The sequence below is a fragment of the Rutidosis leptorrhynchoides genome, chromosome 2 (assembly GCF_046630445.1).
Source record: "Rutidosis leptorrhynchoides isolate AG116_Rl617_1_P2 chromosome 2, CSIRO_AGI_Rlap_v1, whole genome shotgun sequence".
Taxonomy (NCBI): domain Eukaryota; kingdom Viridiplantae; phylum Streptophyta; class Magnoliopsida; order Asterales; family Asteraceae; genus Rutidosis; species Rutidosis leptorrhynchoides.
Genome location: NC_092334.1, coordinates 68,390,819 through 68,462,907, shown reverse-complemented (window position 1 = coordinate 68,462,907; position 72,089 = coordinate 68,390,819). Strand labels below are relative to the sequence as shown.

The following is a 72,089-nucleotide window of genomic DNA, read 5'->3' as shown; positions in this document are numbered from 1 at the left end:
CCTACAAAACTCCAATTGGAACCACACCTTTTAAACTAGTTTACGGAAAAGCTTGTCATCTTCCAGTAGAAATTGAACACAGAGCATTTTGGGCTTTGAAGACATGTAATCTTGATTTACATGAAGCTGGACGTCTACGGTTAAGTCAATTAAACGAATTAGAAGAATTAAGACAAGAAGCATATGAAAATTCGTTAATCTATAAAGAAAGAACGAAGAAATGGCATGATAAAAGAATCAGAAGTTCAAAAGAATTTAAAGAAGGAGACAGAGTTCTTCTTTTCAATTCACGATTCAAGCTATTTCCTGGAAAATTGAAATCAAGATGGTCTGGACCATTTGTAGTCAAAAGAGTTTTCCCATACGGAACAGTAGAATTAATAAATTCAAATGGGATTGAATTTAAGATTAATGGTCAGAGAGTTAAACATTAGATAGATAGTCCAATGGAAGTCGACAACGAAGTTAATCACAATTTCGACACCACAGCTAACTAAGTGTGGGGAGAATCAACTCTTTTAAGGATAATATGTATTTCTGTTAGAGTTAGATGTTCTGTTTTCGTGTAGTTTCCGAGAATGGAATCCGAATGGTCTTTCCCTAGCAGACCCTAAAGAACTAATCTTCTCCCCCCATTCTGAATTTTTATTTTTTTTTAGGTTTTACGAGATGAAGACTTCCTGTGAACTAAACCATGGTCTAATGCTACACGCTTTGATCACTAAACGTAATAATGACACCCTTCCAAGTGAAATAGTATCATTAATCAGAAGTAAATTGGACGGAGTAAGAAAAGAATCCAGGAACGAAAATAATAAGTTACAATTTGGTAAAGGAAAATCAAAATCCGCAGTGAAAAGGAGAGCTCGACACCTTGAAAGATGTCACAAATGGGGAAAATGGTCACACGAAGGTAAATGTTCAAATAATCAAACCTATTCCAATACCGAATTCGTTACTTTATGCAGAGATGGACCATTCATATGTTTAGAAGAAAAACGTTGAATGCTCGAGGTTACGCCTATGTAGCTATGGAAAACCAATTAGTCCGACTATCTTATGAGTGGGCTAGAGCATATCACTAAGAAATCTATTTCACAGGTAAGTATGTACATATTTTATTTTTATTTTTATTTTTAACCTTTTGATAATAAACGCTAAATCGTTCGCTATAAAGTATTAAATTGTTATTCAATAAAATTAGGTCTTGCGACCGAAATTATTGATATCATACAAAAATTTACTACATCACTGCGAAATTTACCGTTTATTCTTAAGGTATAAATATCTTTAATCAATCAACCCAAAATATTTCAAAAATTCGTCATGAGTTAAACTAGGTTATGGAACCGAAATTACTTTACCGAAAAGAGGGGCGCATATTTTTGATAATATTTGATTGATTAAAGTGGGATAAAAGCCAAAAAGATTTTTAATTCTATTTTTACTTTGTTTTTAAAATTAATATTAAAATAATATTGTAAAATTTTTAAATCAATATATTTAAAATTGTAAATATTTGAAAAATTAATATTTTTAATATAAGTTTGTATGTATAAAAACAAAATTATAATATAAGTTTGGTGTGAATTTTTAATATAAATTTTTAATTTTATGCATTTTAAATTTAAGTTTGGTGTGAATTTAAAAAACAAAAATTTACTTTATTTCGCTAAGTTAAAAATATGATTTTTAAAATTCATCGTAAGTTGAAGACTAGGTCGTTGAACCGAAATTGCTTTACCCAAGGGAGGGACGAGAACTTTTATTATCATTATTTTTAATCTTATTGAACTAAAGTATGCCAAAAACATTAAAAAAAAAAAAACAAACCAAAAATCTTTACTTTTAAAACCGCGCTTTGAAGTGATAAAATTTTAAAATTTTGTCGAGGGACGGACTAGGACATCGATCCGAAACGCCCTCATCCTAAAAAGAAACAAATTTTTAAAATTTAAATTAATTTTATGTTTTATAAAGTTATAAGGTTTTTATTTAAAAAAAAAAAAACAAATTTCACTGTACCCGGACCCCCATGCGATCGCATGGGGTTTACACTCCAACCTCATGCGATCGCATGAGGCTGGAAAACTGGCCAGGATCAAAAAGGCAGCGTGTTCTGATCTTCCACACCACACACACATACATACGAGCATTTACCCAAAAATACTCCTCAAATCCCCATTTTAACACCAAACTTCATCAAATTTCTTGCTACAATCCGCTCTAAACATGAATTTGATAAGGAGTTTATCAAGAAGGATAACAATTTCACCCCTAAATCTCTTTAAATTTAATTTTTAGTGTTCTTGAGCTATATTTGTCCTAATTTAATTTTGTTAATTTCTAGTGTAATTAGTGTTAAATTGTTAGTATTTTATGCATGTATAACCTAGAATGATGCTATTTAACATGATTTGAAGCCAAAAACTTCAAAAATTTTAAGAATCTAGGGTTTGTGTTCGTGAGCAATTTGGGGCTTTTTGATATAAACAGGTTATGGCCGATTTTTGTCATGAATTATTGCTAAATTGAGTATTGTAACATGTTTAGGTAGCTAAATGATCCAAACATTGATCCTAAACATGATTTTTGAAGATTAAAATGGACTTTTTAGGTGAAAAATTCATGAACTTGATTAATTTGATATAATTGCCAATCGAGACTTGTTTAATTGTTAGTAATGACTATTTTGGCATGTTATTTGAGTTAAATGCTTATGAACTTCGTATACATTTTCATATGTGCTTATTTGAAAAAGTGTAGAATTGTAAAAATTGTGAAAATGTGTATAAGTTTAATTTTGATTTAACATGTTATTGTGATTGTTTTAAGTTGTTATTTTGCTAACACTAATGCATAGTTGGATGCACAAATTTTGTGTTTAATGTGTTTTGCAGAGAGCCGATACTAGAGGTTCATCATCATCATCATCTAGACGACGTGCTCCAGAACCAGAAATGCAATACGAGCCAGAACCTGAACAAGTACCACAACAGGAATAACAACATCAGCCTGATCAGCACGTACCTTATTATGATCCGCTACAGTTACCTAATGAATTCATAGTATTTCTGATGCATCCGCCTGTAGAATACCCAACGATTCCTGAACACACGTTGCATCCTAATCTGAGATTCGATAGACGATGGAGAGATTACCTGGCATATCAAAGTAATAAATTTAAATTGGTAACAAAAGAGGTAGAGGTACCGAGGGTAATTGATTGGAATCCTTTGGAAACGGTCCATCTAGCTGACCGTGTTAGACAGCATTTGATTCAAAGGTATGGCAGTTCTTCTTTTACAGATTGGAAAAGTCTTTTCACCATTCGTAGACCTGTATATAAGGAATGGTGTGTTGAGCTGATGAGTACTATAGCGTTAAATGTAGATGTAGATAGGTTAGATGATAGAAGTTTTCTTATATTTATCCTTGGCGGTAGGATGTACAGAATGTCCATGATGGACATGGCTAGGGCATTACAGATTTACACTCCTAGTGAATTACTACTACCCAATTGTATGAGTTTGATTTATCGTGGTGAAAGGGTAGATAGGAATTTTGATGCGAACGCCGTTTGGAGGCGTATGTCAAACTATAATGTTTTTACACTGGGAGGAAAACACTCCTACTTACATATTAACAAAGTCGAGCTTCGTGTAATTCATAGATTTTTGGCTAACTCGGTTACACAGAGAGGTCACAATAAGGAGAAAATGACCTTACATGATTTATTTTACCTAAAGTGTATTCGAGACCCGAGAAGCTTTGTTAATATCCCTTACTGTGTTGGTTTTTATTTATCTAAAATGGTAGAAGGAATGCAGGACAAGAGTACAATAGGAGGAGGTATTTTTGTTACTCTCATTGGAGAGTATTTAGGTGTTGATAGGAACCAAGGGGGTCCATTACAGGTTTGTAGAGAACAGGATGAGACCATAGGATTGCGGGTTAATGCGGGTGCTAAGGTATTGAAGAGTAGATGCAACCAGGCAGTAGCCTATGAAGGTAGTCATCCTCAGGTAGAGAGAGGTTCAGACGAGGAAATGGAGGAAGCGGAAGACATTAGGGATGTCTTTCGAGATGCTATTCTTGACGTCCACGTTCGTATAGATGAGGGAGCAATGACGAACGCGGCCAGACATAGTATGTATGAGCAGTGGAACTCCGAGCGAGTATACGAGGATTATAGGCGACGCCAACACGATAGCTGGTTAGTTCATCAGCACCAAATCATGAGCCAGCTATCATATCAGTTACCAAATAATTACGTGCCTACTCGACCTGCTCATTTTCCGCCACAAAACCCCGACATCCGACCACCCTTTAACCAGTATGACTATAACCAAGCCTATCATAACACCTATAACCAACAATGGAACCCACCTGACGAGATGAACTGGAACCCCTATCCAGACAGATTTAGTTTCATTGGTTATTTTTATGATTTTTATGTTTTTATCTTTTTACTTATTCATGTTTAAACTTATGTTATTGGATATATTTATGTAATTTTTATCATTTTTATTATTATTGTGTACTAATATTTCACATTTAGGATTTGAAAGTGGGATTTTAAGTCCCATTTCAAATTGACATGCATGTTTATATTTGTATTGTATGTATATTGTCGATTATACAAAACAGGGTAAAACAGCTGTAACGACCCGGAAATTTCCGACCAAATTTAAACTCTAATCTCTATATGGTTCCGACACGATAAGCAAAAACCGTAAAGTTGACCCGCACCTTTTCAATCTTTCTATACTTATAAGATTAATATTTACATAAATTAAACCTTACCAACATGATAAGCAATCCAAATTGTTGAGACTTATATTTTCGAAAAGAGTTTTACACAACGTTTGACCATCTAGTTTGACCGACGATATCACGAACTATACAATATATGATAATTATACGTTTGTGTATATATATGTATATATACATATTTAACATGATCTAAGAATGTTTTAATATCTCATTTTGTATTAATAACAACAAGTTATAAGTATATTTTGAAACTACTAACTTAAGTTTTCAAAACAATAACAATACGTAACGTTATTTGACATAAATACTTACAACCTATAATGTTTATACATATATCGTATAAGTAATGTATTTAATCACTTTTAAAGACTTAAATACATAAAACCATATAAGTGTATTCACAAAAGATAGCTATATTTGAATCCTCATTCCATTTTTCACAAAATTCTATACGTATACCTAGAGTATTTGTACTCGTATCATACATAGCTTCTATATGTATTTACTAATAGTAAATACATGTCAAATCACCACCTAACCAGCCATTGTACATGCCCTTAGGGCTAGGTAATTGTATTTGGAAGCAATTAGGACTAGATACATAAAATGATTACTTGAAAATTTTGTCCATATACTCCCATTATACACGTTTTTTTTAGTATAAATACATGAGCATTTTTGTTTCATTTTACTTCAATATTTTAGCCAAAACACACACATACTTTGAAGCCTTAAAACCCTTAATCAATTCAGCAAAGTTTTCAAGAAGATCTAGCTTCAAAAACCATACTAAAACACCATAAGAAAATCATACAAAAACACTTCAAGAAAACCTTCCAAGAACACCAACTTACTTCCAATCTTTCATCCACTTCCAACACCCTTTTGATTCTAGCTTCTTACTCCTCTTTTACAGCAATCTTATCCAAGGAACTTGAGGTAGAATCTATGTTCATAACCTTATTTGATTCATATATATATAGCTATCTTATTTTGTGGTACAAAAGTTTAACAACAAGAACATAGTTTGAATGTTTTCAAACTTGTTTGCAAACTAAATAGATCCTTCTAACTTAACTTTTAAAATACTTCAAGACCTGTAATATAACTTATGTATATGTTAATTTAACAAGGTAAAACTTGGTTTTTCAAAGTATAAGTATTTTTAGAAAAATGGTCATTAAATGATTTTGTTGTAACAAAAATGTTTAACTTCATATGTTTCACTAAAGTCTCACCTATGCCGTATGATTTTGAATACAAACCAAGGTATTTACAGTTCATAGTCTTAAAGAAGAACTCGATCCAAGAAGATGGCAATTTGAATCAACGAAAACGGATTTGTAACGAAGAAACTATGACCGAAACAAAATTGGTTATCCTAGATCATTTCAATTACGGGATCAATTGGAAAAAAATTATATAAATCACATATTTCTAAGATAACATGATATTTTATATATATGTACTTATAATTCAATTTTATATGGTTCAGGATCACCCGTAAACAACACGAGAAGATTAATCATAAGATCCCATGATTGTACGCAACACGTCATTTGACAACACCGGTACTTTATGTACGCAACACGTCATTTGACAACACCGGTACCATGGGTCAAGATTAATCTCGACCAACACATATACGATGGGGTTTTATTGATTTCGTTGGGGGTTTTATTTATTTCATTGCGGGTATATTAAACATCTAAAAATGAACCATTAAAATTGAATTACTAACATCGGACTGCTAACTACGGACTAAGGAATTATTCAAAGTATTAAAAGTATAACAAGTATATATTTATAACGTTTGTTTAAAAATGAAAACATATTGATATATTATATATGGATAGGTTCGTGATATCAATCGGAGACCGAGTCAAATTACATATCTTCAAGACAACAGTGAGTATATAGTCCCACTTTTAAACTCTAAATATTTCGGGATGAGAATACATGTATTTTATGTTTTACGATATGGACACAAGTAACTGAAAAAAAATATGTTCTACGTTGAGTTGTACCACTGGCATACTTCCCTGTAGCTTGGTAACTAATATTTACAGCGGTATTGTAAACGCGAATCCTGTTGATAGATCTATCGGGCCTGACAACCCCAACCGGACTGGACGACCAGTATTCAACGGTTGCACAGTACTTCGTTTTGCGACTACACCTTGGTACGGTGTAGTAAGATTTCATATTAAAGGGAATATGCGACGTGATTAAATGTTAAGTATGGTTACCAAGTGCTCAACCACTTAGAATATTTTTATTGAAATGATTATATACGAAATCTTGTGGTCCATTGTTATAACGCTGCTAGCAACAAACCTATATATCTCACCAACTTTATGTTGACGTTTTAAAGCATGTTATTCTCAGGTACGAATTAAGTCTTCCGCTGTGCATTAGCTCATATTAAGGATATTGTTTGGGACCATTTAAGCTATGATACAAGGACGTTGCATTCGAGTCATTGAAGTTCATTAAAGACTATTGTTATGCAAATGGCAGATTAGATCATTTGGTTGTTATAAAATGTTAGGCTATTATGTCAACTCTCGATGTAATAATAGATTGCCTTTAAGAAATAAATGCAACGTTTGTAAAATGTATCATATAGAGGTCAAGTACCTCGCGATGTTATCAACTATTGTAATTCGTTTTTAATCTATATGGACGATGTCCGGATGATTAGTTTCGGATCCTTTCAGTTGGTATCAGAGCGTTGGTCTTAGCGAACCAGGCCTTGCATTAGTGTGTCTAACTAGTAGTTGTTAGGATACATTAAGTGAGTCTGGACTTTGACCGTGTCTGCTTGTCAAAAGTTTTGCTTATCAATCCTAGTCGGAAATCATCTGCTTATCTTTCTTAGGGAACTTCCTGCTTATCATTCTTAAGTCTAGACACGTCTTACTGCACTTAGTGCATCGATAGTGTATAGACAAAATTCATATCCTAGCGTATCTGTTATTATAGACATTGTCTGACGTATTTCAAAGATTCTCCGTAATTCATGGGATTTTGATATTATATATATACATATGTAAATTATGTATTGAAGAGTACCAAACCCAACTCCTATAATCTATTCCAAACCAAAAATTCATTTCTCCGACTATACAAGATGGATTCTTCATCCAGTTCGAATTCCTCCGACTTCGATAGCTACGCTGATATGGATTTCCATTCGGGCTCCGAAGGCAGCGTCACTGGAATGGATCAACCAATTTCTCATCATCTATTCTGGATGAATTGGGGATGGGTTCGTAGTATACTAAATTATTGGAGACAAGAAGAAGGTGATCCCTTTCACCCACCGAATTGCCCCATTGGCGACGAACCTGAAGCACTTACCGGCGAACCTGTTCGAGAAACCATTTTCTCTCTCATTTCTCGAGTATCTCGTCACAATTATATCCTATCCCATATTTCGGATCTTGTTCATTCCCTCACTCCAACCGCCAATCATCCTGGTGTACTAGCAGAAATTAACGAACTTCGCGCTCGTGTGACGGCTTTGGAGAACACGGTGCGAAGGTTACAAACACCAGCAGCAGCACCAGCAGCATAACCAGTACCGTTAACAACATCAACCTCGCAATCTTCAGTACCAGTAGCATCATCGACGTCAACGACATCATCAGCATCAACACCAACCGTATCATTACCACCACCAACAATCACATCCGCACCACGTACCTCAACATCATCATCTGAACTTCGAATATGATCTTTGTTCTACATATCATTCTACACCGATTACCTCTTCTTTACGTATCGTTCTTCGTTCGACATGACGATTATGTAATCTCTAATGTTTTGGAGATTATGTAATCTAGTAATAACGATAAATCAAATGAGTTGAATATTTTATTGACTCATTAAATTCATAGTTACCTCCGAAGAAAATATATATGCAAATATATTTTCATAAAGATTGTAATTAAAAATTTCATTCGTACAAACTGTTAATGATGAAAATATTTTAACGGGTGGGTAGTACCCAAGGAATATTTAGAATTCACATTAACAAGTTACACTGTACATTCTTCGAATCTGATTCAACGATCATTTATTATCCTACTTACAATTACCGATATACGTATCCGTTCACCCCAGATTAACCATTTCCATTTAAATTTCATATTTGGATTTTTACCTATCCGAATCCAACAAGTGGCATAATGAAGAAACATTGGCAAAATAAAAATTGTTAGAAACAGATGAATTAATTAATTGAAATTGTGATAGGATTACACGCTAACTGTTCCGGCTAACTGTTCCCAGCTAACTGATTAATATTTAATTTATCGCAATTTACATTCTTGCAATTTTAATTTCTGTACTTTACATACCGTCGGGACACATGTACAACAACACGTCGGATTAATTCTGAGACAACACGTTGTATAATGGGTCATGATATATATTTATTTATTTTACGCATTTTAAATAACGGGACACGTATACAAGGTTTCGACTTATCATATTGATCCATCTATATATATATTTCGGAACAACCATAGACACTCTATATGTGAAGGTGGGAGTTGGCTATACAGGGTCGGAGTTGATTCCAAAATATATATATACTTTGAGTTGTGATCGACACCGAGACCAGTACACGGGTCACGATACGTATTAAATAATTTGAATATTATATATTTAGTTCATATATGAATTTATTGAACCATTGGACAATCGGACTATTGGACTGCTAACTTTGGACAATTAAAAATGAGTTAAAATGATGATTATTACATATGAAACTAAACAATCCTTCAAGTTTGCCACTTGATTCTATTTTAAACCTCATTTGTATCTTGACGATTACAATTCGCATTCACAACTTTTCATGATTCTTGAAAACATCTCGATCGAGAAGTTCAACCAACCGCACCTCGTCTACGGAATAAAGATTTATGCATACAGTTATGCACCTAAAAATTTTTGAACTCGAAGTTATAGTTAAAACGTATCCGCATCGAATTCCTTATCATCCATTAGCAAAAACAATCACGCGATTCCTTTTCAATTAACTAATTTTGTCACAGCTCCACTTCGATATCTCAGTAAGACTACTCTTATTACAATCTCGATATATATATATATACGTTGTTCTTTCGCCATCGTTACCGGAGAACCTTTTATATTCCATCATATTACCATCAGCGTTTAATCATCTAAAAATACAATTCTCCTTAAACCATCTTGGTTTGATAACCAAAGACCCAGATCCGATAACTTTGAAAATACTGACGAAGCAGCATGTTGTAGAAGGTCTTAATGACCAAATGTTGATGATAAAATAAGGAAGTGTTAGGAACGCTCGATAGAAAATTGGTACTGAAAACCGGATTGAACAAACCATGAAGGAGACTCTGAACAAGTTACAAGGACTAAACTTGTACATAAAGAATTATGACGATTCTGTAGCAAACACCTTGCTTCTGAATCTAAACCCTTATGGGTCAATCTTCATCATCATCCTTCGACATTAGAAATTCCAAGTATTATCATATCTTTCATTATAAATATCCTCAATATTTCTGAAGATATTTTCACCACTATCCTTATCTGAAATCAATTATCTCTCTGTAATATCTGCGTTACAATATAAAGGAAACTGTGTTAGTTTCTAAATCCTTCAAGTTTAAAATAGGAATGTTCTGAAGCAGTGTTGGGAACTGATGCATGAACTAGTATAATATAATGAAACTTGATCAACTTCATTATATTACAGTAAGTCATGTTAAGTTTCTAATGGAATATGATGATTCACAGTACCGTCATCATGTGCCATGTTACACGACTTTTACATTCTATCCAATTCCGAAACATATTAAGAACAAATCATCTTGATAGTTCTATTTTTCCGGAATATTCGAGTAATTTAACGAATCAAGATCGTGCCATTACAATTTCATTCTAAAACCAAAAGCTAGGTTCATTCCAAATTTTATACCTACTAATTCCGAACTATTGATCGCTTGACTCAAGGACGGGAAGAAGAAACGAAGGGACAAAGTCCCAAAATAGAAATTGGGGTATAGATCACAGCAAATAGGAGAGAATATTAACTATGGATGACAATGATTATGGAAAACAGAAGCAGGAGCATCGAAGTATGAGGAAAGATATCAAACCCAACAACCACCCAGAAACTACAAACCGTGTATATCAATACGTATGGCGACGTAAAGACACGGGAGAATTAGAAACATTATAATTCCAAGAAAATCATAAAAGTGAATAGATTCTTCTGGCGGTAGATGGAAGAGAAGAATGAAAGATATAAAAGTTAGAAGTATAACAAAAATCAGAACGGGATGAAGCATTTCAAAGGATACCTTAAAGTAGGAATTAAGGAGAAAGAGTAGAAGATGCGAGTTGTGAAAAATAAGGAAACGAAGGAGTGGATTTATAGTGAAATATCCGACAGAGAAATCGAAACAGATTACCGCATTAAATCAAAGAAGATTCTGATCGCCGAAGAACCAAATCTTATTACGTAAGATTTTCCCTAAATCCCTTAAATCCCGGAAATCAATTCTAAACCACGTCATCGATTAAAAACGATTCCATATTTACTCATTTCACTATTTTATGATAGCTTCACCCGTACGCTTCAAATGATCAAATCGTTTTATCTATATCTCTCAATAATGATAAAACTTCATTATCATCTCATATTCGTCATGAAAACATTCCTATGGTTATTTATGACAACCTCTACCAAATTTCGAGGACGAAATTTCTTTAACGGATGGGTACTGTAACGACCCGGAAATTTCCGACCAAATTTAAACTCTAATCTCTATATGGTTCCGACACGATAAGCAAAAACCGTAAAGTTGACCCGCACCTTTTCAATCTTTCTATACTTATAAGATTAATATTTACATAAATTAAACCTTACCAACATGATAAGCAATCCAAATTGTTGAGACTTATATTTTCGAAAAGAGTTTTACACAACGTTTGACCATCTAGTTTGACCGACGATATCACGAACTATACAATATATGATAATTATACGTTTGTGTATATATATGTATATATACATATTTAACATGATCTAAGAATGTTTTAATATCTCATTTTGTATTAATAACAACAAGTTATAAGTATATTTTGAAACTACTAACTTAAGTTTTCAAAACAATAACAATACGTAACGTTATTTGACATAAATACTTACAACCTATAATGTTTATACATATATCGTATAAGTAATGTATTTAATCACTTTTAAAGACTTAAATACATAAAACCATATAAGTGTATTCACAAAAGATAGCTATATTTGAATCCTCATTCCATTTTTCACAAAATTCTATACGTATACCTAGAGTATTTGTACTCGTATCATACATAGCTTCTATATGTATTTACTAATAGTAAATACATGTCAAATCACCACCTAACCAGCCATTGTACATGCCCTTAGGGCTAGGTAATTGTATTTGGAAGCAATTAGGACTAGATACATAAAATGATTACTTGAAAATTTTGTCCATATACTCCCATTATACACGTTTTTTTTAGTATAAATACATGAGCATTTTTGTTTCATTTTACTTCAATATTTTAGCCAAAACACACACATACTTTGAAGCCTTAAAACCCTTAATCAATTCAGCAAAGTTTTCAAGAAGATCTAGCTTCAAAAACCATACTAAAACACCATAAGAAAATCATACAAAAACACTTCAAGAAAACCTTCCAAGAACACCAACTTACTTCCAATCTTTCATCCACTTCCAACACCCTTTTGATTCTAGCTTCTTACTCCTCTTTTACAGCAATCTTATCCAAGGAACTTGAGGTAGAATCTATGTTCATAACCTTATTTGATTCATATATATATAGCTATCTTATTTTGTGGTACAAAAGTTTAACAACAAGAACATAGTTTGAATGTTTTCAAACTTGTTTGCAAACTAAATAGATCCTTCTAACTTAACTTTTAAAATACTTCAAGACCTGTAATATAACTTATGTATATGTTAATTTAACAAGGTAAAACTTGGTTTTTCAAAGTATAAGTATTTTTAGAAAAATGGTCATTAAATGATTTTGTTGTAACAAAAATGTTTAACTTCATATGTTTCACTAAAGTCTCACCTATGCCGTATGATTTTGAATACAAACCAAGGTATTTACAGTTCATAGTCTTAAAGAAGAACTCGATCCAAGAAGATGGCAATTTGAATCAACGAAAACGGATTTGTAACGAAGAAACTATGACCGAAACAAAATTGGTTATCCTAGATCATTTCAATTACGGGATCAATTGGAAAAAAATTATATAAATCACATATTTCTAAGATAACATGATATTTTATATATATGTACTTATAATTCAATTTTATATGGTTCAGGATCACCCGTAAACAACACGAGAAGATTAATCATAAGATCCCATGATTGTACGCAACACGTCATTTGACAACACCGGTACTTTATGTACGCAACACGTCATTTGACAACACCGGTACCATGGGTCAAGATTAATCTCGACCAACACATATACGATGGGGTTTTATTGATTTCGTTGGGGGTTTTATTTATTTCATTGCGGGTATATTAAACATCTAAAAATGAACCATTAAAATTGAATTACTAACATCGGACTGCTAACTACGGACTAAGGAATTATTCAAAGTATTAAAAGTATAACAAGTATATATTTATAACGTTTGTTTAAAAATGAAAACATATTGATATATTATATATGGATAGGTTCGTGATATCAATCGGAGACCGAGTCAAATTACATATCTTCAAGACAACAGTGAGTATATAGTCCCACTTTTAAACTCTAAATATTTCGGGATGAGAATACATGTATTTTATGTTTTACGATATGGACACAAGTAACTGAAAAAAAATATGTTCTACGTTGAGTTGTACCACTGGCATACTTCCCTGTAGCTTGGTAACTAATATTTACAGCGGTATTGTAAACGCGAATCCTGTTGATAGATCTATCGGGCCTGACAACCCCAACCGGACTGGACGACCAGTATTCAACGGTTGCACAGTACTTCGTTTTGCGACTACACCTTGGTACGGTGTAGTAAGATTTCATATTAAAGGGAATATGCGACGTGATTAAATGTTAAGTATGGTTACCAAGTGCTCAACCACTTAGAATATTTTTATTGAAATGATTATATACGAAATCTTGTGGTCCATTGTTATAACGCTGCTAGCAACAAACCTATATATCTCACCAACTTTATGTTGACGTTTTAAAGCATGTTATTCTCAGGTACGAATTAAGTCTTCCGCTGTGCATTAGCTCATATTAAGGATATTGTTTGGGACCATTTAAGCTATGATACAAGGACGTTGCATTCGAGTCATTGAAGTTCATTAAAGACTATTGTTATGCAAATGGCAGATTAGATCATTTGGTTGTTATAAAATGTTAGGCTATTATGTCAACTCTCGATGTAATAATAGATTGCCTTTAAGAAATAAATGCAACGTTTGTAAAATGTATCATATAGAGGTCAAGTACCTCGCGATGTTATCAACTATTGTAATTCGTTTTTAATCTATATGGACGATGTCCGGATGATTAGTTTCGGATCCTTTCAACAGCGCATTTTCAAAGACTGGCATTAAGTTCAGCAAAAGCTAGTATTTTTGACGTCAAAACGAAAAACAAATGTGATGTAACAACAAGACGGAATGAACAAATGATGTGCCCCATTTATCATTCAGCAAACAAACGCCAATATGTTTGGAAACTTTGGTAAAATTTAATCATTTTTCTACGCTAATCACCCTCAATAATTTAAATTGTTACTGATTTCTTGCAAATGAGGGCATTGCAAGATCTTAAGTGTGGGAAGGGGTTAAATTCTTTCAGATTTTAAAATTTTTTGATTTAAACACTTGGTTACCATTAAAAATACTAGTAACGTAGTAGTTGTATTAGAATCTAGTGCTCTCTGATAACAAAGAACAGCCCTAGTCTTATATACTGACTACCCACTTCTAGTAAAATTTTTCAAAATTTTCAATTAAATGAATTCAAAATCATGTTTATACATATTTATGAGCGATAAAACTAGGTGTTAACACCGAAATTATTGTTACTTCGGAAAGGACATAAATTGAGAAACAAACCAAAATGTTAGAATTCATTTAAAATGGAATAGAGGACAATAAAAAGGCAAATAAAAGAAAATAAAAGTCAAGTGTGGGAAAATTTACCAAGTTATTTTAAACATATGTCACATATTTCTGTAACAAATAATTGAAGATACTTTTGCTTTGGACTAAACTAAACAGTTTTACCCGATTTACTGTAATATATTTGAAAGAAAGATGGATCTACACGATGAATCAATTCCATCATTAAAAGGAAGTAAAGTCTTCCGAAAAAGAAACGCGCTTCTTGATTTAGGTCATGAAGTTGTCGTCCATACCAGCTGTAGGTTGACGAAAAATCTAGAAAAGTCATCACTAAAATCAGCAGGAAATCCACGGACCTCGGCATCAAACAGGGTCGCCAAGTGCTCAGACTTATCCTAACCATGAGAGGATCTGTCTTGTAAAATGGGGAGGACGCCGTGCAAATTAGCTTGATAAGACTAATGAATCAGATCCCCAGAAAGGATAATCTCCTTAAAAGATCAAAAATCAGCTTTTAAGACTGATATTACTCAATTCTTGAGATTAACCTTAAAGATTGAGAATTACAAACTCATGGAATTCAATGATATCTAAACTCGAGCTTGAACGAGAAAATATTTTGATCAAAATTACAAACCGATTTGTTTTCTGAAAACCCATTTTCAATGCGTTCATTAATATGGAACATAAAATCCTAGGAATTCACCTAGAATTCATTAGGTCACCTGAACCAAATCGGGTGTCAACCGTAAGAACGGTGGTTGCATAGCATGGTCGAAGACAGGACCTTGTGCCAGACCGGAAAATTATAAGGGTGAGCTTTACTATTGCTCCTACCAAGGATAGTAATTGCATCCGACACGTTATAGACCATAATTAAAAGCATGTCAGGGGACATTGCCTTAACAGTTGCTTGTTCAACGCTTTCCTTTACAATCGGACGGTAGTTTATCGAAAGGTAATATACGGAGCAAGTATACTGGACGTGTTGCTTTCCCAATACAAGGTTAGCAAGTGGGTGACACAAAACCACAAGTTTTGAGCTAAAATTTTCAAATCTGAAACCCACCAAACCCACAAAAATATTTTGCAAACACCGGTGAAGGGTTATTCCGGAAAACTTATCTAGGGTAAAAGTTAGATTTAATTTTCAAAAGATCAAATGTTTTCATAAAGATCAAATTTCCTTAATGGATCCAAATTTTCATAGTCATATGGGACTGTACGTTACTACCATTGTTCATACCGCCGTATAGAAATCACTGATGTACAAAGTGTGAAGAATAAAGAAGTGATTCTAGTATATTTCAAGAAGATATTGCTTGAGGACAAGCAACGCTCAAGTGTGGGAATATTTGATAATGCTAAAAACGAACATATATTTCATAGCATTATCCCTCAAGAAAGACAAGCTTTTAGTTGCAATTGTTCTATTTACAAGTGATATTCGTTTAAATGATAAAAGGTGAAGACAAAAGACAGATTCGACGAATTGAAGACGCAAACGACCAAAAAGCTCAAAAGTATAAAATACAATCAAAGAGGTTCCAATTATTGATAAGAAACGTCTCAAAATTACAAGAGTACAAGACGCGAAACGCAAAGTACAAGATATTAAATTGTACGCAAGGACGTTCGAAAAACCGGAACCGGGACCAAAGTCAACTCTCAACGCTCGACGCAACGGACTAAAAATTACAAGTCAACTATGCACATAAATATAATATAATATTTAAATAATTCTTATAATTATTTATATATTATATTTATTTATTAAAAACGTCGACAAACAAGAAAACAAAGAATTTTGAGCTGTCACCTACCACCATGCGATCGCATGGCCTGGAGGCACAAAAGTCATGCGATCGCATGGCCCTGAAATCCAGGCATGTCCTATAAAGTTTGCGAGTTTTGGCCAAAATAAACACATCTTTTTCTTCTTCCTTCATACGTAATATATATATATATATATATATATATATATATATATATATATATATATATATATATATATATATATATATATATATTATTTTAATTTTAATTTCTAATAATAAGGGTATGTTAGCGAATGTTGTAAGGGTGTAAGTCAAAATTCTGTCCTTGTAATGCTACGCTATTTTTAATCATTGTAAGTTACGTTCAACCTTTTTACATTAATGTCTCGTAGCTAAATTATTATTATGCTTATTTAAGCCGAAGTAATCATGATGTTGAAATAAATACTAAAATTGGGTAATTGGGCTTTGTACCATAATTGGGGTTTGGACAAAAGAACGACACTTGTGAAAATTAGACTATGGGCTATTAATGGGCTTTATATTTGTTTAACTAAATGATAGTTTGTTAATTTTAATATAAAGATTTACAATTGGACGTACCTATAAATAACTATATACACTTTATCGGACACGATGGGCGGGATATTTATATGTACGAATAATCGTTCATTTAACCAGACACGGGAATGGATTAATAGTCTATGAAATTATTAAAACATGGGTGAATTTATGTACAAGGATACTTGGCGTAATTGTTAACAAAGTATTAAAACCTTGGGTTACACGCAGTCGATATTCTGGTGTAATTATTAAACAAAGTATTAAGACCTTGTTACAGTTTAAGTCCCCAATTAGTTGGAATATTTAACCTCGGATATAAGGATAATTTGACGAGGACACTCGCACTTTATATTTATGACTGATGAACTGTTATGGACAAAAACTAGACGGACATATTAAATAATCCAGGACAAAGGACAATTAACCCATGAGAATAAACTAAAATCAACACGTCAAACATCATGGTTACGGAAGTTTAAATAAGCATAATTCCTTTATTTCATATTTAATTTCCTTTATTTTATATTTAATTGCACTTTTAATTATCGCACTTTTATTTATTGTTATTGTATTTAATTGCACTTTTAATTTTCGTACTTTTTAATTATCGCAATTTTATTTTATCGCACTTTTATTTATCGCAATTTCATTATCGTTATTTACTTTACGTTTTAAATTAAGTTGTATTTATTTTTAATATTTTACATTAGGTTTTAACTGCGACGAAAGTTTTAAAAATCGACAAACCGGTCAATAAACGGTAAAAACCCCCCTTTTTATAATAATAATATTACTTATATATATATATTTGTATTTTTATAAATTTAAACTAATATAGCGTTAAGCTTGTTTAAGTGTATCCCTATGGAACGAACCGAACTTACTAAAAACTACAGTACTGTACGATTAGGTACACTGCCTATAAGTGTTGTAGCAAGGTTTAAGTATATCCATTCTATAAATAAATAAATATCTTGTGTAAAATTGTATCGTATTTAATAATATTTTGTTGTAAAATATAAGCTATTTCATATACGCCTCGCATAACATCAATGACCTTATGTGCTGCTAAGGTGAGTTTCATTGCTCCCTTTTTAATTGCTTTTGCAATCTATATTTGTGGGCTGAGAATACATGCAATATATTTAAACGCAATGGATACAAGTACATACTAAATTCTACACTGAGTTTGAACCGCAAATCCCTTAACTTTGGTAACTAGTAGCTGCCAGTACATAGGATATGGACTGGTGGGAGCGAATAATAGTATATGGATCCATAGGGCTTGACATCCCCGTCCGAGCTAGAGCGCTAGCCTTTTAACGGACGTATGTTATTTGAGTATAGGACACGTTGGTTTGCGTGTATTAAAACGAATAGGGTAATTATTATTATAACGTTAAAGTTTAGTTACCAGGGTGCTCTGTTACGTAGAATCTTTTGATAAACGTTTCGGATGAAACAACTGAAATCTTGTGATCCACCTTTATATACAGAATATGCGCAACATTAAAACTATAAACTCACCAACCTTTGTGTTGACACTTTTAAGCATGTTTATTCTCAGTTCCTAGAAGTCTTCTGCTATTTGCTCATACGTTATACAAGCTATGTGCATGGAGTCATACATGCTTTATTCGAGAAAACGTTGCATTCACAAAATCATCACCATGTATCTTATTTTGAATGCATTATCAACGGATGTAGTAATGTAAACTATTAATTACAGTGATTGTCAATATGTAGAAATCATCAGACGTCGAAAACCTTGGATTTATATATTCATTTATGGTGCGCCTTTTTAAAAGAATGCAATACAAAACGTATCATATAGAGGTCAAAACCTCACTATGAAATCAATGAATGATGTATTCGTCCAAAGGGATTTGAAAGGATCGTCACATATGTAGTTTCAAACCTCTTACAACGAGGAAAAATGTAATTGGAGAAGCGGAGAGGGCGATGTCAACGTCGAGAGTCGAGCACATGAAATTTATAAAATAAATAACAACAGGGAAAAATTTAATATGATGGATGCTTGGCATATTTTGAAAGACAAGTTAAAGTGGTATGTTCCCGGCTCGGGCGGTCCCATTTCTTTAGATGCCGATGATGAGGGGTTTGAGGTTCCACTTTCTCAAAACAATCTTTTAGACGAAGATCCTTTTCCAAGGCCAATGGGTGGTCAAGGGCAAAAAAAAGGCCCGATCAACCAGCACAGGTACAACTCGTTCCTCAACTCGTTCATCAACAGCGGACGAGGCTTTGGAAGCTATTTCAAAGCATAAAGCGGAAAGAACATCGAGTATTCAACATGCGAGAAAAGAAGAAACCTTTCGTACCGATTTTCAAGGTGCTAGCATTTTAGCTATCGATCCCTCGAGAATTAATGACCAAACTCGCAAAGAAATGATCCAAGGGCTTCAAAAAGTGTTCCTCGACAAATACCAATATTTACTCCAACCAACGCCGCCACCACAAAACGACGACTCCTCCGAAAACAACGAATAAGTTTTTTTTAACGAGTGTTTTTTTCTATTTTTTCTGTTTTTTTCGAATTTTATGTATTTTTTTATTTTATGAGTGTTAAGTTTTTACTTTTTATTATGTAATGTATTAAATTAAAATAATAAAATGTTAAAATATAAATATGTGGTCCTTACACGAATTTGACACGAACATTTGACATGTTAGATTAATGTGGGTTAATTTCTGACACTGTCATGTCACATACAGATTACACTATTTAATTTAAAAGTGTACAATATGCCTGTGATGATGTTATAGAAATAGTCTAAGCATAAAACATGTTACTATTCATAACTTTTTTTTGGCGAAAAAACAGATAAACTTTTATATAACAAAAGAAAGTTCATCCAAAGAATGAAACCTCCTTAAAACATACAAACCATGAAAACCGAGCGACTGAAAACTAAACCTAAACAAAGCTCGAAACACCAAACTATAAAGACAAAGACCAACGAGACACTAAAAGAAACCTTTCGATACAAAAGATGAAATCTAATCTAACCCAATACCGGAAGAAAGAAACATCTAAAGATTAAAAGGAAAACCGCCAATTCCTGATATAAAAACGCTTAAGCGTCTTTGATGAAATCGCCGAGCACCTCCAACTCCTCGACATGAGTCAATTTCTTTTTTCTTCCGTTTCTCGGTTTTATGACTTGCTCCGAGTCAGAGGGTGGTTTAGAAGAATTACAAACGATACCTTTTTGAACGTCTTCCATATTATCCATTATATCATTAAAAGCCACAAAAGAATTAACCTTGCCATTCTTACAAGAAACCAAATCCAAAGGTTCTTTACCAATAGCTTTATCAAATTTGGAAGCAACGAAATCAAAACAAATTGGGCCTTTCAGACTCCCCTCCATTGACCCATTTGAAGCACTAGACCTGGGACTGACTAATAATGGGCTTGAGGAAGAAGGGCACGAATCAATAGGCCCAATAGGAGAAACCAAAGCCGCACCCTGATTACCAGAATTATTTAAATCATTAAAACATGCAGTCGCTATATTACCAGAAACGATACCTTCAAAATCAACATCCAGTTCATCAACATAAGTGAAAACCGGTAGATTATAATCAACCGGGGTAAGCAAAGCCCGATTATCGACCGCCGTTTCCGACTCACAACCAACTGTTGTGTGGATGCGAACACAACCAACAAACAGTTCTTTAACCTCGGGCGAATTCGAACTCGTTCCCACAATAGGCGAAGCAGGAGGGACAAATTCATTCTCTTCAACAACATTGACACGAGACCTACAATTTAGGCACTCAAACATGACGTTGTTCCTCTGACAAAACTTCCAAGCCTTCACGCATTTCTTCTCGCAAGGTTTTCCGATACAAGGGCAAACAGAATCTGTTGCAGGGGCTTCAAAGGAAACAGGTTCAGTAGCAGGAACTTCAGAGGATCGATTGACATTAACCATGGCTTGTTTAACCTTCAATGAGACACTGTCCCAATTAACGGGATAAGAAGGCTCAAGACCCAAATTACCCAAAGGTAAAGCAACACCATTAGAACAAGGTCCAGCACTTATCAGAATAGAATCAACTTGACATACGGCATGATTAGATGAAGCCAATACCAATGAAGGGAAGTCGTCAGTTAAGACCCGATCCAACACACCCAAAGGAACCTCGTTAACACGAATAAAAAAAGTTTCCGAGCCCAAGTTGTTTTTAACAAATTTAACAGAATCAACAATCAAAGAGGGGCTTTCCAAATCGATAAAAGCATATGCAACCCCCATTTGTTTAAGACCAGCAGACGAGCGAGCCACGAAAAATGTTGGTTAGTGGGGACGTAAATAACCTTGGGATGGAAATTGGCAAAAATAAAAGAAGAAAACACAACCAAGAAAAACGTTAGTTAGTGGGGACGTGGAGTAAGAGATATGGTAATGTTGATGTAACCAAACTGCCTATTATGCTAAAGTGGCAAAAATCAATTGTCAAAGCCAACAATAAAAAAAAGGTAAACACATCTTATGATTTTGTGTGATAAAGTCGGGCCAGTTAGTAATAGGGTTAGTATAAAGCCCAATGGACTTTATTATATAATCCAACATAAATAAACAGACTTCTTACATGATACAGACCGAACTGCCACAATATTTCAAAGAAACACTGAAAGGCAAAACCACACTCATCCTTGAGGGTAATTCAACATTATATACTTTCACTTTCATTTTCAGTTATATATACAGTAATTTTTTTGAACTGTCAGTTCTATATATCAGTAACAGTTTATTTAATTTGGAAAATAAAGGGCATTTAGAGAAATGGAACAAAGGACCTCATGTTACCGTTGATTTTGTGGAGTCAATGAAAGATAATCACCCCATTTGTTTCCGTGGTGTTCGTGTTCCAATCACAAACACCATGGCCATATTGACTTCTGAGATGACTCATTGTTTGACCGACTTGGACTTTCAGTCCTATCAAAGTGGCATAACCTGGATACTAGTCTGAAAAGGATAATTGGTGAAAATGATAAGGTGAATGTGAGGTTGGCAAAACGGGCTATGTCGAAAAAGGGTTATCTGGTGGAGTTGTGGGATAACGCAGCATGCACGCTAAGTGTTCGATTAAATGCTCAAGAGAGTGTTAAAGTGGGGTTGGCTCATAAGGAAGGATTAGTTGCTTTGAAGTTGGCTAAAGAGGTGATTATGGTTCAACAAGGGTTTAGGGCCAATGCAGTTAAACATCTGAATAAGACTGGAGGGTTTTAGTTTGGCTAATTCAGCTACTGACTGGCCTCTTTTGTTGTTGGAGTTGTTGTCTGCATCTGCTCAAGCTGATTACTTTCAGGGGTACAATAGAATTATGACAAGTTTAATTACTAACTAAATATTTAAACTTCAATTGATGCCACTATATGAATGCTGCTCAGTGTTATGATTTTGATGATGGAGTACTAATGCATAAAGTATGAGTACCCAAGTTTAGAAAATAAGCTTTTGCCTACTTTATATAGTGATTATTGGTGATAGATATTGCAAACTGCAATATGTTTGATGTGTTTGATACTCTGTATTAGCCTTGATCTAAAGTTCTTATTTCTATTAGCCGATAATACCTAGTTATTAGGCTATGTTGTTATACTTGATAAACATTAGTTACATATTGTATTTATCCTTTTATCCTTTGTAACTTGTATAAATATATTCAATGCCAAATCCCACAGTGTGTGGTGAATTTAGTAAACCCTCACATGGTATCAGACTAAAAAAAAAATACGATCCCCTTTTCCTGTTTTCTTTTATCGTCGACTTCCCATCCCCATTTATGCTTCGTGATTTTTTTTTCTTTTTTTTTCACCATGACTTCGGGTATGTTTGGCAAAACTAGCTGGTAGCTGTTAACTGTTAGGTGGAAGCTGATAGCTTTTTACATATATTTAGGTGTTTGGCAAGTAGCTGAACCTGTTTAAAAAAATATTAAAATGACAAAAATACACACGAGCCAAAAAAAATCAATTAATGCTAGATTAACATATGTATGTGCATTTCGATTTCTATCGTTTTTAGGGTATTCTATATTCTTCTATAATGAAATAAAACATTAACGATCCAAAACCTAATACAACATTGAAAGTCTTATTAAGGTCGCATGTAAAAGTGTAAAACAATTAAATGTATCAAGATTATAACCTCCATCACGTGTTTCTTTCTCTCACTTTTTTTAACCAATATTACTAGCAATAGCATAACCAATATTACTGCCATAGAAGAGTAATTTAGGTCTAAAACTAAGATTCAATGTAATTTACATGAGAACTACCATGATTATGTATATGTACGTATACAGAAGACAACCCAGATTATACACATGTATGGATTTATAAAACCCATTGGTATAATTATGGCCTTATGGACTAATATAAGTTATTACACAGTCAATTAAGAGATAAATTTCAACGCTAAGAATGCTTGAGGATTGATAGAGCATACCTGATCGAAGATATGAATGATCCAACGAGGAAAATTGTGAGGACCGATCGAGGAGATAAAACTTGTGATTACGGTCGTGTATTGAATGATCAAAGATAGGATAATATAAAGTTACGTGGGAATACCTAATATGTTTGGTAGGGTATTTGAGTAATTAAGATATCAAACGCTCTTAAAAAATTTCAAACGCTGATAGGATTAGCGTTTAACCTAGGAGTTTTTTCCCAACCTCAAAAAAACTTTAAGCTCTTGTAACCAAACGAAGCTTTTTATAATATATGAACTTTTTGATAAAAACTAAAAGCTAAAAGCTCCAAAAAGCTCTATAAAGCTCTGTGCCACACATAGCCTTCATCTTCAAACAACAGTGATGGAACCCTCCCTCTTAATACAATTCTTCACATGATCACCATCAAGCTTTCCTCCACAAACTACCTTCTTTGGCGGCATCAATTGCTTCATCTCTTATCATATCAGAATCTGTCCGGTTATATTGATAGATCCCTTCAAGAGCCTTCGCCTACGGTTGTAACTGACGGTGTATCATCACCAAATCCGGCTTATACCACATAGAAAGATGGATATCAACGTGCCCTAATTATCATTCAATCCTCATTATCTGAGGAATCCATGTCGGTTATTCTTGGCTTAAAGACTTCTTCTGCAGTTTGGAGTGCCCTTGAAGACTTCTACAGTCATGACTCTGTCGAACGGATGCATACTTTGCGGGACACGCTTCGAAAACTTACAAAGGGTACGGATACTGTTTCTGCATATGGTTCAAAGTTTAAGCTTATTTGTGATCAGCTTGCAGCCATATGGCATCCTGTTGATGATATCGACAGGAACCACTGGTTTCTTTGTGGTTTGGGTAGCTCGTTTGAGACTTTTTCGACCACCCAACGTGTTATTAAACCCCGACCTTCGTTTCGTGATTTGTTCTCTCAGGCGGAGAGCCATGAGTTGTTCCTGGCGTCGGTACAATCATGTTGGAGGTTTTATTGAAATTTCGTGTAGGGTAAAATAATCGATAGCCGGATAAATCACTGAATCGTGGTATCACTTTCCGAAAGTAATTATTCGACCCTTATTGCCTGGGTTACACGAATATCACTTTGGGATAAGACAGAGATTAGTTCTTGTTATTGGCAGTAAACAAGAACTCTTTTGTATAAGAGTATTAAGGTGTTTTTCGTATATCTTATTCTCATAAATGATAGTCCTTATTTATAGGTACCCAAAAATAAGTATTATTTCACGATGGAGATGTTTCACTAACTAATTTCGTTTTCAAATCTAAAACAAATCCTTTACATAAAGTTGTTTGTTTTATTTCCAACAACCAAATCTAGGAAATCGTTTTCAAATCTAAAACAAATCCTTTACATAAAGTTGTTTGTTTTATTTTCACGATGGAGATGTTTCACCTAGTGCAGGAATAATACTTCGGTAATCACTCAAATTTGTGATAATGGAAAACCACTTTCGGGTCCGGGCAATCTATCACTTAATGGGTGTACACTCCGTACCTCCTAACCCGTTTACAAGTGTAGATTAAATCCCTCAATTACACTAAATTTCCAACAATCCTCCCCAATTTAGTGCAATTCGTTTCATGAGAATTAAACAAATTAAAACAAAAACTTATGCATAAATGAAAATATCTTGAAGATTGAATTTTCACCTTAGTACATTACACATTCCAAATATTCGAGAATCGGGGTGTTCTAAGAATTGAACCCTTCAACCCATTTGAATAACTGAAAATAACATACACATAAGTTTTCAAATACTCTAAAGCTATCCTGACACTTTACAAGCCATGTGTCCATATCCATTCATGAATGTATCTAAAGCAAAAGTCCAAGCTTTGTTGAAGCGGCAAAACTTCACATTCACATAGGTAGTTCATTTCAGTCATGCACCTGCTATTGCACTTTTTCAAATAAACCATTAAGAAGCTAAACTTCATCCTCACCTTCAACAGGTCCGAGTACATACCTTACCTTGGGATGATACAAAATTTTGTACTCCAAATTTCTAAGTATAAGCCTTCCACATTGAATTCAACTTCTAATTTTCATCAGAAGGGAATTAGGAATCTTATAATTAGAAATTTATGTGGACTTTAAACCCATCCCCACAGCAGACTTGTTCACCAAGTCTCTTGCCAATCCCTTCGTCAAGTGATCAGCTAAATTCTGTTGTGACCTCACAAACACTATAGAAATCACTCCATTCATGATGAGTTCACGAATCATGCTATGTCTGACACCTAAGTGTCTAGACTTTCCATCGTACATCTGGCTATAAGCCTTTGCCAATGTCGCAGCACTATCACAATGGATAGACATGGGTGCTATAGGTTTAGGCCATAATGGTATCTCATGGATCAAGTTTCTAAGCCATTCTGCTTCTTTACCAGCAGCAGCTAAAGCAACAAACTCAGATTCCATCGTTGAGTTGGTAATACATGTCTACTGAAATGTCCCGTTCTTATTGATTAAAAACGTTCCATATTAATTGATTTCGTTGCGAGGTTTTGACCTCTATATGAGACGTTTTTCAAAGACTGCATTCATTTTTAAACAAACCATAACCTTTATTTCATCAATAAAGGTTTAAAAAGCTTTACGTAGATTATCAAATAATGATAATCTAAAATATCCTGTTTACACACGACCATTACATAATGGTTTACAATACAAATATGTTACAACAAAATAAGTTTCTTGAATGCAGTTTTTACACAATATCATACAAGCATGGACTCCAAATCTTGTCCTTATTTAAGTATGCGACAGCGGAAGCTCTTAATAATCACCTGAGAATAAACATGCTTAAAACGTCAACAAAAATGTTGGTGAGTTATAGGTTTAACCTATATATATCAAATCGTAATAATAGACCACAAGATTTCATATTTCAATACACACCCCATACATAGAGATAAAAATCATTCATATGGTGAACACCTGGTAACCGACAATAACAAGATGCATATATAAGAATATCCCCATCATTCCGGGACACCCTTCGGATATGATATAAATTTCGAAGTACTAAAGGATCCGGTACTTTGGATGGGGTTTGTTAGGCCCAATAGATCTATCTTTAGGATTCGCGTCAATTAGGGTGTCTGTTCCCTAATTCTTAGATTACCAGACTTAATAAAAAGGGGCATATTCGATTTCGATAATTCAACCATAGAATGTAGTTTCACGTACTTGTGTCTATTTTGTAAATCATTTATAAAACCTGCATGTATTCTCATCCCAAAAATATTAGATTTTAAAAGTGGGACTATAACTCACTTTCACAGATTTTTACTTCGTCGGGAAGTAAGACTTGGCCACTGGTTGATTCACGAACCTATAACAATATATACATATATATCAAAGTATGTTCAAAATATATTTACAACACTTTTAATATATTTTGATGTTTTAAGTTTATTAAGTCAGCTGTCCTCGTTAGTAACCTACAACTAGTTGTCCACAGTTAGATGTACAGAAATAAATCGATAAATATTATCTTGAATCAATCCACGACCCAGTGTATACGTATCTCAGTATTGATCACAACTCAAACTATATATATTTTGGAATCAACCTCAACCCTGTATAGCTAACTCCAACATTCACATATAGAGTGTCTATGGTTGTTCCGAAATATATATAGATGTGTCGACATGATAGGTCGAAACATTGTATACGTGTCTATGGTATCTCAAGATTACATAATATATAATACAAGTTGATTAAGTTATGGTTGGAATAGATTTGTTACCAATTTTCACGTAGCTAAAATGAGAAAAATTATCCAATCTTGTTTTACCCATAACTTCTTCATTTTAAATCCGTTTTGAGTGAATCAAATTGCTATGGTTTCATATTGAACTCTATTTTATGAATCTAAACAAAAAAAGTATAGGTTTCTAGTCGGAAAAATAAGTTACAAGTCGTTTTTGTAAAGGTAGTCATTTCAGTCGAAAGAACGACGTCTAGATGACCATTTTAGAAAACATACTTCCACTTTGAGTTTAACCATAATTTTTGGATATAGTTTCATGTTCATAATAAAAATAATTTTCTCAGAATAACAACTTTTAAATCAAAGTTTATCATAGTTTTTAATTAACTAACCCAAAACAGCCCGCGGTGTTACTACGACGGCGTAAATCCGGTTTTACGGTGTTTTTCGTGTTTCCAGGTTTTAAATCATTAAGTTAGCATATCATATAGATATAGAACATGTGTTTAGTTGATTTTAAAAGTCAAGTTAGAAGGATTAACTTTTGTTTGCGAACAAGTTTAGAATTAACTAAACTATGTTCTAGTGATTACAAGTTTAAACCTTCGAATAAGATAGCTTTATATGTATGAATCGAATGATGTTATGAACATCATTACTACCTTAAGTTCCTTGGATGAACCTACTGGAAAAAGAGAAAAATGGATCTAGCTTCAATGGATCCTTGGATGGCTCAAAGTTCTTGAAGCAAAATCATGACACGAAAACAAGTTCAAGTAAGATCATCACTTGAAATAAGATTGTTATAGTTATAGAAATTGAACCAAAGTTTGAATATGATTATTACCTTGTATTAGAATGATAACCTACTGTAAGAAACAAAGATTTCTTGAGGTTGGATGATCACCTTACAAGATTGGAAGTGAGCTAGCAAACTTGAAAGTATTCTTGATTTTATGAAACTAGAACTTTTGGAATTTATGAAGAACACTTAGAACTTGAAGATAGAACTTGAGAGAGTTCAATTAGATGAAGAAAATTGAAGAATTAAAGTGTTTGTAGGTGTTTTTGGTCGTTGGTGTATGAATTAGATATAAAGGATATGTAATTTTGTTTTCATGTAAATAAGTCATGAATGATTACTCATATTTTTGTAATCTTATGAGATATTTCATGCTAGTTGCCAAATGATGGTTCCCACATGTGTTAGGTGACTCACATGGGCTGCTAAGAGCTGATCATTGGAGTGTATATACCAATAGTACATACATCTAAAAGCTGTGTATTGTACGAGTACGAATACGGGTGCATACGAGTAGAATTGTTGATGAAACTGAACGAGAATGTAATTGTAAGCATTTTTGTTAAGTAGAAGTATTTTGATAAGTGTATTGAAGTCTTTCAAAAGTGTATAAATACATATTAAAACACTACATGTATATACATTTTAACTGAGTCGTTAAGTCATCGTTAGTCGTTACATGTAAGTGTTGTTTTGAAACCTTTAGGTTAACGATCTTGTTAAATGTTGTTAACCCAATGTTTATAATAACAAAAGAGATTTTAAATTATTATATTATCATGATATTATGATGTACGAATATCTCTTAATATGATATATATACATTAAATGTCGTTACAACGATAAACGTTACATATATGTCTCGTTTCAAAATCATTAAGTTAGTAGTCTTGTTTTTACATATGTAGTTCATTGTTAATATAATTAATGATATGTTTACTTATCATAATATCATGTTAACTATATATATATAACCATATATATGTCATCATATAGTTTTTTACAAGTTTTAACGTTCGTGAATCACCGGTCAACTTGGGTGGTCAATTGTCTATATGAAACCTATTTCAATTAATCAAGTCTTAACAAGTTTGATTGCTTAACATGTTGGAAACATTTAATCATGTAAACATCAATCTCAATTAATATATATAAACATGGAAAAGTTCGGGTCACTACAGTACCTACCCGTTAAATAAATTTCGTCCCGAAATTTTAAGCTGTTGAAGGTGTTGACGAATCTTCTGGAAATAGATGCGGGTATTTCTTCTTCATCTGATCTTCACGCTCCCAGGTGAACTCGGGTCCTCTACGAGCATTCCATCGAACCTTAACAATTCGTATCTTGTTTTGCTTAAGTCTTTTAACCTCACGATCCATTATTTCGACGGGTTCTTCGATGAATTGGAGTTTTTCGTTGATTTGGATTTCATCTAACGGAATAGTGAGATCTTCTTTAGCAAAACATTTCTTCAAATTCGAGACGTGGAAAGTGTTATGTACAGCCGCGAGTTGTTGAGGTAACTCAAGTCGGTAAGCTACTGGTCCGACACGATCAATAATCTTGAATGGTCCAATATACCTTGGATTTAATTTCCCTCGTTTACCAAATCGAACAACGCCTTTCCAAGGTGCAACTTTAAGCATGACCATCTCTCCAATTTCAAATTCTATATCTTTTCTTTTAATGTCAGCGTAGCTCTTTTGTCGACTTTGGGCGGTTTTCAACCGTTGTTGAATTTGGATGATCTTCTCGGTAGTTTCTTGTATAATCTCCGGACCCGTAATCTGTCTATCCCCCACTTCACTCCAACAAATCGGAGACCTGCACTTTCTACCATAAAGTGCTTCAAACGGCGCCATCTCAATGCTTGAATGGTAGCTGTTGTTGTAGGAAAATTCTGCTAACGGTAGATGTCGATCCCAACTGTTTCCGAAATCAATAACACATGCTCGTAGCATGTCTTCAAGCGTTTGTATCGTCCTTTCGCTCTGCCCATCAGTTTGTGGATGATAGGCAGTACTCATGTCTAGACGAGTTCCTAATGCTTGCTGTAATGTCTGCCAGAATCTTGAAATAAATCTGCCATCCCTATCAGAGATAATAGAGATTGGTATTCCATGTCTGGAGATGACTTCCTTCAAATACAGTCGTGCTAACTTCTCCATCTTGTCATCTTCTCTTATTGGCAGGAAGTGTGCTGATTTGGTGAGACGATCAACTATTACCCAAATAGTATCAAAACCACTTGCAGTCCTTGGCAATTTAGTGATGAAATCCATGGTAATGTTTTCCCATTTCCATTCTGGGATTTCGGGTTGTTGAAGTAGACCTGATGGTTTCTGATGCTCAGCTTTGACTTTAGAACACGTCAAACATTCTCCTACGTATTTAGCAACATCGGCTTTCATACCCGGCCACCAAAAATGTTTCTTGAGATCCTTGTACATCTTCCCCGTTCCAGGATGTATTGAGTATCTGGTTTTATGAGCTTCTATAAGTACCATTTCTCTCATATCTCCAAATTTTGGTACCCAAATCCTTTCAGCCCTATACCGGGTTCCGTCTTCCCGAATATTAAGATGCTTCTCCGATCCTTTGGGTATTTCATCCTTTAAATTTCCCTCTTTTAAAACTCCTTGTTGCGCCTCCTTTATTTGAGTAGTAAGGTTATTATGAATCATTATATTCATAGATTTTACTCGAATGGGTTCTCTGTCCTTCCTGCTCAAGGCATCGGCTACCACATTTGCCTTCCCCGGGTGGTAACGAATCTCAAAGTCATAATCATTCAATAATTCAATCCACCTACGCTGCCTCATATTCAGTTGTTTCTGATTAAATATGTGTTGAAGACTTTTGTGGTCGGTATATATAATACTTTTGACCCCATATAAGTAGTGCCTCCAAGTCTTTAATGCAAAAACAACCGCGCCTAATTCCAAATCATGCGTCGTATAATTTTGTTCGTGAATCTTCAATTGTCTAGACGCATAAGCAATCACCTTCGTTCGTTGCATTAATACACAACCGAGACCTTGCTTTGATGCGTCACAATAAATCACAAAATCATCATTCCCTTCAGGCAATGACAATATAGGTGCCGTAGTTAGCTTTTTCTTCAATAACTGAAACGCTTTCTCTTGTTCATCATTCCATTCAAATTTCTTCCCTTTATGCATTAATGCAGTCAAGGGTTTTGCTATTCTGGAAAAGTCTTGGATGAACCTTCTGTAGTAACCAGCTAGTCCTAAAAACTGGCGTATGTGTTTCGGAGTTTTTGGGGTTTCCCACTTTTCAACAGTTTCTATCTTTGCCGGATCCACCTTAATACCTTCTTTGTTCACTATGTGACCGAGGAATTGAACTTCTTCCAACCAAAATGCACACTTTGAAAACTTAGCGTACAATTCTTCCTTCCTCAATACTTCTAACACCTTTCTCAAATGTTCACCGTGTTCTTGGTCATTCTTTGAGTAAATAAGTATGTCATCAATGAAAACAATGACAAACTTGTCAAGGTATGGTCCACACACTCGGTTCATAAGGTCCATGAACACAGCTGGTGCATTAGTTAAACCAAACGGCATGACCATAAACTTGTAATGACCGTAACGTGTTCTGAAAGCAGTCTTTGGAATATCATCTTCTTTCACCCGCATTTGATGATACCCGGAACGTAAGTCAATCTTTGAATAAACAGACGAGCCTTGTAGTTGATCAAATAAGTCATCGATTCTCGGTAGTGGGTAGCGGTTCTTGATGGTAAGTTTGTTCAACTCTCGGTAGTCGATACACAACCTGAATGTACCATCTTTCTTCTTGACAAACAAAACAGGAGCTCCCCACGGTGATGTGCTTGGTCGAATGAAACCACGCTCTAAAAGTTCTTGTAATTGGCTTTGCAGTTCTTTCATCTCGCTGGGTGCGAGTCTGTAAGGAGCACGAGCTATTGGTGCAGCTCCTGGTACAAGATCTATTTGAAATTCAACGGATCGATGTGGGGGTAATCCCGGTAATTCTTTCGGAAATACATCGGGAAATTCTTTTGCAATGGGAACATCATTGATGCTCTTTTCTTCAGTTTGTACTTTCTCGACGTGTGCTAGAACAGCATAGCAACCTTTTCTTATTAGTTTTTGTGCCTTCAAATTACTAATAAGATGTAGCTTCGTGTTGCCCTTTTCTCCGTACACCATTAAGGGTTTTCCTTTTTCTCGTATAATGCGAATTGCATTTTTGTAACAAACGATCTCCGCTTTCACTTCTTTCAACCAGTCCATACCGATTATCACATCAAAACTCCCTAACTCTACTGGTATCAAATCAATCTTAAATGTTTCGCTAACCAGTTTAATTTCTCGATTCCGACATATATTATCTGCTGAAATTAATTTACCATTTGCTAATTCGAGTAAAAATTTACTATCCAAAGGCGTCAATGGACAACTTAATTTAGCACAAAAATCTCTACTCATATAGCTTCTATCCGCACCCGAATCAAATAAAACGTAAGCAGATTTATTGTCAATAAGAAACGTACCCGTAACAAGCTCCGGGTCTTCCTGTGCCTCTACCGCATTAATATTGAAAACTCTTCCACGGCCTTGTCCATTCGTGTTCTCCTGGTTCGGGCAATTTCTAATAATGTGGCCTGGTTTTCCACATTTATAACAAACTACATTGGCATAACTTGCTCCGACACTACTTGCTCCGCCATTACTCGTTCCGACACCATTTGTTCCTTTCGTTCTATTAATCCCTGGTCCGTAGACCTCACACTTCGTCGCGCTATGACCATTTCTTTTACACTTGTTGCAAAATTTGGTGCAGAACCCCGAGTGATTCTTTTCACACCTTTGGCATAGTTGCTTCTGATTGTTGTTGTTGTTGCGGTTATTATTGTTGTTGGGATGATTGTTGTAGTTGCTGTTGTTGTTGTTGTTATTGTTGTTGTTGTTGGGCCGTTTGTTGTAGTTGCGATTGATGTTGCGATTGTTGGGATAATTGTTGCGATTATTGTTGTAATTGCTGTTGTTGTTGTTGTATTGGTGATTCTTATCACCGTTTTCCTCCCACTTTCTTTTGACTTGCTTCACATTGGCCTCTTCAGCAGTCTGTTCTTTAATTCTTTCTTCAATTTGGTTCACGAGTTTGTGAGCCATTCTACATGCCTGTTGTATGGAGGCGGGCTCGTGTGAACTTATATCTTCTTGGATTCTTTCTGGTAATCCTTTCACAAACGCGTCAATCTTCTCTTCCTCATCTTCGAATGCTCCCGGACACAATAGGCACAATTCTGTGAATCGTCTTTCGTATGTGGTAATATCAAATCCTTGGGTTCGTAACCCTCTAAGTTCTGTCTTGAGCTTATTGACCTCGGTTCTGGGACGGTACTTCTCGTTCATCAAGTGCTTGAATGCTGACCACGGTAGTGCGTACGCATCGTCTTGTCCCACTTGCTCTAGATAGGTATTCCACCATGTTAACGCAGAACCTGTGAAGGTATGCGTAGCGTACTTCACTTTGTCCTCTTCAGTACACTTACTTATGGCAAACACCGATTCGACCTTCTCGGTCCACCGTTTCAATCCGATCGGTCCTTCGGTTCCATCAAATTCCAAAGGTTTGCAGGCAGTGAATTCTTTGTAGGTGCATCCTACACGATTTCCTGTACTGCTAGATCCAAGGTTATTGTTGGTATGTAGCGCAGCCTGTACTGCGGCTATGTTTGAAGCTAGAAAAGTACGGAATTCCTCTTCATTCATATTCACGGTGTGTCGAGTAGTCGGTGCCATTTCCTTCAAAATAGTCAAATGGAACAAGTTAATCATACAGAATGTTAAGAGTAGTTAATAGTATTTCGTAGCATAATATGAACTCATTTATAAAAGCTTTTTCTTCATATTAGCGTTTTATAAGTTTAAATTCGGGTAGTACCTACCCGTTAAGTTCATACTTAGTAGCTAATATACAATTCAACTACTACAATTCTATATGAAAAACTGATTGTAATAATATTTCGCGTTCAAGCTTTTATACAATATTTTACAAACTTACAATACCGCTTATTTTACATAAAGCATGAAATATAGCACAAAATAACTTTGATACAAGATAGTTGTGAAGATAATTCTAGCTAGTACACAAGTCGTTCAGCAAAGGCAATAAAGACACGTAATTCATACGTCCAGAAACAAGTCATGCATTCTGGTTTTACTAGGACTACTTCCCATCCTTGGTCTTGTGCAACATAACCGTTATGGCCGTTGATAAGACAGCGTGTTGTAACATCATCAAAGGGACGAGGGTTACGTAATGTCCAACAGTCCCGTAATAATCTAAAAACCTCATTTCTTACCCCAATTACCGACTCCGTCACTTGTGGAAACGTTTTGTTTAATAGTTGTAGCCCGATGTTCTTGTTCTCACTTTGGTGAGAAGCGAACATTACTAATCCGTAAGCATAACATGCTTCTTTATGTTGCATGTTAGCCGCTTTTTCTAAATCACGAAGTCCAATATTCGGATATATTGAGTCAAAATAATTTCTTAACCCGTTGCGTAAAATAGCATTTGGGTTCCCCGCAATATATGCGTCAAAGTAAACACATCGTAACTTATGGGTTTCCCAATGTGATATCCCCCATCTTTCAAACGAAAGTCTCTTATAAACCAAGACATTCTTGGAACGTTCTTCGAATGTCTTACAAACTGATCTCGCCTTAAATAGTTGTGCCGAAGAATTCTGGCCGACTCTAGACAAGATTTCATCAATCATGTCTCCGGGTAGGTCTCTTAAAATATTGGGTTGTCTATCCATTTTGTGTTTTTAAACTGTAAAATAGACAAGAGTTAGATTCATAAAAAAAAAATACTTATTAATACAAGCAATTTTTACATATATCATAAAGCATAAGCACACTATATTACATATATTACACCACACGAATACAGTTATCTTATTCCGACTCGCTTGTTTCTTCTTCTTCGGTTTTGGTTCGTTTTGCCAAGTTTCTAGGGATATATGATGTTCCCCTAATACGAGCCGTCGTTATCCACATTGGTTTAGAAAAACCTGGTGGTTTAGAGGTTCCCGGGTCATTGTTACAACTTAAGGACTTCGGGGGTTGACGATACATATAAAGTTCATCGGGGTTGGAATTAGATTTCTCTATTTTTATGCCCTTTCCCTTATTATTTTCTTTTGCCTTTTTAAATTCAGTTGGGGTAATTTCTATAACATCATCGGAATTCTCGTCGGAATCCGATTCATCGGAGAATTGGTAATCCTCCCAATATTTTGCTTCCTTGGCGGAAACACCATTGACCATAATTAACCTTGGTCGGTTGGTTGAGGATTTTCTTTTACTTAACCGTTTTATTATTTCCCCCACCGGTTCTATTTCTTCATCCGGTTCCGATTCTTCTTCCGGTTCCGATTCTTCTTCTGGTTCCGACTCTTCTTCCGGTTCCTCTTCGGGAACTTGTGAATCAGTCCACGAATCATTCCAATTTACATTTGACTCTTCATTATTATTAGGTGAGTCAATGGGACTTGTTCTAGAGGTAGACATCTATCACATAATATCAAACGCGTTAAGAGATTAATATATCACATAATATTCATATGTTAAAAATATATAGTTTCCAACAAAATTTGTTAAGCAATCATTTTTCAAGTAAACACGGTCGAAGTCCAGACTCACTAATGCATCCTAACAAACTCGATAAGACATACTAATGCAAAATTCTGGTTCTCTAAGACCAACGCTCGGATACCAACTGAAATGTCCCGTTCTTATTGATTAAAAACGTTCCATATTAATTGATTTCGTTGCGAGGTTTTGACCTCTATATGAGACGTTTTTCAAAGACTGCATTCATTTTTAAACAAACCATAACCTTTATTTCATCAATAAAGGTTTAAAAAGCTTTACGTAGATTATCAAATAATGATAATCTAAAATATCCTGTTTACACACGACCATTACATAATGGTTTACAATACAAATATGTTACAACAAAATAAGTTTCTTGAATGCAGTTTTTACACAATATCATACAAGCATGGACTCCAAATCTTGTCCTTATTTAAGTATGCGACAGCGGAAGCTCTTAATAATCACCTGAGAATAAACATGCTTAAAACGTCAACAAAAATGTTGGTGAGTTATAGGTTTAACCTATATATATCAAATCGTAATAATAGACCACAAGATTTCATATTTCAATACACACCCCATACATAGAGATAAAAATCATTCATATGGTGAACACCTGGTAACCGACAATAACAAGATGCATATATAAGAATATCCCCATCATTCCGGGACACCCTTCGGATATGATATAAATTTCGAAGTACTAAAGCATCCGGTACTTTGGATGGGGTTTGTTAGGCCCAATAGATCTATCTTTAGGATTCGCGTCAATTAGGGTGTCTGTTCCCTAATTCTTAGATTACCAGACTTAATAAAAAGGGGCATATTCGATTTCGATAATTCAACCATAGAATGTAATTTCACGTACTTGTGTCTATTTTGTAAATCATTTATAAAACCTGCATGTATTCTCATCCCAAAAATATTAGATTTTAAAAGTGGGACTATAACTCACTTTCACAGATTTTTACTTCGTCGGGAAGTAAGACTTGGCCACTGGTTGATTCACGAACCTATAACAATATATACATATATATCAAAGTATGTTCAAAATATATTTACAACACTTTTAATATATTTTGATGTTTTAAGTTTATTAAGTCAGCTGTCCTCGTTAGTAACCTACAACTAGTTGTCCACAGTTAGATGTACAGAAATAAATCGATAAATATTATCTTGAATCAATCCACGACCCAGTGTATACGTATCTCAGTATTGATCACAACTCAAACTATATATATTTTGGAATCAACCTCAACCCTGTATAGCTAACTCCAACATTCACATATAGAGTGTCTATGGTTGTTCCGAAATATATATAGATGTGTCGACATGATAGGTCGAAACATTGTATACATGTCTATGGTATCTCAAGATTACATAATATATAATACAAGTTGATTAAGTTATGGTTGGAATAGATTTGTTACCAATTTTCACGTAGCTAAAATGAGAAAAATTATCCAATCTTGTTTTACCCATAACTTCTTCATTTTAAATCCGTTTTGAGTGAATCAAATTGCTATGGTTTCATATTGAACTCTATTTTATGAATCTAAACAAAAAAAGTATAGGTTTCTAGTCGGAAAAATAAGTTACAAGTCGTTTTTGTAAAGGTAGTCATTTCAGTCGAAAGAACGACGTCTAGATGACCATTTTAGAAAACATACTTCCACTTTGAGTTTAACCATAATTTTTGGATATAGTTTCATGTTCATAATAAAAATAATTTTCTCAGAATAACAACTTTTAAATCAAAGTTTATCATAGTTTTTAATTAACTAACCCAAAACAGCCCGCGGTGTTACTACGACGGCGTAAATCCGGTTTTACGGTGTTTTTCGTGTTTCCAGGTTTTAAATCATTAAGTTAGCATATCATATAGATATAGAACATGTGTTTAGTTGATTTTAAAAGTCAAGTTAGAAGGATTAACTTTTGTTTGCGAACAAGTTTAGAATTAACTAAACTATGTTCTAGTGATTACAAGTTTAAACCTTCGAATAAGATAGCTTTATATGTATGAATCGAATGATGTTATGAACATCATTACTACCTTAAGTTCCTTGGATGAACCTACTGGAAAAAGAGAAAAATGGATCTAGCTTCAATGGATCCTTGGATGGCTCAAAGTTCTTGAAGCAAAATCATGACACGAAAACAAGTTCAAGTAAGATCATCACTTGAAATAAGATTGTTATAGTTATAGAAATTGAACCAAAGTTTGAATATGATTATTACCTTGTATTAGAATGATAACCTACTGTAAGAAACAAAGATTTCTTGAGGTTGGATGATCACCTTACAAGATTGGAAGTGAGCTAGCAAACTTGAAAGTATTCTTGATTTTATGAAACTAGAACTTTTGGAATTTATGAAGAACACTTAGAACTTGAAGATAGAACTTGAGAGAGTTCAATTAGATGAAGAAAATTGAAGAATGAAAGTGTTTGTAGGTGTTTTTGGTCGTTGGTGTATGGATTAGATATAAAGGATATGTAATTTTGTTTTCATGTAAATAAGTCATGAATGATTACTCATATTTTTGTAATCTTATGAGATATTTCATGCTAGTTGCCAAATGATGGTTCCCACATGTGTTAGGTGACTCACATGGGCTGCTAAGAGCTGATCATTGGAGTGTATATACCAATAGTACATACATCTAAAAGCTGTGTATTGTACGAGTACGAATACGGGTGCATACGAGTAGAATTGTTGATGAAACTGAACGAGAATGTAATTGTAAGCATTTTTGTTAAGTAGAAGTATTTTGATAAGTGTATTGAAGTCTTTCAAAAGTGTATAAATACATATTAAAACACTACATGTATATACATTTTAACTGAGTCGTTAAGTCATCGTTAGTCGTTACATGTAAGTGTTGTTTTGAAACCTTTAGGTTAACGATCTTGTTAAATGTTGTTAACCCAATGTTTATAATAACAAAAGAGATTTTAAATTATTATATTATCATGATATTATGATGTACGAATATCTCTTAATATGATATATATACATTAAATGTCGTTACAACGATAAACGTTACATATATGTCTCGTTTCAAAATCATTAAGTTAGTAGTCTTGTTTTTACATATGTAGTTCATTGTTAATATAATTAATGATATGTTTACTTATCATAATATCATGTTAACTATATATATATAACCATATATATGTCATCATATAGTTTTTTACAAGTTTTAACGTTCGTGAATCACCGGTCAACTTGGGTGGTCAATTGTCTATATGAAACCTATTTCAATTAATCAAGTCTTAACAAGTTTGATTTCTTAACATGTTGGAAACATTTAATCATGTAAACATCAATCTCAATTAATATATATAAACATGGAAAAGTTCGGGTCACTACATCTGCTTCTTAGAAGCCCATGAAATAGCACCTCCCCCAAGCAAGAACACCCAACCACTCGTTGAAGAATGATCTTCAATATTGGTTATCCAACTCGCATCAGAATATCCTTCTATTATCGAAGGAAACCCATTATAAGATAAACTATAGTCCATAGTTTTCTTCAAGTACTTCAGTACCCGCCTAATTGCTTGCCAGTGATGAGTACTAGGATTACTAGTATATCTACTCAGTTTTCCCACAGGAAAAGCAATATCCGGCCTTGTACAAGTCATGGCGTACATCAAACAGCCAATCACCTGAGAATACTCAAGTTGTGATACAGCTTCACCTTGATTAGGCATAAGCTTCTCACTTGGATCAACAGGGGTACTCACAGGATTACATTCAAAGCAATTGAACTTTTTTAACACCTTCTCAATATAATGAGATTGACAAATCGAAATTCCTTTGCTTTCACGTTTGATCCTAATGCCAAGGATAACGTCAGCCTCCCCCATATCTTTCATGGAGAATTTTGATGACAAAAATTCTTTTGTTAAATCAACCTGACTTTGGTCAGTCCCAAAGATTAACATGTCATCAACATATAGACAAATTATAACTCCTTTACCAGAATCATCAAATTTACTATATACACATTTATCTGCTTGGTTTAATTTAAAACCACTAGATAAAATCACTTCATCAAACTTTTGATGCAATTGCTTAGGTGCTTGTTTCAAACCATATAAGGATTTCACAAGTTTGCACACCTTGCCTTCATTTCCTGGCATGACAAAGCCCTGAGGTTGGTTCATATAAACCTCCTCATCCAATTCACCATTCAAGAATGTTGTCTTCACATCCATCTGGTGAATAACTAGATTGTGAATCGTAGCCAAAGCAATCAGCAGTCTAATGGTAGTGATACGTGCCACGGGAGCATAAGTATCAAAATAGTCAATTCCAGACTTTTGTCTAAAGCCTTGAATGACTAACCTTGCCTTGAACTTTTCAATAGTTCCATCCACCTTCATCTTCTTTTTGAAAATCCATTTGCAACCCAATGGTTTGCAACCAGGAGGTAGATCAGCTAACACCCAAGTGTTATTGCCCATGATAGAATCTATCTCATCATTAATTGCCTCTTTCCAGAATGCAACATCCTGAGACCTCATTGCTTCATCATATGTTTTAGGATCATCATCAACATTGAAACAATACGAATATTGGGTAGAAACATCATCCCTAGAACCTTCAACTATGTATAGTTGAAAATCTGGTCCAAATGATTTAGGTTTCCTTTTTCTTTTGCTTTTTCGAAGCTCAAGTGACTGATCAACAGCCTTTTCAGAGACTTCATCATTACAATCCTTATTGATTCCATTGTTACTTGGAATCATATCCTTTGGTCTAGGTATAGATGAAAATCGATTTTCATCAAAGATTGCATCCCTTGAATCAATCACAGAATTGATTGAGACAAACTCATTAGGCTCTATTACATAGAACCTATATGCCTTGGAATGTTCAACATATCCAACAAATATGCAATCTATACCTCTTTCACCTAAACTTTTCTTCTTGGGATCAGGTAGTCTTACAACCGCCCTACAGCCCCATACCCGAAGATAATTCAAGTTAGGTTTCCTTTTATTCCAAAGTTCATAAGGTGTAATCTTGTTTCTTTTGTTAGGAACTCTATTAAGCAAATAACAAGCTGTTAACATAGCTTCCCCCCAAAATCCTTCACTTAAACCCGAATAGGATAACATGGAATTAACCATTTCCTTAAGGACCCTATTCTTCCTTTCAGATATACCATTTTGTTGTGGAGTATAAGGAGCTGTGGTCTCATGGATAATACCAACGGATTGGAAATACGATTGGTCAATGTATTCACCTCCCCTATCTATTCTAAGTCTTTTAATCAAAGCCTTTTGTTGTAATTCTACTTCAGTTTTAAATATTTTAAATTTATCTAATGCTTCATCCTTAGTATGTAACAAATAAACATAGCAAAATCTAGAAGCATCATCAATAAAAGTCACAAAATATTTCTTGTTCCCTAAAGTAGGAGTAGCATGCAAATCACATAAATCACTATGTATTAATTCCAAAATTTCAGTATCACGATGTACATTTTGAAATGGTTTCTTAGTGATCTTTGTTAACATACACGTTTTACACTTTTCATTGTTCATGTCAAAAACCGGTATTAATCCATCTTTAGACATATCTTGCATTCTTTTAAAGTGTATATGTCCTAGTCTAGCATGCCAAAGTGTAGAATTATTTATGCTAGAAGTAGATATAAAAGCAAAATTAACATTTAAGTGATTAATGTTAAGTCTAAACATTCTATTGTATAAATAACCAAAACCAACAAACATACCATGTTTTGACAAAACAAACTTATCAGATTCAATCACTTGTTTATAACCACAACAATTTAACACACTACTGGAAACTAAATTTTTTCTTATTTGTGGTACATGCAAAACATCAAACAAACAAATAGTTTTTCCAGAACTAAAACACAAATCCACACTTCCACGTCCATGAACAGAGGCTGTTGACTCATTTCCCATATGAAGAATTGATCCATCAGTCACGGACTCGTAAGTCTTGAACCAAAATCTATCCTTGCATACATGGGTGGTGGCTCCCGAGTCAACCCACCACGCGACATCATCATCCTGCACAAAATAAGCCTCAGATATATATGAAACATAATAATTCTCATTTGAATTATTAAATATATTCTGACCTTTCGAGTTGTGGTTGTTTAAACCATTTCCCGAACCGCTTGTGCTAGATCCTTTGGCATTATTATTACCAAAAATAACCTTGAAATCCTTTTTCATGTGTCCAGTTTTACCACACTTCCAACAAGTCAATTTAGACTTCTTGTTCGGATTAGCCTTGTTATAACCTTGATGTTTACGTTTGCCCTTTTTGTCATTATTACTAGTGAACTTTTTATGTTCCACCATATTGACAACAGACGTAGCAGCAACTTCGTTGCTCTTTGGCTTGTCATTATCCTGCAACCTGAGGGATTCCTCAATACACAGATGACTACCCAACTCAACAAGAGTTAACTCCTCCTTCTTATGTTTCAAAGAATGTTTAAATTCTTTCCAAGATGGAGGTAGTTTATCAATTATGCTTGAGACTTGAATAGACTCATCCATGTTCATCTTATGTTGTGTGAATTGACCAAGTATACGAATGAGCTCATTGTATTGTTCCAAGACCGGTCTAGAATCGACCATCTTGTAATTATTAAAATTACTCACAAGGAACTTTTTACTAGAAGCATCCTCAGACATATACTTGGTTTCTAAACAGTCCCATAGTTCTTTAGAAGATTCAACATTTAGGTAAATATCAAAAAGGGAATCAGCCATACCATTGAGGATTAAACCTCTAGCGATGTAGTCATCGTTCTCCCACTTGCACCTTTTCCGAATTTGTTCAATAGTGGCATCATCACCATGATCTTCAGGAATTGGTGTGCTGAGTACGTACACCAAACTCATGCTGCTCAGAAAGAAGTGCATCTTCTTTTGCCATCTCTTAAAATCAATTCCCTCAAACTTATCAAGTTTGGAGAAATTCGCCGTCATGTGTTTCATCGTAGCCGCCATCGATTATAACGAATAATTACTTTCGATTGTTGGAGGTTTTATTGAAATTTCGTGTAGGGTAAAATAATCGATAGCCGGATAAATCACTGAATCGTGGTATCACTTTCCAAAAGTAATTATTCGACCCTTATTGCCTGGGTTACACGAATATCACTTTGGGATAAGACAGAGATTAGTTCTTGTTATTGGCAGTAAACAAGAACTCTTTCAACAGCTGCTCGATCCCCATTGCCCACTCTTAAATCCAGTGTGCCTTTCTTCAGTCTCTTACTTCTTCTCATTCCCTGCATATTGTTACAGATGTGAGTACCACAACCAGTATCAAAAATCCAGGAATCACTAGAAAAAGTATATAACTGTATATGAAATATACCTGATTTGCTGGCTTCGCCAGCCTTGCCTTTTCTCAACTCAGATAGGTAGGAGGGACAGTTCCTCCTCCAGTGGCCAACTTTTCCACAGTGGAAACATTCGGCGTCTTTCGCTGGGTTTTCTTTCTTGGGAGGTGGTGGAATCTTCTTCTTAGCAATTGACTTTCCTTTTCCTTTTCCCCAAGTTTTCGGCTTATTCTTTTTCACCTTACCATCCCTAATCATCAGGACACCCGGATTGGAAACCTTAGATGGAATATTCTGTTCAGCAGTTTTGAGCATCGAGTGCACCTCTGCCAGAGATTTCTCCCAACCTTGCATATTGTAATTCATTACAAATTGGTGATACGATTTTGGTAGTGAAGCCAAAACCGTGTTCACGGCCAAGTTAGGCGGCAAGGTAGTTCCAAGTTTTTCCAATCGGTCAATGTAGCTTTTCATTTTCAAGACATGAGAGCTCACTGACTGACCCTCCTCCATTTTGCATGTTTGAAGAAGCTTATAAGTTTCATACAACTCTTGACTAGCTTGTTTCTGAAACATGTTTTTCAGCTCAGTCATCATATCATATGCTGTACGATCTTCCATTTCCTTTTGGAGGTCAGAAGTCATACTAGCAAGCATGATTAAAGCTATCTTCTCTTGCTCATCAAACAACTTCTGATAAGCATTCTTTTGAGCAGCAGTAGCTGTCTCAGGAGGAGCTTCGGGTAAGGGTTCTTCAATTTTGTTCAACTTCCCTTCATATTTGAGAACGATTCTCAAGTTGCGGTGCCAGTCTAGGAAGTTTGAACCATTGAGTTTCTCCTTCTCCAACAAAGAACGGAGATTGTTTTGGTTTACGTTTTGATTGTTTGACATCTACAAAAGTCCAAGATTCAATTTAGTATTTTCGATATAAAACTTTAATAAATTAACTACCCAAGTTTTTATATATTTTAAAAAACAATTAATTTACGAAAGCCTAAGATCCACATAGAGATTCCATAGCCACATCTGTTGATCAGCTAGCAGTTATGGAGTCTATTGGTAGGTAGCGGGTACCAATTGCATCACAAGTACAACTCTTAGATCTTTATGGGACCTAGAGATATGTGTAGTCCAACAAACCACTATTATCTACTGGCATGTTTGTCCCATCCTTGCCTCGAACTCAGGTCTCACCGTGAATACGATTAAGTCGTCCAATTTGGAAACAGTGGAAATTTAGCCTAGTCTCACTCGTAACTAAAAATCCACCTCGTGGCTATAATTCAATTAGGTCTCACCGTAATCAAAAAATAACGAGGAGTGTTTGCAAGCTCATTGGATGGCATGACTTAAATTTGACGGGTATATTGAAAAAGTTTGTGTTAACGAATAATGCATGCACACAAGATTCATTACACTAATTGTTAAAAACATTTTAACCAATTATATATGTCGATAGTGTTTGTGTGTCTAATTTGTTATTTTATCTAAAAATTAACAAATACACAAATGTGTATCGTTTTAAAACAATTTTAAAAGATATCGATCATATATATTATTTGAGTTTCAAAAACATTTAACTTTAAACTCGTTAGAGTTTAACATTTAAAATCATCAATTTTAATCTTTGAAACCCGTTACCGATTTTATTTGATGTTTTCATCAAAAACAATTTGCATATATTATAATCAGCAATTAAATATAAAATGCAATAAATAAAACACAACCATGCATCACACACATACATAGCCTAGCCCAAAATATCTTATGCTTGATCCCATGAGCCGTCATGGGATCAAGAGGTCAAACTAAGGACAAACCATAGCTCCCACTTGAATCAAGATCCAAGTGAAAACTTGCCGAACGCTATCGTTGTTAACTTGACCTGTTCGCCATCTTCTAAGTCAAGCTCCAAGTTGCATCTTTATCTTCAATCTTCATCTTATTACATTTATTCAAAATTGAAAATACGACTAGTCTAGTACATTTACAAATTGAAATAAACCTAAATACAATACTATGAAATTGAAAATAAACAAAATACAACTTTGGCTTCTATGGCCTCCAATTAAATCAAAAACAACATGGCATAAAATTGCCGTAACCAACAATCACAACAATCACACATTGGTCGGGGCATTATGGGCTATGTATGCAATCACAATTTAATAACAACATTATTAAACCTAAATATGGCTTGTCCATGGTTACAATGCATGTGTATAACCATGGAATAAAATAAATATTAAATAACCAACAATTATCCAAGCCATAACTTTCTAAATTCAAAATTTAAATAGTGAATTTCTTCAGATCTTATTTGTGCATCATGAGGTAATCAACAAAGTTGACTTACAAAACCATAAGGGTTTTGACTTTTACCAATTCACCACAAAGCTAGATCTAAGAAAATCACGCGACAATTAAGACGGTGTAAAAGCGGCTCATGATACCACTGATGGAAAATCGTGTGTACTTTTAACAATTCAGATTAACGCAGCGGATAATTAAAATAATAATCTTTTATTATTTTATGAACAAAAATTACAAAATTAAATAATCACTTATTTAAAAACATGCACACGATTAATTTATCCCATGGATCCAGTTACACCATAATAATTGTCATGAATATAAAATAAAAGAGGAGTAAACGGTATACCTTTCTTCAAGAAACTGATGAACGGAGAGAAACTTACGATCAAAGCGTATGACCGTCTCTTTGGATAGTCCACTACACTTTCAGACAACGCCAATGGATGCTAGTCCAACCCAAGTGATTTATTAATATAATCTAGTTATATTAATAAAAATAAATAATATATTACTCCGTACGAAAACGTGTTAGGAAAACAAATCAAGAGATGCTCTCGGCTTTCGTGCGACTACAATTACTTGTTTTTCTTTCGTTGGAAATTTTGCAAAAATAAAATAAAATAATATGAACTGTGTGATTTTGGTTTTTTTCATATATCCTCTCAGACCAAAAGGAATGAAATATATATATTAAATATTAAATTCAACCAACTCTATAAGTCGGCAAAGAAAAAAAACGCGTATGAGATTTAGTTTCTAAATCCAATTAGCCATTGTGCGTAGTCACCAAGTAATTAAATAAAATTTACATTTTATTAATTTAATTAATTAAATAATTAATTAATTGATTTAATCTAATCATTTAAATATTCAATTAATTCATAACGGAGTATTATAACTTGTCTCGTCACTTGAGTAATATATATACATCATATACATATATAATTTAGCGTCTAGGTGTATATATGTGTGACCCCGAAGACTCAAATGAATTTAACCATATAGTTATGTTGTACCTTGCACATTTATCCTACAACGACAACTAAATATTCTACAACTAACACATTTTCAGCGTTCAGAGACACTATTTCCAGAAAAATAATAAAATAAACCAGTTCAACACTGTATCAGCAAGATGTTTAGTTGGTAGTTAGAGATGTTTCCCTAAAAGATCTGAAATCAAAACGGATAACATTAAATTTAAAAATATTATCAACACAAATAATACAAAATGAGGATAATACCTGGCTTTAAAAATGATTTAAATATATTAAATCTGAACATAATAATAACTATATTATACAAAATATATTTTGCATTAATTATAACCCCACGTGATCATATATCAATATAATCAATTGAACAAAAGTTAAATTTACCTCCATGTAAACATCGTTGAATGTTATGCGAAACGGAGTACTTCTCAGATTTGGTTAAAAGAAGAGGTAAGAGCATATTGTATTAGAAATGAATAAAGTTAAATAAATATGTAGTTGTAGCTCAATGCCCTTTTCAAAACAGTAGGTCATCAACATATAATTGTCTAGTTTTCACATCCATAAAGATTTGTTAATAAAGCTGAAAAAGTTTAAGCTTTATAATACAAAGAAGACAGAAATGAAAGAATACTTGTCTAATTATAACTGGAAAAAATTACCATCTGCACATTAGGCTTGAATGTATTAGAAACTGGAGCTTATTACCATTCAATAATCCGCTTCTCCATGACCCCCAATTTACCTTTTTTCTGTTAGATTTCATGTTCCGGGTTTACAAATTTATATTGTATTTCGATAAATAACTACACGAGAAAACTTCAAATATCATTAATCAGGTATATTCTCTTACAAATTCTCTACTTCTATTTATGAATTACCCTATCAAAACACAATTTATTTAATCTGAATTGTTTTAAAGCACAAATAATATAAGTTATATAACTATTTATATACCTGCTAATGTAATGTTTGCTACAAGATACATTGTAGAACAAACTTGGGAATCTTGTTGAGTCAAATACCAAAGCAGCAACACTGTTAAATTGATCTAAATGTTGATTAATCGTAATACCTGGTGCTCACTGGAACCCTAATAAAAAAAATTAAGAATGAATGTAAATATTAAACGGTGTTTAAAAACCCTTGAAATAACATGTTTGATTAAAACATGGAATGCGAACCCGCGCTTCGCTGCGGGGTTCGCTCTGGGGTTGATGTAGAGTGGTTTACATAAAACGGTTTTATATTTACTTAGGTACATGCATGCCTACAGTCTGATGTTATATGTTAGTAGACGCATTTGTTCGTAGCTGCGTACAACATGCACATTTATATGACTTTTATATTTACTTATTTACATATAAAGCATGTCCTTCACAAGATATGTAGATGGATGGTTGCTGCTAGTCAAAGGATGTTGACATTGTGTTCAAAGAGTTGACTGTTGTTTCAGTCGAGTTTTTTCTTCGGGTACGTTTCCTGCACTTTTGTTGTTACCAAGTGTTGTTACTTGTGAAGGATGTAGTTATAAGATGAGTGTGTGGGTAGTGTAGTTATAACAGTTTAGTTTTTTAAAGTCTACGAATAAACACAATGATAAAAGCTGAAATTGCTGATATGCAGTAAAGTGTTTAAAGTAACTTATATATTTGCAGACCTAGCTTTAGACAATAAACGGACCGTAATAGTATCAGAATGTTAATTTAGTGTTAGTTATTACCTGATGGACCAGATGTTGGGTCGGTGGTGTTCGACGATTCGTACTAAAAAATGGCACTACAGTGATTACACACGTACGTACAGTCTCCAAGATCTAAATAATAAGCTGTAACACCTGAGATAGCACAAAAGTAACACAAATAATGGGAGAATAAAAAACCTAGCTTAACAAACAAAGTGACAAAACAAGTAAAAATAACAGTAAAAACTACAACAGTTAAAAACACACAGCGAAACAAAATGAACTCTAACAACCAACCTTGTTCTGGGATAAGCGTAGAATGCCGATAAGAAAGTGTAGCAGAAGTCGCACCCTGCCCAGCTGAAAACAACTCATTAAATAATATTCATGTTTTTATAAGCAAAATGTGATGCGGGTTTATGGTTTCAGTAACAAAATGATGAAAGAAAATGAAGGTTAAGGACTGTAGAGTGTTTAAGAGGTTACATTTTTTCAATCTTTTTATGTTACAAATTAAAACCAATGTTTTATTATCTTACATTTTCAGGTACTTGTGTCTTTACTTAAATGTTTATTTTGGTTACATGAACCTTGGAAACCGTAGGTGATTGAGCTTGAGAAGCAGGTAAAACTTGAGCTAAAATATACCTCAACATTAAAATTGCAAAACAAATAATGCAACAAAAGAATGTACCTTGGTCACCATCGTGAACAGCAACGGCATGAACATCATCAACGTAATTAACGCTCGTCTCTGTTACAACAGACTCCGAAACGACATCAGTATAACCACCATGTAGCAATTGATTCAAACAATTACAATCCCTCGAGTAGTTGTGCCTATTAATTTGCCTCTGAGCTACAGAACCGGATACACATATGGTAGAAGCACCGGCAGACGCAACTGGAGTGGAACACTTACCAGCTTCACTCATATAATTAAGTGATATTTATATATTTTTAAGATAATATAGCATGAAATTTGATTGAATAGGTAGAAATTTCCTATAATTAAGTGATATTTATATATTTTTAAGATACTCGTTGTAATTAATTTTAAGACACTTTAAACGATTTCTTATGTAGAAAAAATCAAGTATCACCGCTTGATGGTGTACAAAAGTCAGCTAAAGAGGCAATGGATGTAATTATGATGCAGGTGAAAGCAAAAAGTCATGGGCGACCCAAATAAATGGCATATTACAAACCATTCAATCTCTTGATTCCCCCCCATTCTTTGGCATATAGAAAGAGAGGTTCCTCAAGGATAAGTTTTAGAGAAATGGATTAGCAGATCGTTTTACTGTTAAAGAGATTGGTGATTTGACAAATGACTCGGAATCTGCATCAAGAAGCCCATGGATGCCACAGTGCAACACCTCATCTGACCTTATCAACGGAGAAAGCAACATGTTAATAATCAACATCATTATGATTCTATTATCCAAATCAAAATCAAAATAAATCGACATGATATCCATCGACATGGATTCTCGATATTTCAGTTAATAGGATTACCTAATTTAGAACGACACCATTGATATTGCACCAACAAAAATATTCGACATTTCTTATCATCGTCGGGGATGTTGCGAAGATTAGTGTCTACAAACCCTAATAAAATCGATTTAAGTAAAAAAGAAACAGACATATTACAGATTTCAGTTAGAATTGTGGCAGAAAAGGATTTAGCTAGATTTTGGGATTGGAGAGGAAGTTGGTGATTTATTTTTCTGAGTGTTGTGGATGAATTTAACCTTCGTGACCCCTTCTTTCTTAATTTTCACATGTGTGTTTTAGAACTAAAGGGGCATTTTAGGCAGTTGAAGAATGAAAATTGATTTATTAGTTAATAGAAGTAGGAGATTAATATTTAATATTGACCATTAGATGAAGGGGTATGTGATGATCATTTCTTGATCTAAAGGTTATAAAGAAAGTTTTAGAAACATTTATTAACTAATAAGTATTGTCTTGTAATGTATAGGGGGGAGGGGATGATTATTATTACGTTTACAATTAAAACCAATATTAGGTAATCATATATTAGTGAAGAAGACTTAGTATTTTAGAATTCAATTTCTTTATTAAACAATAATAATACATATTGTTTGAGAACGCATAAAACATTATTAAAGTTAAATGACATAGTAAATATTAGGATGTCATTTAATTAATCTCTTAGTAGAGATGGCATCGGGTCGGGTTTAGGTAATCCCAGACCCGAACCCGGTTAAGAAACCATGTCCTAAACCCGGACCCATACCGGTCGGGTCCCCATTAACTTACTAACCATCGGGTAATCGGGAATCCCCATTTACTTACTAACACTCTGGCTACCGAGTTTATCGCGGGTATCAAATATCTTTTTTGTTACTCATTCCCATTTACCATTCATCTATTTTCAATTTTTGTTTCAATAATGTTATTAAAATGAGTATTAAATCTAAATGACCATATATAAATATCCAACAATAGTACAAAATGACATTGTAGCTTATATTACTCCCTCCATCCCATTACAAGTGTCCACTTACTTTTTGCACACTGTTTTAGAAAATTCCACTAACTTCATTCTCCACCAATTAGAAACTCTCTCTCCACAATAACCTCTTCTGATTGGTCAAAAATTAAAGTGGGCACTTCAAATGGGACGTCCCAAAATAGTAATATGGACACTTTAAATGGGACGGAGGGAGTAATATTGTTAAATTTTATTAATAAAATTGAAATTTCCTTCTGGTCGGGTATGCGGGTTTATATCTAAGCCCATCCACATACCCGAACCCGCAAAAAAATTAAAACTATCCCATACCCGGCCCACGACCCGAATACTTGGACCCGACCCCGCCCCGAAAGTGTCGGGTTTACCCATCGGGTGCGGGTCTTTTGCCATCCCTATCTCTTAGGATAAACGGCTCCGAGTTATTGTTGATATCACCTATTTTGGTCTTACACAGGTACCATGTTTCTTCGAATGATGAGACGTGTTACGCCCAATAAAACAAGAATTTTTACGACTAGTATTCAAGATTATGTGGCTTATTTCATATGCAAAGCCAATGGACAATCCGATATGGATGTAAGTTCTTATACTTTAATGTTTTATGTTCTGTTAATATTATAATTTTGAACAAATAAAGACTTGATTCTGTAGTTTATATAGCTTAATACCCCGTATTTATTTGTTTTTGTACATAGAAACTTGCTAATTTGTTTGGAGTTGACTACTTACCACGTGTTACAAATAAGTTCACAAACAAAACACAAGTAACATTTTAATTATTCACCTTATATTATTTAACATGCCCCTCAATCTAAATCTTAAATCTAGAAATTTTCAACTAAATTCCATATCTTTTTTTTTTTTTTTTTTTTTTTTTTGAAAGGCTAACTTTATTAAACAATCAAACAAGATACAATTTGCTCACAAGTAGCAATTGAATAAGCAAGCTTTTTATGCATATCAATCAATCAAATAAGCAATTGTTTATAGCTCGCTACTTGTCAGCAAATTGTATCTTGTTTGATTGTTTAATAAAGTTAGCCTTTAAAATAAAGACATGGAATTTAGTTGAAAATTACTAGATTTAAGATTAAGATCAAGGGGCATGTTAAATAAGATAAGATGAATAATTACAATGTTACATGTGTTTTGTTTGTGAACTTAGTTGTGACACGTGGTAAGAAGTGAGCTCCAAACAAATTAGCAAGTTGCTATGTACAAAAACAAAAAAAAAATACGGGGTAATAAACTATATAAACTACAGAATCGAGTCTTTGTTTGTTCAAAATTATAATATTAGCAAAACATAAAACATTAAAGTATAAGAACTTACGTCAATATCCGATCGTCCAGTGGCTTTGCGTATGAAATAAGCCCCACGATCTTGAATACTAGTCGTAAAAAAATCTTGTTTGATTGGGCATAACACGTCTCATCATTCGAAGAAACATGGTACCCGTGTAAGACCAAAACAGGTGATATCAACAATAACTCGAAGCCGTTTATCCTAAGAGATTTATTAGATGACATCCTAATATTTACTATATCATTTAACTTTAATAATGTTTTATGCGTTATCAAAGAATGTGTGTTATTATTATTTTTTAATAAAGTAATGGAATTCTAAATACTAAGTCTTCTTTAATTTATGATTACCTAATATTGATTTTAATTGTAAACGTAATTATAATCTTCTTATGAAATCTTTAACAAACTTCAAAGTAATACTTAAGATAAGATTGAAATGATAACAACAACATACCCAAACCCACATATGCGAGGTGTGAGAAGATTGAAATGATAAGTTACTACAATATTTGAGGCTAAAATGATACTTTGGTGATAATATGTGTGTCAACTAAAAATGTTGGGTGCTAGTTATGTTAGTTCTTGGTAACAGTAGGGGCCAAAACAAACTTTAAATAGAAAGTACATGACCCCACATAAGAACCTTCAAATATTGTGATTAAAACTAATGTCAAACTAATGTGCATTTTGATGATGCATATTTGTCAATGTTTGTCACGTCGCAGCACTTTTAATGCCGTAAAGTATGTTCAAACTTGAACCGAAACGCAGTCAAACTCATAATAGATTGGGGAAATGGATCGTGTGTTTGCACGGGTGTCGAAGAACCAATTCACAATCAGAGCTATTCAAAACGCGAAACTAAAAGTTTGTATATACCAATTCATTTTAATTCTGTTTTTGAGTTCTTTGTAAAACTCTTTGTTTCTTTTTTTGATTCTTAGATGATAGGCACAACAAGGAACACATTTAAAAATATGGAATGCTAGTTCCGGAAAATAGTTTGAATGATAAGAATATTGATGTTTGATTTGAGTTGGAAAAGTATTCAAACGTTGTAAAAAAACCATAGCAATGTATCCTAAAAGAAACCCAACTAGAAATGAGTAAAATCGTTTGCTTTTAAGTGACAAACGTGTTAGCTATAATTGAGCATTAGCAATGTTTCCTAAAAGATAGCCAACTAGAAATGAGAAGATGGTCTTTATTGTGTGGAATTTGTTAATGCCGGATGGTTTAGCATCACAAACCATGTCAAAAATATGTGCAAAATGGTTTCACCTAAATTGTTCATCTCAATTAGGCTTGTTTGGAAGTGTTGAATGTTTATACTGAGGTGAATGTGTGAGACAATGGTGAGGTCAAAATTCTATAACTAAATATAGGTGACTCTGTGGTCAACGCTTCCCCCTACTTCCTCCCATTTGGTTCATCCCTCTTTTACCTACCCCTATATATGGGTATGATCTAGAGGGTAAAGAGGGAGGGGGGAGGGGGGGTATTCAACCAACCATTTATCTTACTAATGAAGTGCACCTTCTTACCATTTTTTGCGATTTATTTTGTTTATAAGGAAGAGGAATATTATTGCCTTTTTATCTTTTACTAAAGTTTACATATATCAATTTATTGTCACAAAATATTAATGAGGATACATATAAATAATATTGAGGAATCATGAATGTATTACCTTCTTGAGACGGGACGGCTAATATTTGGGATGGACAGTTGTTATATATTTCAATGTAGCTTTCTAAATACTATTAAGCTGAACGATCTCATATCCTCAAAACTGCAAGGAATGTATCAGAGTTAGCCCAGTTCAGTTAAACCAAACGTTATTCAATCACAATATCAATTAATGTAGAATATATACCAGATGTCATATTCACCTCTGGAGTGAGTTTCGCTTTTTCAAGAGCACTCAAATTTCATCGTGTCCTATGTCCAACTCCTGCAAATAAAAGAAAACTTTTATTATTTAATTTGTATACAAAAAATTGATGAATTTTATTATGTTGTTATAATGGACGAGTGTACATCCCTTTTATGATGATGATCTATAGCAGTAGTACTTAAACTATAAAATACTTTTGGTATACTCTCATATGTCTTGCCACCTGCTACTTTAGAAGAGGCGGTTAGGGTTATTATATATTCAAATTATTCTCAATTCGAGTGTTTACATATAAAACTACAACCACCCATGGCCCCATCTCGAATAGCATTACGTCCAGGAGGTCGTATCAAGGGAAAACCAATACCGATTCTTAATGCTGCCACCTACATGTTCACATAAGTAAAACAAACACCTATTAAAATCCATCCATTATTATAATAATAATAATAATAATATAATAATATTAATAATAATATACAAAATTATCAAAAGACATAACTGTAACCTACTGAAACAAGAAACACTTATAAAACCAATGTGATGGAGCAAAAAGTCTGATTTACCTTTAGAGTGAGTTTAGCAGTAGCTAAAGCTAAACTTACGTCTGTACATCACCTTTGGCATTATAACATCGTCCGTTTTGCTAGCGGCCGGTTTAGAAGAAGAAGCAACACATGAACACTTTGTCCTCAAAGATAGAAAGAACTAACTACAATCTGCAGAAACACGATAAACATATATATTCAGATTAAACAGCAAAGAGAGTATTACTCTTCATTGTTTTCAGTTTGCTTGATTGCTTGAATTTAATACTTCTAAGTAGGGACTAATTTACAGTACTAAATATCTCTGCTTTTTTTTTTTAGAAAGAAAAAGTATACACGTATGTACTCCTCTTATGGGGATGAAATATTAGGGCTTTTATTCTTTTGTGTCCATGTAAGTATCACTACTAGGGTTTTTATCATATCCAATAACATCTAGCGAATTACAGTAGATTTTAATAACCTTAAGTTCTATAAGTTACTGAATTTCACTCCTCGACGTCATAATTGAAAGATTAGGGCTTTTATACTTTTATGTTTTAATCAAGAGCTCTGATAAGCTATGGGTCAAATTAGAATTGAAATCTCCAGCTACAAATTTGAACTTGTAATAATTAAGGTATAATTAAAACTAATACGGAGTACTAATTAACAGAGCAAACACAAACTATATATACCTGATCAATAGTAATGATGACAACAAAGATTATTCATTTTCTTCTGGCAAACGAATTAGGGTTCCGGTTTGGGGATAAACATATGGAGGTGGATATATAAGTCCAACTAGACGAGGTCGTGATGATGAAGAAAACGCGGTTTCGGTTTTTTATAAAGTACACAGTACAATACAAAAATACAGATATGGTATGTGGTACAAAGATTTTATTAACAAACTTTGACTAAATAAACAATCAGTAATATAATTTCTTTTTAAAAAGATTCATTTACCGATAGGTAAAAAAAACTCTGAATTAAATAAAAATATAAAACAAAAAAATTGTAGAAAAAAAATTCAAATTAAACATAAAGTAAAAAAAAGTTAAAAGAGTTTTTTATTTACAAAAAAGAAAAAGAAATTAAAGTTTATAAGAATTTTAAAAATATTAGAAATAAATTATATAAAAACAAAATGTCAAAATGATAAATACCTCAATCCACTCAATTATTATTATTATTATTATTATTATTATTATTATTACTCTACATACTATTAGACATAATGTGATACTATTCGCTAACTATTCACCGACAACAACATTTTAAAAGCTTTAATGACTTGTACGTTGCGCACAACGTGATACTATTCGTTAACTATTCACCGACAGCAACATTTTAAAAGCTTTAATGACTTGTACGTTGCGCACTTGAGAGTTGTACCCACAATGAGTACTGCACTATTCATCTAAGTGAAAAAAAAAAAAAAAATTCAAATTGTCCCCCTCATTCTTCCCTACAAATTTTACCAAAGGACTTCACAAAATGTTGGCCCGATTTTTTTTTAAACTAATTTTCTTCAAAAAAAAAAAAAAAAAAAAAAAAAAAAAAAACCGATTAAGAAATTTTTCCCCCCTCCTTTTTCCCTACAATTTTCCCTACACTTTCATTAACAATGGCTCCATGACATTGCCAAAAAATGACCACAAGAAGGCGTGACAACGCGCGCCCGACAAACACTAACTATGCACTAATCACAAAGAGGGAGAGGGGGGGGGGGGGGGGGGGGGGGGGGGGGGGGATTACTACAAGAATGTCATAAATAAAAAGTAGGAAAGCTAAACCTACACAACTAATCTACACGTGACACTCCAAATTTTGGAGTTTTGATGTTATATATAAATAAAAATATTTAATTTCCATCCCAAAACTTCTTTTTAGAGAGTGTTTTAGTTTGCGTTTTTAAAATTAATTATGCGATTTAAATAATTATAATTAAATAATCAGATGTAGCAAAACATGTTAAATATTAGTGGTGTTTGGATTTGATTATGCTGTTTCAAAACGCAATAATCTAATAATTAGCCTAGGTGTTGGGCAAATTAGATTTTTTGACAAATTAATAAGTAACTAGGGGGGAAAATGAGAAAGAAACGGAAAATCAAAAAATTACGTTTTGTTGCAGTAATGGATTACCTACTTTTTCATTTTCACGTTTTGAAGCCCTCAAATCACAAGTAACTGATTTTAATCTTTAGTTTATCAAACACTATTTTTTAATTATTTACGATTTGAAAACGTAATAATCAAATAATCACCTTCAAAACACAAAAACAAGCCCCCCCTTATCCTTCTTTTCTTTGTTTATTAAAGTTGAAGATTTGAAGTTGCCACTTTTTTATCGTTATACCATTATTTTCAGTGTCTTATCCTTTACATCAACACATTATTTATGATATGTACATGTAAATGTACTCCGTAATTGATTAGGATTATATTATAAGATTTTTTTTTTCTTTTTTTTTTTTTTTTTTTTTGAACAGCAGTACGGGATCACTCAGGGAACTTAACCACTCACGCGTTCATCTCCCTGCAGTTGCATAACCCGCCCCCAAATGCTGTTCAGGAGGAAACTCGGCCCAATTCGAGGGCATGGGCGGTAAAACCCCCCTCCCCCACTGCCCCCGCAACGCGATATGCGAAAAGCACCCTTGGGTGGAATACAAGGGTAAAGGGACAACATTGTGTGCATTGATGCACCACACGGGAGTCGAACTCCTGACATCTCGCTAAGAGAGACATACCATTACCACATAAGCTACAACACAATGTTATATTATAACATTAAGTGCATCACATGTGTTACCGTTTATATAACATATTAAAATAACTCAAATTTATTCCTAATTATATGCATCTAATCTCTTATAACTTGGTAATGTGACACTAGTTTTAATTATGTAAAAATGGTCTGTTGAATGACTTGCCAACATAACTCAATGAAAATGGGACAATTTATTTCAAATTCATATTTGTGTACCTGATAAACCATTCTTTTCTCTCTCGTATGCAGTGTCAATTTCAGAATTACAAGATTGAAATTCAATGGGGTCCCAATTTTTTTTTCCAGTGCTAGTTATATTTAAATGTTATTTTAGTGGTTGTTCACCTTTAAAAAACTACAAATTTGATAAATATATGTGGTTTAAGTAATTAAATTTAGTAGTGTCCTATACGATTTGACAGAAAAACTATAAATTCGAAAAATATATGGGGTCATGTAGTTAAATTTAATGGTGTCCTATGAAATTTAAAGAGTATTTTCTCACATAAAAATTTTAAACTAACGGTGTCCCGTTACCCCACGGGCTGTTGCCTAAAGTTGCCACTGCTCGTGTATGTGTTTTCTATTGTAATCTCATTCCGGCTAATGGTAGTTAAATTTGGCTCTGGTGTCTTACATCTGCAATCGGACTCCTCTGATTAAGTTTGGTGGAAAAAAATCATTTTGAGACGAGTGAGTTGGTGTTAATAATAGACATGCAAGTTGTCTTGATAAAACTTTGTTTCTTATGAGTTGAATTGTTTCCGGAGTTAATATCAGTATATACAAACTCGACACCAATGAAAACTGAAACCCATTGTTTATGTTTTTTCTTTACAACTATGTACATAAGTGGCGTATTCAGTGGTTTGATCTACCACAGAACATGTTCTGTGCTCTGTACCCATACAACAATGGTGGATGAAATTTGTAAATGAACATTACATATCTTCATATCAACTCTGTTTTGTGCTTTTAGTAGACAATGGCCTTCTTTCCTTAGGTTCTGGCTGCTGCATAACATCAAGAAGAAAAAAAAAACAGATTTGTCGTCGAACTATCAGTTGTTGTTAAGTTACAAATAAGATCCCATGAGTTTATAAGTGAAAGTTCAGCAAGAACTAATTCGTACAACCTCCTTTTGAATGAGTTTTCGGGTTGCGTTCTATGTAAAACGGGACAGATGGGCTGAAGTGTATTAATAAACCTAAATCACCTTGTTCAAAGATTCTAAGTATTATATAATTGTTTCTGTAGCATGTTTTAAGAATTTCTAAATATAAATTAGGATATGGAATAAAAGTATGTGTGCGGGTGCCATCCCAACTCGTCCCTATCTGACCCAAAATATAAAATGACCACGTCAAGCCAAATGAAGTTACCAAAGGGCAGTTGGCCCAGCGGTATCGTGGTGGCCCTCCAACCAAGAGGTTGAGGGTTCAAGTCTCACTTGAGACATATTCGTGGTTGTAAATATTTGTGTTAATGGTGTGTGTGAGTTTGCCTTTAAAAAAAAAAAAAAAAAAAAGCCAAATGAAGTTGGTCCAGTTACTGAGGCCCGTATAAATTAAAAAGAAAAAAAAATGTTGCACTAATTATATAGATTATAGAAACTTACTCTATCATTAGAACTCAAGATTTCTGATCTTTGGGCTGGCTGATACAGCTTACGAATGAACTCCAGTAAATGATTGTAAATGCTGCAAATAGAGATGATTTATAGTTATAGGGGGAAAGACAAGAAAAAGAATATTTATTACTCGTACGTAGTACATGCAATTGTGTGTCTTTTTAAGGGAGATAAATAATGACATGTAGTTAATAAAGCATACCTATATAAGTATACTGTTTTACACAATACAGTTATTTTATACAACCTTAGTCATTAAATTTGTGATAACTTGAAACAATTCAGTGGCTTAAAATGTACAAAAAACAAAGTGAGATTACTGGGTGACATTAATAGGAACATATTTGGCTATTTCGTAACTTTTTGTTTAAACTGGGCCGGGGCATATATAACCGGCCTTTATGATTCAAAGAGAATAGTTTAAAGGAACCATCAAGTCAAGCCCAAATAGGTCTTGTTAAGTCCTGGTCAGGATCTGGCCCTTTTATTAGTTCTAGTCAAGGTTGGAGAACTCGGATCTCAGGGAGATCTTGTTTGGACTTTTTAGGGAGATCTCGGCATCTCGGAATAATCTCGGGGAGATCTCGGACGTTGACTTACGTTGACCTTATAGGTTTTTTTAATAAAACTATACATAAAAACATAAATATATGCATATTTATATACGTTTTTACGAGATTTTACAAAAATATATGAGAAATGAGCGAGAGAATCTTAGAATTTACGAATTTTACAAGAAAATATTACAAATTAGAAAGAAAATCTGAGAAATCGTGGCTTTGACTAAGTTTGAACCCGTTGACCGAGAAATCTCGGGAGATGAACATCTCGTCTCGGTTTCCTTCTAAAAACGAGATCTCGGGGGAGATCTCGGGAGATTTACAACACTGGTTCTAGTTAAATACAATACATGTTAATACAATTACTAAGTATATCTATCTATATTATGTTCAAACAAATATAGTTGATAAATAAATCAGACACTTGTAAGAGGGCACACAGTTGAATGATGAGTAGAGAAACTAACCTTAATCGGTGTCTATTGCAAGCTGCAAAAAATGCAACAACGCCATATAAAATGCTCTTGATTGCAACAAAAACCTAAAAAAGAGCCATAGTATTACGAGTAAATCAACTGACTTGTAAGCTTGGTGTTTTGATAAACAGCAAAATAGAGAAATAAAAAAATTTCAAGGTTTAACCACCTTCGAGAAAAGGTCATTCCAAAGGGCACGCCACATAGAAACCTCATAAGTGTGGACGCTTGCCACCTCAGCATGTGAAGCAACCTTTAATATGCTGCTCACAAACAGCCATATACTTCTCACAAAATCATACATGTACTTGTATATATATCCCATATAGTTGGACAATCCAAGAATTAGGTGAATAGGAGCACATAGTGCTCCCCAAAGGCACACAAATATAGGGCTCATGACAACTGTCGCTGCAACCAGAAATAAAAAGTGGCAAATTTCAGAATATTACAATCACGCGTCGAACCATTTTGATATTAACTAAAAATAACATTAATAATAGAGAAAACTATAAATATTTTGTATTGACTATGGCTACAAAAGGAATACAATCACAATGATAATTAAAATCTATAAGTATAAATGTACTCAGTATTCAGGAGGTTGAATGGTTAAATGATAAAGTTTAAGTGACTTCCAATTAGGGATGGCAAAAAAACCCGTACCCGACGGGAAACCCGATATATGGGTCGGGTTCGGGCCGGGTAGATGGGTCTAGGATCGGGTATGGGGATGGTTTTTAATTTTTTTGCGGGTCCGGGTCCGGGGATGGTTTTGGACACACACCCGATTACCCGGTCCATATAACCAAAAAAAGATCTGAGTCCATATACCGGACCCGTATACCCGAAAAAAGACTCGAATATCCGTGGGAAAACCCGTTTACCCGATAGTTAGTAAGTAAATGGGGACCCGAATACCCGTGGGGAACCTGTTTACCTGCTAGTTGATAACTAAATTGGGACCCGGTGGGTCCGGGTTTGTGACGGTTTTTTTAAATCGGGTTCGGGTCTAGGACTACTTGAACCTCAACCAAACCCGGCCTAACGCCATCCCTACGTTCCACCGTGTTTAAACCCAAATCGACCGATTATTTAGTAAATGGGTCGACTTTCATCTCTAGTTAGACATGTTAAATAAATCTAATAAAAATATAAATTACCGAAATTACAGATAGCTGACGAGATGTACCACACGGGGAGTAGTAGAACATCAAGTACTTTATCCACTAAATTCCAAGAAGTTCCAATAAGAACACAAATCAACGAGTATAATCGCTCTCCCTTCTGAACAAAAACGTTCCAAAACGGAAACGTGACGTCTAAAACTACCATAAACGGTGCAACTAACGGCTGTGTGATAACTGAAAAAAGTGACCGGAAAGTGCGTGTCATCATAAAAAACCACATAATAGCCTTCTCAGCATTATGCAAAAACAACATTGTACCCAAGTACTTGATCCTTGATACCATCTCCCATGTTTCAATCCAATCAAATAAAGGTCCAAACAAACGAGAAGCAGTCGCCTTAAGAACAGGGACGTTTTTGTACAAATCATAGAAACCAATTATGACTGTAACAAAGGACATTGAAACATACAAAGCTCTTGCTAAAGGACACATCCATGGACGATAGATATGAATAAATACCGGATACGATTGAAAGAATATTACCCAAGTTGGAAGTCCAGCCTCTAATAATGTAAGTAATCTTAAATCAGACATGATTATTTTTTGTAATTCAAATGGGAGATCACGATCATTAAAACGAAATAGAAGCAATACGTCCCTGTATTGGGTTGGTTCAGTTGCTTCCACACATTCACTTGGGCATGGTGAAGCTATATGATAACTGCCAGTTTCACTTAATGATGATGTTTCAGACTGAACATCAATATCTGGAGAAATTATCATCTCGGATCTTAAATACGGGTCAACAACAGGTGTATTTGGTATACTTGTTTGGTCTTGATCTTGTAACGTATCTGATAATACACCATCCACTAACATGACATCATCATTTGAATTTTTTTCATCATCACTTGAACTGCAAGGGCTTGGAGTATCTGTACCAGCTTCATGAAATGCTTCTCCTAAAGAGATTGAACATGATAATAAGCTACCTAGTCAATTAATTTTTTATTTACTGATAAAATATGCATTTATTTATTATTTAATACCAATCATAGAGTTGAGATGTTTTTCCAAGAGAAGACGTTCAATTAAAGTCCCTGGACACCATAAGTTTATGCCCTGTGCAGCTTGAGCTATACTATCAAATTCCCATCTTCTCATGTGTCTGGCCTCTATAGCAAGAGACGTATAAGTCTGCCGATAGAGTAAATAAACAAACTTTAATTACTCCATTACAACTATTATACAGAAATAGCAAAAGAAGTACGTACCTGGAGCTCATTCAAATAATTAATGCCACGAACATCGTTCCACGCCACTTCAAAAACAATAAATCCATACAAAGTTCTATGCAATTTGCTATTTTCAAGCAATGAAGTCCTGAGTTTCTTTACAGGTAGCAAAACCCTCTTTCTTGAAAGTGTAGCCATTGATAACCATCTTTTCAACTTCTTGGAACGAGTTGAAACCTTAGAACGGTTATTGAGCTCATTGAACTCAGTATCCTCTTTATTGTCCTTTTGTCCTCTTGTGATAGCAAAGGGTGACAGCCTGGACTGGAAAAATAACAATAAATTAATCGTTAAGGTGTTCAAAACTTATATGTTACCATTAGAGAAATGTTATTATGTTAATATATGTTTTGGAGCTATCTGCAACCTTGGTAACCATCAGCTGCCACAAGTGTGCAGGCCCTGAGACTAAGTCTTCCACCCATGGTCGGTTATCAACCAATATATAAAACGTCTTGCTCTCAGGTGCTAAGAAAAGGCTAAGATTGGAAAGATAGGACTGCAAATCCCTGCCAACAATAAGTCAATGATTTGACTTCACGTAAAAAGCAGAAGTTTAACCAACTATAACAAGTTGTGCAGCTACAGTTAATCTTGACATTAATCCTAACATGAAAGTCTATCCAAATTGGTTTGTGATTTTCCATATCATTAATACATGACATATGATAGAATTCCTCCTCTCCACATAGGAAAATAAAGAATCAATAATAAATGTGTTCTGCTAAATCATCTACATAAAAACTAATCATAACCTCAAACAACTACAACCTTCATCAATTCAACAAAGTGACTAGCTATTTTATCATGGCAGTTAAACATGTTCATGAAATTAAAAAAAAAAAAAATAGTACACTAAAAGTGTTAATTATTCTCCACTTAAAATAACTTACTAGCCAATGTTGAATCAATTTGTTTGATCTTCCTTTAGTTATAACCTGTTTATTAAATAGCAGCCTCTACACTTGCCATATGATATCATAATATTATAATTAGTAAATATTAATGCTAATTTTGCAATAGAACCTAAATATTTACATCTGAAAACCTAGGTCAGGTCACAATCAAAACCCTAACAAAGACTTAATATTATCAATAATCAATCAATATCAATATAGAGTATAAATTCATATCAAAAGATGCTAATACCCAATCTGAAAACCGTTTAAATGAAAGAAGTATCGAGCTTTGTTGCATCTCCCCATGAAAACCCTGCATACACCATATAATTACATTTGCAAATCATCTATATACAAATTAACAAAATAATGTTACACGCCTGTGATGACATGCAATTGTTCAAATGAAATGCACACACATATATGTACATGTATAAGAATAAAAATAATACATATGTTAATGATTAATGATATAATTATGTGAAACCTGAATGAAATTGATTAATCGAAGAATAACATTGCGTAATGAATAAAACGACGCCGAACATGATAGTATCAAACAGAAAATTAGGTCATAAGTATTGAAGAATGTATCATGATCTTTTAGAGCGGGGATCAAAGTATGGAGTAATTTGTATTCCTTCATGAATGTATCGATATTAGGTTTTCTGGTACACACTTTTTGTGTGTGATTTCTGGAAATGAATTGGAAAACCATGATAACACACGTGTAGGAAAAAAGTAATTTAAATTTGGAGTGCGACTGATTTAATCGTCACAATATTTATTTATGTATTGTTTTTCAAAACAATCGATTATGTGTTTTGTTTTCATAGGGTCAATTTAAACTAGAAGTTTTATTTAGGTGATAAAAAATTATAGAATTTATAAAAAAAAATAAGCTCTAAAAAAAGATAGTTATCTTTTAAATAAGCTCTATAACTTATGGAACGGAAAATTGCATTATCACCCTATAAATACAATTTTTAAATTTTATTGTCCTTTTGTGTTAATTTACAATTACAAGCTTCTAGCTCTAGATATCTTTTTTTTTTAGTAAATCAGGAAACTCTTCTATGAATGAGCACATGAGCTCCTCCATAAAAGGTAAAATCTCGGGTAATCAAGCCCCACGAGTGCGAGACCTGGTACCAGGTGAATTACGCATTATGTGCATCCTCTAATCGCACTCCCTTTTTGAACAATTTGGCATAGCCAGGAATTGAACCCGGGTGGTATGGTTCATTGGGCAACTCAGTGACCACTCAGGCAAGCCTGCGTGGTTACTCATTGTGCTCCAGATACTTTGCCAAACACTTATAAATAAAATAAGCTCCAACTTCCAGCATAAAAAATAAGTTTCAGCTACTAGCTCCAACTCCGGCTAGTTTCACCAAACACAACCTTAGAAGAAAGCTGGAGCTTACGGACTAGAGCTGGAGTTTATTTTTGAAGTTGGTAGTTGAAGTCGATAATATAAGTGTTTGGTAAATTAACTGCATAAGTTATACTTTTTTTTATAAACTACTATCAGAAATTTATATTTCATAAGCTCTATTTTTTATGTATACCAAACGAAACTTATGACTTAAAATTTATTAAAAACATAAACTCAATCTCTTATAAGTTCTCATAAGCTAGTGCGTCAAACACACCCTAAGATTAAATTAGTTTTGGGTGGTCACGTGATTTAGACCATTTTAAATGGTGATGGGCAAAAGTGGCGTGTTGGAAGGTGGGGTGGGCGTTGGCATTAACGTGACAAACGTGTTGGTAAATTATGATACATGTTGAGTGAATTGATGTGTTAAAATATAATTAAAAATTATTTAAAAAAAAATTAAAATAAACCATGGACCAATAGAAACTTGAGTATCAACTTAACATGCTTGATTTGTTCCCATGCCAAAATGAGCACGCCAAACAAGGTCTTACCTCGAATTTCAAATGCCATCTCCGTATTTCTTTTACTTGGTGATTACCCTGGTTTGTAAAATTTACGGGTATGATTATTAGATTTTTTTTTTTTTTTAAAACCTCAATTATTATCTTTATTATCTAATAGACAAAACCCTGTAGCACTGTGGTCACGTGATTTAAGCACTGTGGTCACGTGATTTAGACCATTTAAAATGGTGATGGCCAAAAGTGGCGTGTTGGAAGGTGAGGTGGGCGTTGGCATTAACGTGACAAACGTGTTGGTAAATTAGGATACATGTTGAGTGAATTGATGTGTTAAAATATAATTAAAAGTTATTTAAAAAAAATTAAAATAAACCATGGACCAATAGAAACTTGAGTATCAACTTAACATCCTTCAGTTGTTCCCATGCCAAAATGAGCACGCCGAACAAGGCCTTACCTCGAATTTCAAATGCCATCTCCGTATTTCTTTTACTTGGTGATTACCCTGGTTTGTAAAAGTTACGGGTATGATTATTAGATTTTTTTATTTTTTAAAAAAAACCTCAATTATTATCTTTATTATCTAATAGACAAAATCATGTAGCACTATTCATCAATAGTAATCAGGGGTATTTCCGTCATTTCACCTTTGTTTTTTGTCTCCAACGATAAAAGAAGCAACTTTCGTAAAAGAACTAACCCTTCAATGTTACCAAAAGATGTCGAAAAAAAATTCTTTTTTACAAAAAAATCAACTAACTTTTTTTCTTCTTATTTTCTTCCTCAACGATAAAAGAGGCAACTTTCATAAAAGAAACAACCCTTCAATGCTACCAAAAGTTGTCGAAAAACATTCTTTTTTACAAAAAAGATCAACTAACTTTAAAAAAAGAAAAAAAAACCGAACGCTAAAAGAAGCAACTTTCACAAAAGGAACAACCACTCAATGTTAGATGTCGAAAAAAAAAAAATTCTATTTTACAAAATAGATCAAGACTTTTTTTTAACTCGCATTCAAAACGGAGCCCCCGGCGCGAAGCGAGGGCTCCACAACTAGTTGCTTTCTAAAACAGTATGTTCCGATCTTGAAAAAATTTCTCGTTCATTTATGTGCTAACCACAGTTTAATACTTAAAAAGACATAATTACACAAACAGTCAATGTTAATTGGTTAAATTGAAACTTGCGTCCACATTTTAATACTTAAGACATAATTACACTAACAGCCAATGTTAATTTCACTTATGTGCTTACCACAGTTTAATACTTAAGACATAATTATACAAACAACCATTGGTCAATGCGTTTTATGTCGGAAGCGAGTTTCAATTCAACCAATGAACGACAATTTAGCTGTAATTGATGTAACACCACTAGATCTTTGGATCTTTTATTTATATCTATATCCTATGAATTTTTGCTATAAAAAAAATTCTTTTTTTTTTCTTTCGAAAAAACGAAAACATTATAATTAATCATTTTCTTGAAAAGAGAAAAGAAAAACAAAAAATCAAGAGATAAGAATCAAACGCATACAGGGCTCAATAGCAAACTAAACCTTAATTTATGTCAGTTAATCGAAGTGTGTATCTTTGAATCATTCATCGTTTTAATGATTCAATTTCTATTTATACATTTCTCTTTTTTTTTGGAAAAAAAATGTTACGTTTATAAATTTGTTGACAAATGGTATATGTGGTTAGCACATAAATGAACGAAAAAAATATATAATAACCAGATGAACATGAAGATATATGTTGGAATCCGTGGTATGTTAATGAATGTGATGTGCAGAAGGAAAAACAATGAGAAATGATTGTAAAGATAAAGTGAAAAATTAAATCTTTATTGCATTTCCGTAAGAATCTTTTAGAAGAAAAGAAGTGAAGAAAGTTTTAGAATAGAACAAAATGTTCTCAATTTAGAAGAAAAGTGTTGGAAAATTGATTGAAAAGTATTTTCTAAGTCTTAAGTATTTTGAATTTGAATTTGAGTATTGTCACACCCCCCAAAATGGACCAGGTGTAATTGTGAACAATCATATCATAACACAGTTGTATAAATGTGAACGACTCTATATGAGACATTTTAAATAAAACCTTTGTTAATAAAACAGCGGAAGCAGTAATACATGTTTACATTATTATTAAAACGTAAAATAAATGTTAATGAACTAAAATATAATATGCAATGTGGACTCCATGCAAGCATCAAACCTATCATCACAAAGTTGCAAACAGCTAGCTCAATCATCACCTGAGACAAAACATGCTTAAAGTGTCAACCAAAAAGGTTGAGTGAAATTCACAGGTTTATAAATAATATTCAAAGTTTTAGACCACAAGATTTAGTTTAAAGTTGATTGATATAGAAATATCAATCTAAAAGTGTTGCTGCATTTTGTAATATCGCTACTAAACAAGTTTACCCTATGACACCTTGTACTGTCAGTGTCGTGGAATCATTATTATGTAACCAAAGACCAACGGTCGAATGGTTAGAGACGTTACTCTCAATAGGCCTACTCACAATTATTAAGTTTGCATTTAAACGTAGCAATTGACGATATTACGATAGGGATTTAGCATGAATCAAAGCATGACAGCATAGTTAACAATTTAGTACTTGTGTCTAAGTGTAAAACAGTTATAAAGCAAGCATGTGTCTCACCCCAAAAGTTGTAAAACAGTTATGAAACAGTAAAAAGTGGGGCTATGAAGTTCACCTTAGTAGCACAAAAGAGTATTCCACGAAAGAATTGAACGGAAGGACGTGACCGAGATCTCAACCTAGAGATAGAACATATGATCAGACATTGCCTAACAGACAATAGTACATAGTACTATATTGATAGTAGTGGTTCACTAAAGAATTTCCATTTTCGGAAGGTTACTATTTATGGAAAGTTTTCACTTATAGTAATTTTCCAATTTTAGAAAGTTCGGGTTAATCTTTAGCAAGACGTTGTATAACTTTACTCAAACTTCGTTGCTATCAAATAAGTCAGGAATGACCAGATGTAACCGGGGGCTCAGGATTCTTGACCATAATCTAAGTCATGGCATTCAAGATCCACAAGCTTACCCATAAATGGCAACCTAGACATCATTCACTTACGACCGTGAGTAGCGATGAAGTTCACATGAATTATACATTATCTTTGATTAACCTTCACTTTAGGTGTATACACACAACGAATTATTAATGTACTTAATAATTATATATGTGATAATATAACCTAAGTTTTATTTAATATTTAGTTATTATACCTTAGTATGTCTTATATATATTAAATATAATTACCTTTAAATAAATACCTAAATTACTTCAAAAATAATAGTGTTTTATTAATCGAACATTATTCAAAAATATCTAAATAATAAATTAAATATCTAAAAATTACATACATAATTTTTATAGTCTTAGTTAATCATATAGATTAGTAGAAAAATTTAAGAAAATGTTTTTATTATATTTTTGTATTTATTTTTGTTTTTACCCTTAATGTATTCACAAAACAATTTTAATTCTACATAATTACTAAATAAACCCAAATAATTATTTTTATAATTTTTATAAGTTTCTATCAGTCTAATAACCTGTAGAAAAATATATAAAAAAATATTTTTTATTTTTTTATATTTATTCTTAATTTACCTTTGAATTACATAATAAAAGAGTTTAATTATATAATAAATACCAATTCGACCCAAGTAATTATTTTTATAATTTTTTCAGATCTATATAAGTTTTAAAAACTCAGAAAAAAATTATATATATTTTAGTTTTGGTTAAAAGTATTTATTAATAATTTTACATTTTTTTTTACGTTTAAACACTACATAATTCGTATTTAATTATAAATAATATTCCATAAATTATCAAAATTATTTTTATGCATCATAACACTTATAATACTAATTATAACATATAAACATAATTAATTTCGAATTTTACAAAGAATATACCATAAATATAAATATAAATGACAATATTGAAAAAAATTAATAAAAATAGAAAGTACCTCAAATTTTCTTCAAGGTTTTGAGAGAATAACTTAAGTTTTTGTGTTTGGCTAGAAAAAATAAATGAGGAGCCATGTATTTATAGGTAAAAAACGGTTGGTGAAAAGAAAAAAAATAATAAAATAAAGGTACCAATTTTGACAAAATAATAAAAACATGTTAAAAATGTTTTTAAAAAGTTTTTGTTTTTGAAAATATTTAGTCAAAATTCATGGGCTCATTATTTAATTTATAAAACAAAATCTTATTTCTTTTTATTTTTATTTTTTTATAAGCTAAAAATATATACAATGATTAAAATAACTTATCATTTAATTAATAATTATGTTACATATAGTTTTAAATATAATACGCATTAATATTAACTAAAGTTATTTTATATAATTAGTGTAAACTTTAGTTAACAAAAAGTGTCGACTAAAAATAAATATTTGATCAATGTCAAATTTAATTATATATTACGTATGGATAACAACCCTATTGTCAAATTAGTCAATTCAGGTATGAAAATATGAGGGTTGTTATAGTACCTACCCGTTAAAAAAAATTTCGTCCCGAAATTTAGTTGTTGCCATTAATCGGTGTTGTTCGTACATAGACGAGGATATTTACGTTTATTTGGTTTTCACGTTCCCAGGTATGCTCGGGGCCTTGCGTGAATTCCAACGGATAGAATATTGTTCTGTTTCAAGAATTAAAATCATACAAACCATAATTTCTACAAGTTCTTCTACGAAGTGCATTTTATTATTAATGCGGAGATCATTCAAAATGATGATGTTATACAAGTCATTTCAGTAAATTGGATATATAAAATGTGTTATGAATAATATTGAGCTCATTTAAACCTTGAGCGTTTATGTCACCACGCTAGGGTAGACAAAATAGAAAGGAATTCATGAAAATCATAGTCGTGAAATTTGATAGAGATTGTCATTCTTTACAACAAGAATGATGAATATGAGTTGAAAATATTGTTTTATCAACATTGGGTAATATGGATAAAACGGTTCGATTATAGGAAGAGTATAAATGAAGTTATCTTAAAAGTTTGAAATAAGGAAATATCAGTTTGCCTTAACTTTTGACATAATTAAAGGTGATTTCCGGAATTCAAGGGATTTAAAGGAAATCTTTATAATCTGTATAAGATTTGATTCTCCGGTAATTAAGGAAATTAAAATTGCCTTAATTGTTGTGTCTAGAATTTTGCTATAAATTAGCTTCTTTTGTTTCATTATCTTCACCACTTCTATACTTTCTTTCTCGATTCATACTTTCAAAGATTGTGAAAATGCTCCATCCAGTTCTTATCCTGGATATTTTTCTGACTATCGTTTCTGTCATTCTTCTTTTTTATTTACCCCCAGAGGAATCTGTTTACTTCTACAATTACCTTGGGGTTATAGTGTTTTTAATTCTCCCTGTCTTTATGTTGCTATACGCATTGATATACACGGTTTGTAATTTCCGTGTTGTTATCGGGCTTTATATTTCCCCTTATATGTCGGAGCTCTATGCTCTTGTTTTTCCTTCCCGACTTCAAGTCAAGCGAATAATGGTCTAGAATTCGTAGGTATGGAGTTTCAAATGATCATAATATACAAAGCAGAAGGAAAGGTAATAGCACGATTTGATTTGTCAAATTACTAGAATTACTAAGGATAGAACTATCAAGAATATATGTTCTTGATATGTTCAGAGGTTAAGTAGAATGTAAAAGTCATGTAACATGGCAAATGATGATTATAAAGTCTATGAATTATCATCTTCCATTAAAAATTTAGCATGACTTACTGTAATATAATCACGTTGGCCTGACATCATTATATTATACTAACTCATGCTTCAATTCCCAACACTACCTCAAATCATTCAAAATTTAAACTTGTATGTTATAGAAATATAGAAACTAAAACAGTTTCCTTTATTATGTAACACAGAAAGTGCGAAGTGATAAATAATTTCGGACAAGAGTAGTTATGAATGTATCTTCAGAAATATGGAGGATATTTATAACGAAAGATACGATGATATCTTAGAATTTTCTAAGATCAAATGATAACGAGAAAAATTCTTCTGTAAGGATTTAGAATGCGTAAGGAGATCGTTTGTGATTTTCATCAGAAATCGAATCATCTAGATTCTTTGATTACAGGTTTAATCCTTGTGATTTGTCCACGGTCTCCTTCATGGTTTGCTCAATCCATTTTTCAGCACCAAATTTTCTATCGAGCGTTCCCAATACCCCATTCTTTATCATCAAACTCCTGGCCATTTAGGTCATCTACAATTTTGCTGTTTCCTCTGCATTTAATGCAGCCATATTTGAATCGTCGGTTATCAATCTGAGATGGTTTCAAGAAATTTCATTTTTAGATGATTGAACGCTGATTGTGATTGTCAAGATTCAAAGGATGTTTTCAAAAAATTTGAATTTGAAGTGTTTAAGCGTAAGATGCATCCATCAATGGATCTAACAGTTGACGAAGAAATGTTTGTGATTTTCAAAAGTAAGGAATGGTAAGTTCGGTGGTTTGATGTGATAATTCATCATAGAATACGAATGAATATAATTCATGAATGTAGTGATCTTTAAGAAGATAACACTTGCTAAAGCTTTACTTAAATTTCGATATGTCAAAATCAGAATATGTATTTGACTTTGTATGAAAATGGTTGTTCTTTAGTGAACGGATACATATGTGGATGTAAGTAGTATAGTTAATGACTGTTGAATCGGAATTGAAGAATGTACGGTGTAACATATTAACGTGAGATATAAATATTTCTCGGGTATTACCTACTCGTTAAAATA

The 72,089-nt window shown here is 33.5% G+C and overlaps 2 protein-coding genes across 9 annotated transcripts; both read right to left on the bottom strand.

Moving 5' to 3' along the window:
* Positions 1-46,693: 46,693 nt before the first annotated feature.
* Positions 46,694-55,407, bottom strand: LOC139894342 (uncharacterized). Of its 8 annotated transcripts, none has more exons than XR_011774933.1 (10): positions 55,270-55,407; positions 54,611-54,763; positions 54,188-54,430; positions 54,040-54,101; positions 53,838-53,939; positions 49,028-49,947; positions 48,631-48,693; positions 48,373-48,486; positions 47,607-47,742; positions 46,694-47,401 (listed from the first exon to the last, which is right to left on the bottom strand). XR_011774933.1 is itself a non-coding variant. In XM_071877577.1 (10 exons), the coding sequence occupies exons 7-9, from the start codon at positions 49,266-49,268 to the stop codon at positions 48,416-48,418; spliced, it is 375 nt and encodes a 124-aa protein (XP_071733678.1). In that variant the 5' UTR covers positions 49,269-49,722; positions 49,852-49,947; positions 53,838-53,939; positions 54,040-54,101; positions 54,188-54,430; positions 54,611-54,763; positions 55,270-55,407; the 3' UTR covers positions 46,694-47,742; positions 48,373-48,415. The 8 variants fall into 8 exon arrangements, 4 of the variants coding, with proteins under 4 accessions (XP_071733678.1, XP_071733679.1, XP_071733680.1 ...); XM_071877577.1 differs by having other exon boundaries at positions 46,694-47,742; positions 49,028-49,722; positions 49,852-49,947; XM_071877578.1 differs by having other exon boundaries at positions 46,694-47,742; positions 49,028-49,717; positions 49,852-49,947.
* A 5,752-nt stretch (positions 55,408-61,159) lies between these two features.
* On the bottom strand, positions 61,160-65,722 carry LOC139887958 (uncharacterized). The gene is made up of 5 exons (XM_071871003.1): positions 65,627-65,722; positions 63,592-63,654; positions 62,422-62,706; positions 62,197-62,344; positions 61,160-62,109 (listed from the first exon to the last, which is right to left on the bottom strand). Exons 1-5 carry the CDS (start codon positions 65,720-65,722, stop codon positions 61,160-61,162), a joined length of 1,542 nt encoding a protein of 513 aa, XP_071727104.1.
* Between the last annotated feature and the right edge of the window lie 6,367 nt (positions 65,723-72,089).

Coding starts and splice junctions, on each gene's coding strand:
- LOC139894342 (XM_071877576.1), bottom strand. CDS start 49,268: ATGAGTGAAGCTGGTAAGTGTTCCACTCCAGTTGCGTCTGCCGGTGCT. Junction 48,694..49,027: donor TGTTCACGATGGTGACCAAG/GTACATTCTTTT, acceptor AGTTGTTTTCAG/CTGGGCAGGGTGCGACTTCT. Junction 48,487..48,630: donor TACGCTTATCCCAGAACAAG/GTTGGTTGTTAG, acceptor GTGCTATCTCAG/GTGTTACAGCTTATTATTTA.
- LOC139887958 (XM_071871003.1), bottom strand. CDS start 65,722: ATGGCATTTGAAATTCGAGGTAAGGCCTTGTTCGGCGTGCTCATTTTG. Junction 62,707..63,591: donor TTAAACGGTTTTCAGATTGG/GTATTAGCATCT, acceptor TTATTTTTCCAG/TCCAGGCTGTCACCCTTTGC. Junction 62,345..62,421: donor ATTATTTGAATGAGCTCCAG/GTACGTACTTCT, acceptor CTCTATCGGCAG/ACTTATACGTCTCTTGCTAT.